The sequence below is a fragment of the Musa acuminata genome, chromosome BXJ3-8 (genome assembly GCF_036884655.1).
Source record: "Musa acuminata AAA Group cultivar baxijiao chromosome BXJ3-8, Cavendish_Baxijiao_AAA, whole genome shotgun sequence".
NCBI classification, from domain to species: Eukaryota; Viridiplantae; Streptophyta; class Magnoliopsida; order Zingiberales; family Musaceae; genus Musa; species Musa acuminata.
Genome location: NC_088356.1, coordinates 19,284,034 through 19,356,122, shown reverse-complemented (window position 1 = coordinate 19,356,122; position 72,089 = coordinate 19,284,034).

Here is a 72,089-nt window from a genome sequence, read left to right as displayed (position 1 = left end):
ATAAGCTATCCTAAAAAATTTATATAGCAACGGGGTGAGCATATAAAGCTCAGCAAATGACTAACATATCCATAGCAAAGAGGACAGTTTTCAAACAAATAAGGTATCAAAATACAAAGTAGAGATACAAGATGAAACAGTATCATGTTTTGTTTGAATGCAGAATTACAATATCATATCGTTCGAAGCACGTTTTATTCATACAATCGAGGAAAGGTAATTGGAGCATATCATTTGCATAAGGAGCATATCGATGACATATGGTAGCTTTCAAGGTATAACAAAGACTTTTAACATTTCGGAAATATATCAAAGAACAAAACATGAATAGAAGCTCAAATGTCACATGACGATACATTCATTTCATTCTTATCCAAAGCATGCATATAAACATAGCCAAAGCTTTGGATATCATATCAAACACATAGAAGGTGAAGTGGGATCATAACATAATATGGTCCATCCATTTCTGAATGACCAACAAACATAAGTCTCCCACGTCTGGGAGCTCCATCCACCCACGTCTGAGTGAAGTCATAGGGGGCCGGCAGAGCATCGTAGGCTCTAAGCATAACTCCCTTTACCATTTCTGGTAAAGGTTCACATTTATCCTACAAACACCGGAGTACAAAGGGACAGTATGAATAATGAAATTAGCATATATTGGAAGCACATGCGGAACAATGAAATGTACATATGCCTTTCGAGTCAATACGATACAAACATAATCATTCACAATGTATTCATATTTGAAAGGAAACAAAAGCAAGAGCATACAAGGATTTCAAGAAACCATATATAGCTCAATTGAAATAAGAAAGTTAGATAATTTCAATATCCAAAGAAATGAAACTGGAAGAGGCACATATCGAAAGCAAATGCGGAACAATGGGATGCATGTGCCGAATCATTACGATGCAAACATGATCTTTAGATGATAGCTGCAGATGTACAAATAAATAAAGGACAAAAGTATACAGGAATTTAAGGTAATAATGTAAAGCTTAAATGAAGTAAGTGTTTTTGCCGAAATCGATTTCTAAAGAGAAGAAACAAGGAAAGCCGAAATCGACCAAAGCTTGATTCTGGCAGAATTTGATAGGAACATTGTATGAACTATTTGGATAACCATATATGCTCCAATTTATAAAAAATAGGTGTCATTAGAAAGATTTCTCAATCTAGTTTTAGGCAAATCAAGTTCAACAAGAATTGGAATTTACAATAGGGAGTTACAGATAATTTCGTAACGAAAGGTCTGAAAATATTAGCTCTGTTTTACTGAATCCATAGGGTCGATGAAAGCAGATGTTTCAGTTAGCAATTGTACTCCAAAAATTTCAAATCAGGCATATACGAAAGAATTTTGAGTCTAGCTTCGAATAAATCATACTTTGTATAAATCTGATTTTACAGCAGAAAGTTATAAGCAGTTAAGCAACATGAGGTCAGAAATTTCAGTCCCTGTTTTACAGAATCTGTAGGGTTACTTTAAACAGAAGTCTTAGTAGGAATTTAAACTCCAAATCATTCGATCTTAGTATCAAAATAAATATTTTTTTGTCTACTTTCAAATGGAAAAGGTCTTGTCTAAATCAGAGTTTATTACAAAATGTTATGACCGAAATATTGCATTGAGGTCAGATTACCGAAAAATTATAGATTCATAGCTTTATATCAAAACGAAAGAAGGTCTAGTTCTCAGTTGAAATCTTTCAAATTTTGCAGAATAAAAATGGAAACAGAGATTAAGGTTACCATGGGATGGGGTTAGAATACTTGCCATAAAACTATTTGAATCCCAAATGTGAGAAAATTGATGAAAAACCTCAAGCTCTTCTTCTTCTTCTTCTTCTTCTTCTTCTTCTTCTTTTCTCAAACTCACGTTGGCTGCAACTCTTCAGGTTTATTTTCTTTAACCTTTCATCTAATTATTTAGGTTTTGGCTAATGCACAAGTTGCAAGGTGTCATGCATGCATGAAAGGGGCTAGGTGTCATCTTTAGAGCAAAGATAAGTGGCACCAACCTTAGGTTAGCTAGTGACACATGTCCACTATATATATATATATATATATATATATATATATATATATATATAACTTAAATATGAATCTTTCATAAATTATATCAAACTTCTAATATTTACTCTTAGGTCCCTAGCCATAAACTTTTAATATAATATCATTGAATATAAAATAATTATTAAATAATCCTTATTTTTACAAACAAACCTTTTACTAAATTAAAAAAAAAAAAAAGGGATGTTACAGTCGCAGCCTCAGCCACGGCTGCAACCTCTTCTTCCTCCCCTGCTCATCTTCCTCTCCTTCTTCTCTTCCAATTGCAGTTGCCATCGCCGCAGCCGCAGCCCCTTCTTCCCCTTCGCTTCTTCCTCTCCTTCCCTTCTTTCTTCCTCTTCCTATTTCCCTGCCACAGCTGCAACTGCCGCAGCCGCAGCTACTTCTTTCCCTTCTCCTCTTCTTTCTGCTTCCTTTCTTCTTCTTCTCTTCTTCTCCTTCCTCCCCTTCTTCTCCCCGACGAACAGCACCTCCTTTCCTCTGTTTCCTCTTGCATGAAACAGAGGTGCCACCTCTTCACCCGCTCCTACTTCTTCTCTTCCTCTCTTCTTCCCTTCTTCCTTCCTCTTCCTCTTTCCCTGCCACAGCTGTAGCTACCACAGCCGCAGCCGCAGCGACTTCTTTCCCTTCTCATCTTCCTTCTCCTTCCTTTCTTCTTCTTCTCTTCTTCTCCTTCCTCCCCTTCTTCTCCCCGACGAACAGCACCTCCTCTCCTCTGTTTCCTCCTGCAGGAAACAGAGGTGTCACCTCTTCACCCGCTTCTACTTCTTCTCTTCCTCTTCTTCTTCTTCTCCTTCTTCTTCTCCTCTTCTTCCCTTCTCCTACCCGACACCCCACACCTTCTCACTGCAGCCAATGCCGCAACCATCCTCTTCTTCTTCTTCTCGTCCCCAACGCCCCACACCTCGTCTCCTCTGTTTCCGCCTGCAGGAAACAGAGGTGCTACAGCCCTAGCTGCTGCCACCTCTCGCTCCTCTCCCACTTCCCTCTCCTTTTTTCTTCTTCTATTCTTCTCTTCTCCCTCTTCTTCCTCCTCTCTTCTTTTCCCTCTTCTTCTTCTTTTCTTCTTCTCCTCTACTTCCTTTCTCCTCCCCAACACCCCACAGCTCCTCGCTGCAGCCCTTACCGCAGCCACCTTCTCTTTTCTTCTTCTTCTTCTTCTTCTTCTTCTTCTTCTTCTTCTCTTCCTCTGCTTCTCTTCTTTTCCTCTTCTTCCCTTCTCTTCCCCGACGCCCCACACATGAACTCCTCTGTTTCCTCCTACACGAAACAGAGGTGCTGCAGCGCTAGCTGCTACAGCTATCTCTCTTTCCTCTCCCTCTTCTCTCTCTTCTTCTTCTTCTTTTCTTCTCTTCTCCCTCTTCTTCTTCTCTTCTTCCTCCTCTCTTCTTTTCCCTCTTCTTCTTCTTTTCTTCTCTTCTCCCTCAACTACTCTTCTCTTCGTCTCCCCACACCCCACCACTCTTGCTCTCTGTTTACAGAGAGCGTGGGAGGCGGTGGGATAAAATCGAAATTTTCGATTTTCTTTATTTTTTTCTTTTTGCAACTTAACATTTCAAAATTCCAAATAAGAGAGATCTTCTAACACTTTTACACAGTATATCCATTTCGATTCATCGACAACATTTCATTACATACAAAATATGCTTATACAACAATAACATAATAACCAATAAGACTTTCCCATAATTCAGAATTGCTCTCCACTGCCTCAGCCCAATTCAAACATCTCAAAGAGTGACAAGCTGACCTGAAAGATTTACATAACAACGGAGTGAGCTAATAACAGCTTAGCAAGTGACAAAGCATATTCAGAACAAAAGGAACGATTTCAAACAAACAAACAAGAACTTTTGCACGATCAAGATAGATCTTTTGACGTGCATACTCTCAATGTCGTACACATGTTTGTGACAATTTGTTCAAGTTGGTAAGCCTTGCAAGTTCATGACAAACTTAGTCAGTTCATGATATAGAGTTGGATTCGAAAGTTACGAACGGATGAAATCGATGGGCTCGAAAATCCAGAGGATATGTGAATTGAGAATCATGGGTTTCCAATTCTGAGAAATCAGATAGGGTTGAATCTAAATCGCATTTGTGATTTTAAATTTCTAATCTTCATCTGTTATTTAGGCTAGAGAGCATCGCGAGTTCTATTTGGATCTCGGGTCATGAATATCGAGAATCCAAGGAGCAGGATATTATTTCTTGCTCCAGCTTCTAATTTTTTATGTCTTTACAGGAAAGGATGATTTTTAGGTACCCATTTGCTTTTGGGTGCCTCAAAAATAGATCTACATTGTTTATCATGTTGCATAGAATTTATCATGGTTCTTTTAGGAACCCAAATTAATTTGTTTGGACTAATTTTCTTGAATGGACAATTATGCATTTTGTGTCCAAGTTTGCAACAAAAGTTGCATTTGCTTTGGTGTCGAACATGTAAGATGGGGCCTTTTATGAAGGTGGTTGGATTTTGGTGAGGACTTCTCACAAATCCGATTCTACTTCTTTTGGGAACGCGACCCTTGTTTGCAAGGATCATGTTCAATGACTTGCTACCAACCTCGAATTTCTTCAAGGTGTCCTTAAGTAGCAAGTTTTCCTTTTGGAGAGTTTCTAGATCATGGCATTTTGTGCATGAACTTAAACTATCATGATATTCAGTTTTTAACTTATCAAAATTACAAGTAAGACTATCATGCTCCTTTTTTAGCAATTTATATTTTCTACTAATAATCTTGCATTCATCAAATAAGTCATGGAAGGTATTTAATAATTCATCAAATGATAAATCTGCATCTATTAAATTCGTTACCTCCTCTCCGATGGCCATTAAGGCGTAATGAGCAACTTGCTCGGTGTTGGACTCCTCTTCTTCGGATGCGCTCGAGTCATCCCATGTTGCTTTGAGCACCTTCTTCTTTGATGTTCTCTTCTTGACTTGGAGACAATCACTCTTGTAGTGTCCCGGCTTCTTGCACTCATAGCAAATAACTTGGTCCTTCTTGGGTTCAAATTTATTTTTTGTTACATTCTTAAACTTATTTCTTTTAATGAATTTTTTAAATTTTCTTGTTAGAAGTGCCAAGTCATCGTCACAGTCCTCATCATTTGAGTTTTCTCTCAAGTGGTCTTCTGAAATTTTAAGTGTCATATCCTTCCTGTTATTTGAAAGGATGTCTTCTTGCTCTTCATGAGCTTTGCAAGTCATCTCGTAGGTCATTAATGACCCGATTAGTTCTTCAAGAGGGAAGTTGTTTAGATCTTTCGCCTCTTGAATAGCAGTGACTTTAGGATCCCAACTCTTAGGAAGGGATCTTAGAATCTTATTTACGAGTTCAAAATCCGAAAAACTTTTTTCGAGTCCTTTTAGACCGTTGACGACATCCGTGAAATGGGTAAACATGTCGCCAATAGTCTCACTCGGTTTCATCCGGAAAAGTTCGAAAGAGTGTAACAAAAGGTTGATTTTTGACTCTTTCACTCTACTTGTTGTTGAATCTCGGATTTTGATGATGAAATCAATTGATGGGTTAATTGATCTAATCCATATTATTGAGTTAAGTGTGCAGGATTAACTACGATAACCAGAAAACACAAAGCAAGAATACCGGAGTCAAGATCGATGGACGTTTAAGAGTCCGAAGAATCGTCGGAGATGCTGCCGGAACCAACCGAGAAGAAATCGGGAACCTATCGGAATTTTTGGAAGTTCGCCGAAGAGATCGTCGGAGGTTCACGGAGATCACCGAGAAGGCTCGGCTACTCGTTAAAGTCATCACAAGATCGGGAGCTTGATGGGAGTCCGTCGGAAGAAAGTTCGTCGGAAAGCTCGTCGGAACAAGACTCGACGTTCGCGGTTGAAAACTTGCTTAGGATGTGTTTTGTTATGTAGTTCACTTGTAATTAGGATTAGGATTAAGAGATAATCCTATATCCTTGTTAGGGGCCAATTATGCCCAAAGTCAGATTTGGTTTGGGCTAAAATTAAGCCAAACCAGTGAACCGGAGAGCCAAGCGGTGGCACCGCCCAGCACCCGAGAGCTGGGCGGTGACACCTCCTGGGCTGGGCGGTTGCACCGTCCAGTACCCGAGCGCTGGGTGGTGGCACCGCTTGGCTGGGCGGTGGCACCGCCAGCATCGGGAACCCAAAAAGAATTCAAATTTTAGAGCCCAAATTTGAATCCTCTTGAGGCCTATAAATACCCCTCAAATCTCAGCTGAGATTACAACTTTTGAGAAGCATTTGATTGAGAGAAAAGTCTTAGAAAGTCTTAGCAAGTCTTGATTTCAATTTGCTAGAGAGTTCTCCTCATTCTTTCTTATTGAAAATTTGAAGAGGTTGAACTGCTTGTAAAAGGTTGTAAGAGGGGTAGTTACCCTTCCATTTCAAGAGATTTGCTAGTGGAAGGTGGGAGCCTCATCGAAGAGGGGCCTCGCAAGTGGATGTAGGTCATTTGACCGAACCACTCTAAAATCGGCGTAATCTCTGGTTTGCATTTCATTATTGCTATTTACATTACTGCAAACCTTCTTACATGCTTTAGTTCCTTATTACCTTTGCTGCGCAACTTCAAGAATACGCTTTCAAGTTAAGCTTTTCAAGTTCCATTCTTATCGTATGAAAGATTTCTCTAAAACCAAAGTTTTAATCCGCTGCACTAATTCACCCCCCCCTCTTAGTGCCGCTCCGATCCTAACAAGTGGTATCAGAGCGAGGTTATCTCTCATATTTGGTTTAATACCCAAGAGAGATGGCTTACTCCGGCATGCAAGAGGGTCATTCTATTGCACGACCACCTTTGTTTAATGGGTCGGATTACACATATTGGAAGACTCGCATGAGGATCTTCCTCATTTCTATGGACTTTGAGCTTTGGTCTATTGTCGAGAATGGATTTCAAAAATCTTCTCTTCCGATGAGCGAATGGAATAAATCGGAGAACAAGGTTTTTGCTTTAAATGCAAAGGCTATGAATGCCTTGTTTTGTGCACTAGACAAAAACGAATTTAATCGTGTTTCAATTTGTGATTCGGCTTTTGATATTTGGAGAACTCTTGAGGTCACTCATGAAGGCACTAGCCGAGTGAAAGAGTCCAAAATCAACATCCTTGTGCACTCTTACGAACTTTTCCGAATGAAACCAAGTGAGTCCATCGGAGACATGTACACCCGGTTTACGGATGTCATCAATGAACTCAAAGCTCTTGGTAAAGATTTTACTAACTTTGAACTAGTAACTAAAATCTTAAGATCCCTCCCTAAAAGTTGGGATCCAAAAGTTACGGCCATTCAAGAGGCCAAAGACCTTAAATCATTCCCTCTTGAAGAACTCATTGGGTCTCTAATAACCTACGAAATGACATGTCAAGCTCATGACGAGCTTGAGAACCCCCTTCCAAAGAACAGGAAGGATATGGCACTCAAATCACAAGAAGACCACTTGAAAGGAACATCAAGTGATGAGGACAGTGACAATGACATTGCACTTTTGACTCAAAAATTTAAAAAATATTTAAAAAAGAACAAATTTAAAAATAATATAAAAAATAAATTTGAACAAAAGAAGGACCAAGTGATTTGCTATGAATGCAAAAAATCGGGACACTACAAGAACGATTGTCCTCAAGCCAAAAAGAGAACATCAAAGAAGAAGGCGCTCAAGGCAACGTGGGATGATTCAAGCGCGTCCGAAGAAGAGGAGTCCAACACCGAGCAAGTTGCTCATTACGCGCTAATGGCTTTAGGAGAAGAGGTATGTGATTTATTTAATGAAGATTTATCTTTTGAAGAACTCTCTATCGCTTTTCATGAATTATTTGATGAATGTAGAACTGTTAGCAAGAAGTTAAGTATCTTAAAGAAAGAGCATGCTTTGCTACAAGATAAGTTTGAGAATCTTCAAACTCCTCCATGCTCTAAGTGTGAGCATTTAGAAGCAATAAAAAATAAAAATTTGCTTATTAAAGAAACCTTAAACAAGTTTAAGGTTGGTAGCAAAGGATTAGATATGATCCTTGCACACAAGGGTTACATCGCAAATAGAAATGGAATTGGATTTGTAAAAGGATTACATCAAAATCCTACCACTTTCATAAAAGGACCTACATTACATGTTTCCTCTTATATGAAATGCAACTTCTGTTGCAAATCCGGACATATTGCCTACAAATGTCCATTTAGGAAAATTAGTTCACAAAAATTAATATGGGTTCCTAAAGGAACTATAAAGGATTCAATAATAAATAACAAAGTTAGTGGGTCAATTTTTTAGGCACCCAAAATCAAATGGGTACCTAAAAATCATCCTCTTTTGTAGACAAACCCACAAGCTAGGAGCAAGAGATAGTATCTCGATAGTGGATGCTCAAGACATATGACTAGAGATCCATCTCATTTCTCTATGCTCACTAGCAAAGAAGAATGGTACGTCACCTTCGGAGACAACAACAAAGGCAAAATCATTGGTAAGGGAACTATTGGTAACAAATTTAGTTTTTCTATTGATGATGTTTTACTAGTTGATGGATTGAAACACAATCTCTTAAGTATTAGTCAACTATGCGATAAAGGTTATATCGTTAGATTTGAATCAAATATGTGCATTATTGAAAAATCAAATCATAACATGACTATGATTGCTTTAAAACAAAATAATGTCTATACCATCAATCTTGATGAACTAAGTAATGAAATGTGTTTCTCCGCCGTAAATGATGATGCTTGGCTTTGGCATAGGAGATTAGGTCATGCAAGCATGAAAACAATATCTAAAATCTCATCTCAAGAATTAGTACGAGGGATTCCGAATATGAAGTTTATTAAGGATAAGGTATGCGATGCATGTCAACTAGGCAAACAAATAAAAACAAGCTTCAAACCAAAAAATCAAATTAGCACCACTAGACCATTACAATTGATCCATTTGGACTTATTTGGACCAATTGATACAACAAGTCTAGGTGGAAGCAAATATGCTTTTGTGATTGTGGATGACTACTCTAGATACACTTGGACCTATTTCTTAGCTCACAAAAGTGATTGCTTCAAGTGTTTCTCTAAATTTTGTAAACTCACTCAAAACGAAAAAGGCTTCATGATTTCATCAATTCGGAGTGATCACGGTGGTGAATTCCAAAACCGTGACTTTCAAAATTTTTGCGAAGTTAATGGGCACAATCACAACTTCTCAACTCCAAGAAATCCTCAACAAAATGGAGTAGTTGAAAGGAAAAATAGAAACCTACAAGAAATGGCAAGAACTATGTTAAATGAACATAGTTTACCCAAATATTTTTGGGCCGAAGCCGTAAATACGGCTTGTTACATCATGAATAGGGTCCTAATAAGACCATCTCTATCAAAAACTCCCTATGAATTATGGAATAACAAAAAACCAAATATTTCTTATTTTAAAGTTTTTGGTTGTAAATGCTTCATTTTAAATGAAAAGGATGCCCTAGGTAAATTTGATGCTAAATCCGATGAAGGCATTTTTCTTGGTTACTCCTTCGTTTCTAAGGCCTTTCGTGTCTTTAACAAAAGGATCTTAGTAATAGAAGAGTCTATTCATGTAGTTTTTAATGAAATTTCTGATTTAAAGAAAAATGATTTTGATGATGATCTTGGTTTTGATAATTTGAATTTAAACGAACCCCCTCCTCAAAATAGCCATTTGAATGCATCTTCTTCCGAAATTTCTTTACCCAAAGAATGGAAGTATGTAGACGCTCATCTAAAGGAGCTAATTATAGGAGATACAACAAAAGGGGTTCAAACTCGTTCTTCTTTCAAGAATTTTTGTGCTAACGCCGCTTTCCTTTCTCAAATTGAACCTAAATGCATTGACGAAGCCTTAAAAGATGATTTTTGGGTCATTGCAATGCAAGAAGAATTGAACCAATTTGAGAGGAATGAGGTATGGAAGCTTGTTCCTAGACCAAGTGACCACTTAGTCATAGGTACTAAGTGGGTCTTTAGAAACAAGCAAGACGAAAATGGTATCGTGGTTAGAAATAAGGCTAGATTAGTGACCAAAGGTTTCAACCAAGAAAAAGGTATCGATTACGAAGAAACCTTCGCTCCAATGGCTCGATTAGAAGCCATAAGGATGCTCCTTGCCTATGCTAGTAGTAATAATTTTAAACTATTTCAAATGGATGTCAAAAGTGCTTTCTTGAATGATTTTATTTCCAAAGAAGTATATGTCGAACAACCTCCCGGATTTGAAAATTCTCTTCTTCCTAATCATGTATTCAAATTGACTAAAGCTCTCTATGGCTTGAAACAAGCTCCTAGAGCTTGGTATGAAAGGCTTAGTTCCTTTCTTATTTTAAATAATTTTACCAAAGGCAAGGTTGATACTACATTGTTTATTAAGTATTTTGAAAATAATTTTCTTATTGTGCAAATTTATGTTAACGATATTATTTTTGGCTCTTCGGATGAATCACTATGTGAATCATTTACCAAATGTATGAGTCATGAATTTGAAATGAGTTTAATGGGTGAATTAACTTTCTTTTTAGGATTACAAATCAAACAACTTAGTGATGGTATATTTCTTAACCAATCCAAATATACATTAGAATTGTTAAAATGATTTAATATGGATAATTCAAAAGCAATAAACACCCCTATGAGTACTACGACTAAGTTAGATATGGATGAAAATAGTGAAAATTTCGATCAAAAAACATATAGGGGAATGATAGGTAGTCTACTCTACCTCACCACGACTAGACCAGATATTATGTTTAGTGTAGGACTTTGAGCTAGGTTTCAATCTAATCCTAAATTATCTCATCTGAAGAGTGTTAAAAGAATATTTAGGTATCTTAAAGGAACTCCAAATTTAGGATTGTGGTATCCAAAATCTGAAAAATTCGATCTAATAGCTTATGCAGATGCCGATTTTGGCGGATGCAGGATAGATAGAAAAAGTACATCCGGAACATGCCAATTTTTAGGACATGCACTTGTTTCTTGGACTTCCAAGAAACAAAATTCAGTTGCACTATCTACGGCGGAAGCCGAATACATTGCTGCAAGTGCATGTTGTGCACAAGTCATTTGGATGAAAAATACATTAGAAGACTATGGAATTCACTTTAAAAACATTCCCATAAAATGTGATAATACTAGTGTCATATGTCTTACTAAAAATCCAATTCTGCACTCTAGAACTAAGCACATCGACGTTAGGCATCATTTCATACGCGATCATGTCCTTAACGATGATGTTGTTCTAGAATTCATTGACACAAAGCATCAATTAGCAGATATATTTACAAAAGCTTTGAACGAAGATCAATTTGAATTCATTAGAAGGGAATTAGGCATGTTAAATTGTCCCTAAAATGAGCTTCACGAAAAATGACTCGTCCTTTTCCTTTCTTTTGAGGATTTGATTTCTTCCTTCTTCGTCAATTCAAAATGATCCATTAAAGTATAACTTATGATCTTGAGGGAAGAAGCTAAACAAAAGGGAGGAAGAAAATTTTTTTTTTCTTTCTTCTGCGGGATGCCAGCGGTGGCACCGCCAGATCTGACGGTTGCACCGCTTGGCGCTCGGGCGCCAAGCGGTGACACCACTCGGTTTGGCGGTGGCACCGACCGAGCGACCCTTATTAACCCGAGGGGTTAGGGCCGATGGTGACACCGCCCCCAACCCGAAAAAAAAGCTCTCAAAACCCTCTCCCATTCCCTCTAACCCTCATTCTAACTCTTAGAAGCATTGGAGAAGGATTCTTGGTGGTCCAAGCTTTCCATCTCTCAACATAATCTCCATAAGGTAACACTTGAAATCCCTCTTTTTGGTATCTCATTCCCTCTTTTCTTTCCTCTTTCCCTTGCTTATTTTTCACAATTTCATCATCATCTTGTCTAGATAATGGCTCCTAAGAGATCAAAAGGAAAAAGGATTGAAGGAGATTCATTTGACCATGATCTTTTTAGATCAAAAGAGGTAGCCCTTAGCTTTCCAAAATTTGAAACACGATGTATCCATAAGGGAAAATACGTTGATCTGGATGAACTAGAGGACTTAGAACCCATTAGGTGGTTTGCACACCTAGAAGCTCTACCTCTACTACAAATAGATGAACCAATCTATTCGCGATTAGTTAGATTGTTCTATACCAACCTATATGAGGACAACGATAGCCTAAGCACTTACCTTCTAGGAACACCCATTAGAATATTTGACAGCACTATTTGTGAGCTAATTGGCATAACTGAAAAAGATAGGGGATGCTATTTTAAAGGTAAATGGGACGTCAACACAATAGGAGCAACCAATACCGAAGCCGTACAAACAATTTTTGCAAATCCAAACCTTGACTTCCTACCCAAGAGCTGTGAACACTTACTGCCTTTCAACTCTAAAATTCTTCATCACATTATCACAAGCATCATATTCCCCAAACAATTTCATCTTGACGAAATAAGTCAAATAGAGATAGGAACCATGTATTGGATTATGACCGGTCAGCATAATTGTTTTGGGTACTTAATTCGCCAACACATGCAAGATATTATGGCTAAAGATACTATATTGCCATATGGGAGGTTAATCACTAGATTTCTTCATGCCTATGACATTTGCATTCCACCCAATGAAGAATCTATTCAAAATGATCGATATAACATAATAAATAAAAACCTACTGAAAAGACTTAGGTGCACTTTTAGCAATGGCATATGGGTTAGGCAGCCTAGAAGGACGGATCCAATTCCTCCACCAATAGAACACCCCGAAACACCAATTCTTATGGGAAATGAATCTCCTCCTCCTAGTCCCTTTGGCGCAGCACCTTCAGCTCCTGTTTCCTCCTCTGAAGATCTCATTATGGCGGAACTGTCTCAGATCAAATCACAGTAAGTACAAATTCAGAATCAACAAGTTTAAATTTTGAAGACACTACGACAAATGAATGAAAAAATAGATATCATGTATAAGCACTGTGGATTACCTCCTAAGGATTAAATTGATGTATCTTTTTATTCTATTCTATTTGCTTTTAACAACAAGTTCAAAGTTTGTCATCGATTGAACGATAACTGATCCTTCCTTTTAGATAACTACTGTTTTGATCTGCATAAATGATGATGTCTTTTGGATAAACTATTTCTAGCAAATTTGAATGATGAACTTTGTTTCCTATTAAATGCTAAACCTTTTTTTTCTATGATCATCAATTAGCTGGCTTGTCTCTTTTTGTTGATGACAAAGGGGGAGAAGTGATGACTAAGTGATGACTTACACCATAACGATAGCATGACTTATATGAATTACAAAAACTTGTGTGATATGAATGTCTTATATGCCTTGCAAAATCCTTAAAAATATCGCAAGATTGATTGATCATATTGAACGCATGCCTTACATTTACATCATGAAATTCATGTTCTTCTATCGTAGTAAAAATTATCTATTATCATGATTTTCATCGAAGTTTTGTATTTACTATTGCTTAATGAGAATGACGATAAGTTCTACGGTTAGATATTATCGGTTTATGCTTGAATTCTATGGATGTAATTCAAGTGTTTTCATCTTCTCATAATATGGCATATAGATTGGGGGAGTTATGTTTAACTCCGTCATCAATTGATTGTCATCATCAAAAAGGGGGAGATTGTTGAATCTCGGATTTTGATGATGAAATCAATGTTGAATCTCGTATTTTGATGATGAAACTACTTGATATATGTTTATGATTTAATCTGCGTTTTGAGTGACGCAGGATGCTTTGATCAGAATGAGACAATTAAAGCAGGAAAATCATGTTGTGCCGAAGGAACATGTCAGAAGATTGGACGTCGGGCCGGTGGATCGGTCGACGTATCGACAGAAGGCTTCGGGCCGTGGACTCGGGCATCGGGCCAAGAAGAGCGGGTATTGCGCCAAGGATATCGGAGTTGCGGAGTCAACTGGCCGATTGGGCAATAGGCCGCAGGAGAGGACGATGAGTCGAAGAATCGGACGAAGCGTCGAGGGACCAATGACATGTCGGACAACTTGGTTAATTGCTTAGGATTAATTGTCTCGATTGAAGTTTTGTTTTAATTGTGCAGGATTAACTATGATAACGATGAAGACATAAAGCGAAACAAAGTGTCGGAGTCAAGCGCGAAGGATTTGTTGCCAGTTCGAGAGTTCGACGGAAGTCCGAAGGTTCGTCGGGAGTTCGCGGAGCTCACCGAGAAAGATCGGAGCTTGCGGAAGAAGCTCGTTGGAACTCGCTAAGAACAAATCGTGAAGTCTAGGAGCTTGCCGGGAGTCCGCAGAATGGTTTCCGAGAGTTCATCGGAAGACCGCCGGAAGTTTGCCGGAAGCTCGCCAGAATAAGTCTTGACTTGCGGACTTTGTAATAGCTTAGAAAATGTCTTTAAAATCATAGTTAGCACATTAATTAGGGTTAGGATTAGGTGTTAATCCTATAACCCAAGTAGGGGCCAATTTGGCCCAAGTTCGGACTGGTTTGGGCCAAGTTTGGAGCCAAACCAAGTGAGCTGAAATAGTGAAAGAGGTGGCACCGCCCCAGCCAGGAGGTAGCACCGCCCAAGCTAAGTCTTCCAACGAGGCTGGGAGGTGCAACCGCCCCAGCCGGGAGGTGGCACCGCCTGAGCTCAGTCTTCGAGCAAGACTGGGCGGTGCAACCTCCCTGACAGAGAGGTGGCACCGCCTGAGCTCAGTCTTCGAGCTCTGGCAGAGAGGTGCAACCGCCTCTGTCAAGAGGTGGCACCGCCTGAGCTCAGTCTTCGAGCTCTGCCAGGCGGTGCAACCTCTCCAGTCAGGAGGTGCAACCGCCTGATCCCGGAATTCCGGGATTTGATCGTTTTGAGCTCCAAATTTGAACTGGGTTGGGGCCTATAAATACCCCACCCATTCAGCACTGAAAGAGAGCAAGAACTTAAGCCGAAATCTTGATCTTTTCAGTGGTTCTTAGAGCTCAAAACTGCTAGTTTTCCTCCTTCTGTTCTTCAAGTTTGAGTTGTAAAGAGAGGAGAGAAAACATTTGTAAGGGTTGTCTCCTGAGCCCGTCAAAAGGAGTGAATCTGTAAGAGGGTAGTTGGCCTTCGCCTATTGAAGGAAGGCCCCTAGTTGACGTCGGCGACCTCGTCGGTGGAGGAAGCCAAAAGTGGAGTAGGTCAAGGCTGACCGAACCACTCTAAATCTCTGGTTTGCGTTTATTTTTGAGCACTTTATCATTACTGCAAACCTCCTTCATTACTACTGCTCTCTGCGCTTTCACGAACAAGTTCTAAGTGCTGTTCTTCCGAATCTGCATTCAGACATAAATTCGTATTTTCGTACATTACAGTTTACGTTTACATTTGATTCTGCAGAACTATCTTCCGTGCTTTTACGAACGAGTTTCTGTGCAGTTTACGTTTACGTCTTGATTCTGTTTATAACTGCAAACTGATTTCTGCGAACGAGTTTCTTTGCAGTTTACGTTTACGTCTTGATTCTGTTTATAACTGCAAACTGATTTCTGCGAACAAGTTTCTTTGCAGTTTACGTTTACGTCTTGATTCTGCTTAGACGTAAAACTGTGTTTTAGACGTAAACTACTTTTGAACGTAAAACTACGTTTAGATGTAAAACTGCGTTTAGACGCAAACTGCGTTTAGACGTAAAACTACGTTTAGACGTAAAATTGTGTTTAGACGTAAAACTGCGTTTAGACGCAAACTGCACTGCGCTCAGACGCAATCTGATCTTAGACGTAAACTGCGCTCAGACGCAAACTGCGCTTAAACGCAATCTGAGCTTAGACGTAAATCTGCGTTTAGACGCAAACTGTGCTTAGACGCAAAACTGCGCTTAGACGCAAATTGTGTTTAGACGCAAACTGCGCTTAGATGCAAAACTGCGCTTAGACGCAAACTGTGTTTAGACGCAAACTGCGCTTAGACGCTATCTGCGCTTAGACGCAAACTGCACTTAGATACAAACTGTGAATCAGCTTTTGCATCATAATAGTTTCTATCGAACGAACGCAGCTTTCGGTTTTAATCGCTGTAAAATTTCCGCTGCACTAATTCACCCCCCCCCTCTTAGTGCTCTCGATCCTAACAATCAATTGATGGGTTAATTGATCTAATCCATATTATTGAGTTAAGTGTGCAGGATTAACTATGATAACTAGAAAACACAAAGCAAGAATACCGGAGTCAAGATCGATGGACGTTTAAGAGTCCGAAAAATCATCGGAGATGCTGCCGGAACCAACCGAGAAGAAATCGGGAACCTATCGGAATTTTCGGAAGTTCGCCGAAGAGATCGTCGGAGGTTCACGGAGATCACCGAGAAGGCTCGGCTACTCGTTAAAGTCATCACAAGATCGGGAGCTTGATGGGAGTCCGTCGAAAGAAAGTTCGTCGGAAAGCTCACCGGAACAAGACTCGACGTTCGCGGTTGAAAACTTGCTTAGGATGTGTTTTGTTATGTAGTTCACTTGTAATTAGGATTAGGATTAAGAGATAATCCTATATCCTAGTTAGGGGCCAACTGGGCCCAAAGTCAGATTTGGTTTGGGCTAAAATTAAGCCAAACCAGTGAACCGGAGAGCCTGGCGGTGGCACTGCCTGGCTGGGCGGTGGCACCGCCTAGCACCCGAGAGCTGGGCGGTGACACCTCCTGGGCTGGGCGGTTGCACCATCCAGCACCCGAGCGCTGGGCGGTGGCACCACCAGCATCGGGAACCCAAAGAGAATTCAAATTTTGGAGCCCAAATTTGAATCCTCTTGAGGCCTATAAATACCCCTCAAATCTCAACTGAGATTACAACTTTTGAGAAGCATTTGATTGAGAGAAATGTCTTAGAAAGTCTTAGCAAGTCTTGATTTCAATTTTCTAGAGAGTTCTCCTCATTCTTTCTTATTGAAAATTTGTAAGAGGTTGAACTACTTGTAAAAGGTTGTAAGAGGGGTAGTTACCCTTCCATTTCAAGAGATTTGCTAGTGGAAGGTGGGAGCCTCATCGAAGAGGGGCCTCGCAAGTGGATGTAGGTCATTTGACCGAACCACTCTAAAATCGGCGTAATCTCTGGTTTGCATTTCATTATTGCTATTTACATTACTGCAAACCTTCTTACATGCTTTAGTTCCTTATTACCTTTGCTGTGCAACTTCAAGAATACGCTTTCAAGTTAAGCTTTTCAAGTTCCGTTCTTATCGTACGAAAGATTTCTCTAAAACCGAAGTTTTAATCCGCTGCACTAATTCACCCCCCCCTCTTAGTGCCGCTCCGATCCTAACACTTGTTCCTTCGTGAGTCACTTCGAGTTTGTGCCAAATATCAAATGCGATTTCACAAACCGAAACACGGTTGAACTCATTTTTATCAAGTGCACAAAATAAGGCAATCATAGCCTTTGCATTAAGAGCGAAAGCCTTCTTCTCCAATTCATTCCAATCGATCATTGGAAGAGAAGACTTCGAAAATCCATTTTCGATAATATTCCAAAGTTCAAAATCCATAGAAATAAGAAAGATCCTCATTCGGGTCTTCCAATAGGTGTAGTCCGTCCCATTGAACATGGGTGGACGTGTAATAGAGTGGCCCTCTTGGTTTCCGGCATATGCCATCTCTCTTGGGTTTTAATCCGTTTGAGAGTTAACCCCGCTCTGATACCAATTGTTAGGATCAAGAGCACTAAGAGGGGGGGGGGGGGGGGGGGGTGAATTAGTGCAGCAGAAATCTTTCGACGATAAAAACGTTCGAGCGATAAAAATGATTTCAGTGTGAAAGCCGATTCTAAGATTATTTTAACTTAAGATCAAGTGAGATGACGTTAAAGTCAATCTATGAAGACAGTTTGCAGTTATGATGAAAACCAGCATACGAGCGCAAACTAAAATATGACGTTTGTACGAAGAAACTGATTTACGTCTAAATGTTGATTCGTAAATCACTTGATTAGGCGAGATGCAGCTTAAGCAAGGATATTAAGGCAGTTTGCAGTTAAGATAGAAATCAAAATGTAAACGCAAACTGAAATATGATGATCGGACGAAAAAACAGATTTACGTCTAAACGTTGATTCGGAAAGTGCAAAGCTGAAACCCGATCGTATATGCGCAGAAAGCAGTAAGATTTAGAGGAGGTTTGCAGTAAAGATAAAATGCTCAAAGTAAATGCAAACCGAGATTTAGAGTGGTTCGGTCAATCTTGACCTACTCCACTTTTGGCTTCCTCCACCGACGAGGTCACCGACGTCAACTAGAGACCTTCCTTTAATAGGCGAAGGCCAACCACCCTTTTACAGTTTCACTCCTTTTGATGGGCTTAGGAGACAACCCTTACAGAATTTTCTCTCCTCTCCTCTCTTTATAGCTCAGAACTTGGAAGAAAAGAGGGAGAAGGACTTTTGGCCTTTACAACAATTTTGAGCTCTAAAAATCACAGAACAAGATCAAGATTTCGGAGTGTATTCTATATCCTTTCAGTGCTGAATGGGTGGGGTATTTATAGGCCCCAACCCAGTTCAAATTTGGAACTCAAAACTATCAATTCCTGGAATTCCGGGATCAGGCGGTTGTACCTCCTGACTAGAGCGGTTGCACCGCCTGGCAAAGCTCGAAGACTGAGCCTCTGGGCGGTGCCACCTCCTGTCAGGGGCGGTTGCACCTCCTACCAGAGCTCGAAGACCGAGCTCAGGCGGTGCAACCTCCTGACCGAGGCAGTTGCACCGCTCAGCCAATGCTCGGAGACCGAGCCCAAGCGGTGCCACATCCTGTCAGGGGAGGTTGGACCGCCCAGTCTCGCTCAGAGACTGAGCCCAGGCGATGCCACCGCCTGGCTAGAGCGGTTGCACCTCCTAGTCTCTCTCGGAGACTGAGCCCAAGCGGTGCAACCTCCTCCCTTGGGCAGTTCAACCGCCTAGCAGAAATCAGGGTCCGAATGGGTCGATCCATTCGGCCCAATTTGGGTTTTTTCAGGGGTCCAATTGCCCCAAGATTAAGTTAATGGGATCACCTCCCATTTCCAACTTAATCATTGTGCTAACTATGACATTCCCTAAGACATTTACTGCAACTTGCTCCGGTGCGTCTATCGCTTCTTCCAGTGAGCTTCCGGCGAACTTCCGTCGATCATCCGATGAACCCTCGGTGATGCTCCTGCGGACTTCCGGCAAACTCCTGGACTTGCGACGATCCACTTGGCGAGTTCCGACGAGCTTCTTTGGCAAGCTCATGGACTTCTCGGATTTGTTCCTGCAGAACCTCCGACGACTGTCCGAACTTCCGTCGAACTCTCGAACTCCCAACGTGATCATTGTCTTGACTCCGGCGGAACTCCTGCTGCATGTCTTACTTTTATCGTAGTTAATCCTGCACACTTATCTCAACATATGGATTAGATAACAAATGACAATTGACTTCATCATCAAAATCCGAGTTTCAACATTGATATGTTTCAAGTATTTACAATAAGATACATTTGTCATGAACATTTAATTTGTCATCAATTTGTCATATTTCTCCCCCTTTGTCATCAACAAAAAAAGAGAACATTTCAACAATGCAAGTGTGGTAAAAATTCAAGCAAGTTTCACAATGATTTATCCAAACTATAAGCAAGAATTTTGCATGATAACTTTTTGGATAAGCTAACATTTTTACTCAAGGACTTTTTGGTTCTTCTTTAGATGTGCAAGTTTCTTTCTTTGTCAAAAAAAAAAAGAAGAGGAAGAAGCGTAAAAGAAAGAATCCATTAAGATCCAAATTTACGAAATCAAATCTCCATTCTTTGCAAATGATCATCTCATACTAAAAAAATTCATAATAATTCTTCTTTCATGAAAAAAGTAAGGAAGAATTTATGGGAAGATAGCATCACATGAAAAAGAAATCCATGAATAAGACTTCATCAATCAAATATGTTTCTCATTAAAAATTCACAAGAGTGAAACCCATGAGAGATGTATTTATCAATGAAATTCATAAAGTGATTAAGTGTATCAAAAATCATTAAGTGATGGAGTATCATATGAACCAAGTTAAGAGGAAAACAAAATAGATTCATAAAAGCTCCATTCATGAGATGAATTAAGAGGAAGATAGTCTGAAAAATAAATACAATAAACTCATGCATTCGGACAATTTAACATCCCTAACTCTCTTCTAATAAAATCAAATTGTTCTTCAATTAAAGGTTTTATAAAGATACGGCTAATTGATGTTTCGTATCAATAAACTCTAAAGATATGTCATGGTTTATTAACATGATCTCTTATGAAATAATGTCTAATGTCAATATATTTAGTTCTAGAGTGTTGAATAGAATTTTTTATTGAACATATTGCACTAGTGTTTTCACATTTTATGAGAATGTTCTTAAGGTGAATCTTATATTCTTCTAATATATTTTTTATCTATATAACTTGTACACAACATGCACTCGCCGCTATGTATTCGGCTTTGATTGTAGATAGTGCAATCAAGTTTTGTTTCTTGGAAGACCAAAAGACAAGTGCATGACCTAAGAATTGACATGTTCCAGATATACTTTTTCTATCTATTCTACATCCAGCAAAATCCGCATCAGTGTAAGCAATTAGTTCAAAATTTTGAAATTTGGATACCATAATCCTAGATTAGTAGTTCATTTAAGATATCTTGAATTCTTTTAACTACTTTAAGATGAGATATCTTAGGATTAGATTAAACCTAGCACAAAGTCTTACGTTAAACATGATGTCCAGTCTAGTTGCGGTGAGGTATAGTAAACTTCCTATCATACCCCTATAAGCTTTTTGATCAAAGCTTTCTCCACTTTCGTCAATGTCTAACTTAGTGAAGGTACTCATAGGAGTATTGATAGATTTTGAAATTTTCATATTAAACCTTTTTAACAAGTCTAATACATATTTAGTTTGACTAAGAAAAATACCATCACTAAATTGTTTAATTTGTAAGCCTAAAAAGAAAGGTAGTTCACCCATTAGACTCATTTCAAACGCTTAGCTCATACACTTGGCAAACGATTCAAATAGAGATTCATTTGTCGAACCAAAAATAATATCATCATCGTAAATTTGAACAACAAAAAAATTATTTTCAAAATTTTTAATAAACAATATAGTATCGACCTTGCCTTTAGAGAAATTATTTTGGATAAGAAATGAGCTAAGTCTCTCATATGAAGCCCTTGGGGCTTGTTTCAATCCATAGAGAGCTTTAGTCAATTTAAACAAATGATTAGGAAGATTATCATTCTCAAATCAGGGAGGTTGATAAACATAAACTTCTTCGGAAATAAAGCCATTAAGAAAAGTACTTTTGACATCCATTTGTATTAACTTAAAATTATTACTACTAGCATAGGCAAAGAGCATCCTTATAGGTTCTAATCGTGTCACAGGAGCGAAGGTTTCTTCATAATCGATATATTCTTATTGGTTGAAACCCTTGGCCACTAATCTAGTCTTGTTTATAACCACGATACCAAATTCATCTTGCTTGTTTCTAAATACCTATTTAATACCAATAACTAAATGATCATTTGGCCTCAGAACAAGCATCCACACCTCATTTCTCTCAAATTGATTTAACTATTCTTGTATTACGATAACCTATGAATCATCTTTCAAGGCCTCATCACTGAACATAGGTTCAATTTGAGAAAGAAGAACGGCGTTGGTAAAACAAATTTTAAGAGAAGAACGAGTTTGAACCCCTTTTGATATGTCTCCTATGATTAGCTTCTTAGGATGAGCATCTACGTACTTCCATTCCTTGGGTAAGGATGTTTCAGAAGAAGATGCATCCAAGTTGTTAGTTGAAGAAGAAGGTTCATTTAAATTCAAAGCATCAAAATTAAGATCATCATCAAACTCATTTTTCTTAAATTCGGAAACTTTATTAAATACAACATGAATAGATTCTTCTATAATCAAAGTTCTTTTGTTAAAATTACGAAAGGCTTTAGAACTAAAAGAATAGTCAAGAAAAATCCCTTGATCGGATTTTGCATCAAACTTTGCTAAAGCATCTTTTTCATTCAAGGTAAAACATTTATAACCAAAATCTTTAAAATATAAAACATTGGGTTTTTTGTTGTTCCACAATTCATAAGGAGTTTTGAAAAGTAATGATCTTACTAGAATCCTATTCATGACATAGCATGTCATATTAATGGCTTCGTCCCAAAAATATTTGGGTAGGCTATGTTCGTTCAATATGGTTCTTGCCATTTCTTGTAAGTTTCTATTTTTTCTTTCTACTATTCCATTTTATTGAGGATTTCTTGGAGTAGAGAAATTATAGTTGTATCCATTAGATTCATAAAAATTTTAGAAATCACAGTTTTGAAATTCGCTACTGTGATCACTCCGAATTGATGAAATCATAAAACTTTTTCATTTTGAACAAGTTTACAAAACTTTGAAAAATACCTAAAGCAATCACATTTATGTGCCAAGAAGTATGTCCAAGTGAATCTACTATAATCATCCATAATTAAAAAGGCATATTTGCTATCTCCTAGGCTTGATGTATCAATTGGTTCAAATAAATCCATGTTGATCAATTGCAAATGGTCTAGAGGTGCTTATTTAATTCTTTGGTTTGAAACTACCTTTTATTTGTTTTCCTAACTGACATACATCACACACATTGTCTTTAACAAACTTAATGTAAGGAATACCTCTTATAAGTTCTTTAAATGAGTTTTGAGAGATTAGTTTCATGCTAGCATGACCTAATCTCTTATGCCAAAGTCAAGCATCTTCATTCAAAATCGAAAAATACATTTCATTATAATGATCATCAATGTCGATAGTGTATACTTTATTTTGTTTAAGGGCAATCATAGATGTGTGTTTGTATGGTTTTTCAATAATGCAAGTATAGGATTCAAATCTAATGATGTATCCTTTATCACATAATTGACTAATGCTCAAAAGATTATACTTTAAACCATCAACCAACAACACATCTTCAATCAAAAAGTTAGATTTGTTACCTACAGTTCCTTTGCCAATGATTTTACCTTTGTTGTTGTCTCCGAAGGTGACATACCCTACATCTATGCTAGTGAGTTTAGAGAATTAAGATGGATCTCCGATCATGTGCCTTAAGCATCTACTATCAAGGTATCATCTCTCGCTCCTAGCTTGTGATGGTAAATATTTCTAAAAAAATGATGATTTTTAGGTACCAATTTGACCTTGTGTGCCTCAAAAATTGATCTACTCAACTTATCATGTTGCATTAAGTTCTTTATAGTTCCTTTAGGAACCCAAATCAATTTGTATGGACTACATCTCTTAAGTTGACATTTGTGGGCAACATGTCCAAGTTTGCAACAAAAGTTGTATTTGGTGTGGGGTGATACATGTAAGATAGGGCCTTTAACAAAAGTGGTTGGATTTTGGTGAGAGCTACTCACAAATCTGATTCTACCTCTTCTATGAATGTGACTCTTATTGGTAAGGATAATGTTCAAGGACTTGCTACCAATCTCAAACTTTTCTAAGGTTTCTTTGAGTAGCAAGTTTTCCTTCTTAAGTGTTTCTAAAAGTTCACACTTAAGTACATGGAGGCAAAGAAGGATTATCATGCAGAAGTTTTTCAAATTCAACATTTAAAATGACATGATCCTTTTTTAAAGAGTAATACTTTTTACTCAAAGATCTACATTCATCAAACAATTCATGAAAAGCACTTAGTAATTCATCAAAAGATAAATTTGTATCTATCTAATGAACTGCTTACCTCATCTACGATAGCCATTAGTACATGGTGAGCAACTTGCTCTGTGTTGGTTGGCTCCTCTTCTTCGGATGCACTTGAGTCATCCTAAGTTGCTTTAAGAGCCTTTTTTTTTCTTTGGTTACTTCTTCCTGACTTGGGGACATTCGTTTTTGAAATGTCCCGGCTTCTTGCATTCGTAGCATATAAATTGTTCTTTCTTGAGTTCAAATTTATTTTTAGTATCATTTTAAAATTTATTCCTTTTTATGAATATTTTGAACTTTCTTGTCAAGAGTGCCAAGTCATCATCAAAGTCCTCATCACTTGAATTTTCTTTCAAGTGGTCTTCTTAAGTTCTTAGTGTCATATCCTTCTTGTTCTTTAGAAGGATGTTCTCAAGCTCTTCATGAGCATTGCAAGTAATCTCATAGGTCATTAGTGACTCGATAAGTTCTTCGAGAGGAAAGTTGTTTAAATTCTTAGCCCCTTGAATGACTATTACTTTAGAGTCCCAACTCTTTGGAAGGAATCTCAAGATTTTATTAACAAGTTCAAAGTTCAAAAAACATTTGCCAAGAGCTTTTAAACTATTGACGACATCCGTAAAACGGGTGTACATGTCGACAATAGTCTTGCTTGGCTTCATCCAAAATAATTCATAAGTATAAACTAAAAGATTTATCATTGACTACTTTACACTACTAGTGCCTTCATGAGTGATTTTGAGTGTGTGCCAAATATCAAAAGTCGTTTCACAAATTGACACTCGATTGAACTTATTTTTATCTAAAGCGTAAAACAAGGCATTCATAGCCTTGGCATTTAAAGTGAAAGTCTTCTTCTTCAACTCATTCCAATCGCTCATTGAAAGAGAAGACTTTTGAAAGTCATTTTCTACAAGGTTCCATAACTCAAAATCCATTGAAATTAGAAAAATCCTCTTTCTAGTCTTTCAATATGTATAATTCGTCCCATTGAACATGGGTGGACGTGTAATTGAATGACCCTCTTGGTTGTCAGCAAATGTCATCTCTCTTGGGTTTCAAACCAAATGAAAATGACCTTGCTCTGATACCAATTATTAGGATCAAGAGCGACACTAAAAGGGGGGGTTGAATTAGTGCAGTAGAAAAATTATGTCAATTCGAAAGACTTCATATGATAAAATCAGTTTCGACTCAAATCATTTGTTTCACTTTGAATAAGTAGAGAAGAAAAGGTTGGGCACTTTGCAATGTAGTAAAGTTGAATATAGTAAAGAGAATTTGCAGTAAGGAAAGAATACACTAGAATTTATAGTGGTTTGATCGTTGTGACCTACATCCACACTTTTGATTCCTCCTCCGTCGAGGTCACCGGCATCTACTAATGGTCCTCCATTAATAGGCGAAGATCAACCACCTCTGTACAGCGCTTTCTCCTTTTCGCGGGTTTAGGAGATAACCCTTACAAGCCTCACTCCTCTTTCTTGGATAATTACAAAGCTAAGAGAGGGAGGAGGATGACTCTTCTTACTTTTACAATATTTGTAACACTCCAACACTTGAGATTTTTCACACTTTTGATTGAACTTTGTTACCCTTCCATGCAAAAAATGGTGGGGTATTTATAGGCCTCAATGGCTTCAGAATTAGAGCCAAAAAGTATCATGTCCCCAGATTTCGAGGTACTAGCGGTACCACCACCATTATTTGGTGGTACTACTGCCTACAAACTGACACTGGGTGGTACCATCGCCTAGTTTGGGTGGTACCACCACTTGACAGAGCTCAGAGACCGAGCTCTAGCAGTACCACCACTAGACAAGGGCGGTACCACCGCTTGGTAGCATTAACTACCGACAGTATCATTGCCCAGACCACTTGGGAGACTAAGTCACCAAGCGGTGCCACCACCGGCCATGACTTCAAATGCTGAATGGACTGTTCAATCCGGCCTAATTCAGTCCTGTTAAGGGTCCAATTGGCCCCTAACTAAGTTAAGGGCCAATACCTCCCGATCCTAACTCAATTTAAGGTCTAACTAAAATAATTAAGATATTTAACAAAGCATTCTTGTTCTAGTTCATCAATTGTTCTTCCGGTGAGCTTTCGATGAACTTCCAATGATCTCTCAGTAATGTTTCGAGAGACTTCCGGCAAGCTCTCGGACTTCACGACGATCTTCTTGGCGAGTTCCGACGAGCTTATTTGGCAAGCTCCTGGACTTCTCGATTAATTCCGATAGAACTTTCGACGAATGTTCGAACTTCCAACAAACTCTCAAACTCCCAACGAAGTCTCGATCTTGACTCCGGCCTATCATCTGCTTCATGTCTTACCGCTATCATAGTTAATCCTGCACACTTTTCTTAACATATAGATTAGATTAAATAATTTACTAATTGATTTCATCATCAAAATCCAAGATTCAACACTCCTCTCTTGCAGTGATCCACATGACAGGGGTTACGAAGATGCTTCTCAAATTGCTGCCCAAAACTCTTCCTCGCGTTCACCACATAATCAAGAATGGGCTACCCCTTCTTGCTGTCTACACACCCCAAATAGGAGATGTAGTATGAGGAGGAGAGAGAGAGAGGAGAATATAAGGAGTGAGCCAAAAAGAACCTTTAGCCTATGGGTCTTTGGTTCCCTCCTATTTATAGAGGCCCCCTATCAACTTAACCCTAATGGATCATACAATATTGGGTATTGGATCTCCATCCAACTACCCAAGCCACTTAGATTAGTGGGTTTCTACCCAATAATATCTTATTAACTCTTATTGGATCTCATCCATAGGATCCAAGAATTCAGGGGCTTATTGGATATCCAATAAGATAGGGGCTCAAGCAGATATCTCATATTCGAACCTTTACTTGTTGCAATACCTATCATATGTGTGTGACCCTCTAGGCCCAATATTGAGCTAGCCATGAGTCATACCTATCAGAACTCCTTTTGGATCAATGAATAATTATCTTCATAATAATTCATTCGACTCATCGACTACAAACGTACTAGACCACTATGCAGTAGTCCCCAGACGATACAGGGGAATCCAATTCTTTGGACTTATCTATCCTCAGTTACCATATATCTATAGTCCCTTATCTATCTAATAGCCCAGAGATCGTATACCAGGCATGGTACTATCAGGCCCATACAGTTTCTACTCTAGTCTTACTCTAATCGGATTCTTTCATAGAACTATTTCTCTCTCAATCCCAATGACCCTGGCTAGGGATTTGTTTGAGCAAGAATACTTGAGATATTCCTCTCATGACAATGAGAGTAGATGATCCTCTATCGACACTTAATAGCCCTCGTAAGGTTGGCTACCACTCCCGATGACCGATTTTGCTAGATCTGGAACCTCCATACCTATAAGTCTGGAATCAAAGAGTGAAGTACTCATATAGAACATTATTGGTGTCTTAAGTTTAAGGACCAAATACACTATTGGGATGATGGAATCGCTGTCTGACAATAAGGCATCATCAACCATTTAACATTCCGTGAGTGGATCAATCAATGAATTCATTCTCCAATGAGCACTTGCACTATATCCTTAGTGTCCCCAAATGAGCAGCTATAAGACCAACTGCATCCATCATATAGATGGGTATACACAATACTAGTCTATCCAGTTATCTCGATGTCTCTCTCGAGTAACATATGACCAGGATTATTTAGGACCTGTGTTGAAAGGCGAATCGGTCTCATTATCATTATCTCATCATGATCTGATTCCCATTGCACAGATTCATGGACATCACAATATATTCATATAATAGGCAATATAAACTAATAAAATACTAAATGATAATATTAAGCAAAAAGACTATGTCAAGTCACACGTGCCATCACTCACGTGATTGGCTTTTAGGGCACCTATGACTTACAATCTCCCACTTGACCTAAAGCCAATCACCTCTATGTCTAATCCCCATCAGACCCTTGTAACACTCAAAGACAATATTAGATAATGGATTTATCAATTGATCTGTAATGTTATCTTCGGATGAAACTCTTTCCACTATTACATCTCCTCGGGTCACGAACTCTATGATCAGGTGGAACCTCCTCAGAACGTGCTTAGACTTTTGATGAGACCTGGGTTCCTTCGCTTGAGCAATCGCCCCATTGTTGTCGCAATATAAGAGAATAGGCTCCTTGTTGCTCGGCATAACTCTCAGATCTGCGATGAACTTCTTCATCCAGACTCCCTCCTTTACTGCCTTTGCTGCAGTATTGTACTATGCCTCTGTGGTCAAGTCAATAGTAATATCTTATTTGGAACTCTTCTAGCATATTGCTCCTCCATTCAGGGTATACAAATACCCTGAATTTGACTTGCTATCATCGACATCAGATTGGAAAGTCGAGCCAGTGTAGCCTTTAACCCTAAGGCTACTACCTCCATATACCAATAAAAGATCCTTAGTCCTTCTCAAATACTTAAGGATACACATTACTATTTTCCAGAGCTCCAAGCCTAGATTTGCTTGATACCTACTCGTGACACTTAGAGCATACACTATATCAGACCTGGTACATAGCATAATATACAAGATAGACCCTATCGCTGAGGCATAGGGTATCCTATCCATGTTCTCCCTTTCTTTAGGAGTCTTTGGGGACATACTCCTAAAAAGCGATATCCTATGTCTCATCGATATGAGACATCTCTTAGAATTTTTCATGTCAAATCTTTTGACAATGGTGTCTATGTACCTGGACTAGGACAAGCCAAGCATCCTCTTAGATTTATCTCTATAGATCCGAATCCCCAAGATATAGGATGCTTCCCCTAAGTCCTTCATGGAGAAATGTCGAGATAAACAAGCCTTTACTATGGATAGCATTCCTATATTATTCCCAATGATATGATGTCATCCACATATAACAGTAAGAAGGTGATAGTGCTCCCACTTATCTTCCTATACACACAAGGCTCATCTTCGTTCTTAACGAAGTTATAAGATCTGATTGCCTCATCAAATCTTATGTTTCAACCTCAGAAAGCTTTCTTTAGTCTATAAATGGACCTAAGCAAACTACACACTTTATTTGGGTAGCCCTTAGACACGAATCCCTTAAGTTGTATCATATACACCTCCTACTCGAGATTGCCATTGAGGTACACGGTTTTCACGTCCATCTGTCAGATCTCATAATCATAGTGTGTTGCAATAGCCAATAGTATTCGGATGGATTTTAGCATGGCTATGGGTGAGAAGGTTTCATCATAATCAACACCTTACCTTTGACGATACTCCTTAGGCACTAGCCTTACTTTATAAGTCTTTACCTTTCTATCCACTCTGATCTTCTTCTTGAAGATCCACTTGCAACCGATGGGTACAATACCCTCGAGTGCATCAACTAAGTTCCAAACCTTATTGGAGTATATGAAATCCATCTCAGAATTCATGGCTTCTTGCTACTTCCCGGAATCTATACTCATAATAGCCTCCTTGTAAGTCTGAGGATCAATATCCTCAATATTCTCTCCTCTAATATATCCCATATATCTCTCAAGAGGATGGGATAATCTACCGAACCTACGTAAAGTTGGAACCGAGGTGCTAAGTACCTGAACATACTCGAGTTGTAGAGAGCTAAGTTCTCTAACCTCGCTCAACTCTATCACGCTCCCACGGTCTCCACCAAGAATGTGTTCATTCTCAAGGAACACTACTCTCTTGGCTACAAAGACCTTTTGGTCCTCGAGATGATAGAAATAATACCCATAAGTTTCCTTGGGGTATCCCACGCACTTGCACCGCTCTGTCCTCGATTCCAAATTTTTGGGATTGTGTCTTTTAACATTTGTAGGGCAGCCCCAAATCTTAAGAACCTTAAGATCGAGCTTCTTCTCTTTCCATATCTTATATAGTGTAGATACTATCAACTTAGTTGGACTCTATTCAAATGGTAAGCTGTGGTCTCTAGAGCGTATCTCCAAAATAAGATGAGTAGGTCGGCGAAGCTCATCATGGAATATACCATGTCCAATAGTGTATGATTTCTCCTTTCAGATATACCATTGAGATGAGCTGTATAAGGAGGTGTTTAATAGGATAGGATCTCATAGTCCTTAAGGAATTGTGTGAACTCTATACTCAAGTACTCACCTCCTCGATCTGATCGAAGAGTCTTGATATTCTTTCTAGTCTGGTTCTTCACTTTATTCTTATACTTTTTGAATTTCTTAAAGGCCTCGGACATGTACTTCATCAAGTACATATGTCCATACCTTGACAAATCATCAATAAAAGTAATAAAGTATGAGTAACCACCTATAGCATGAGTTAACATGGGTTCACATACATCACTATGTATGAGTTATAGCAGCTTAGTGTCTCTCTCTCCAGCTCCACTAAAAGGAGAGTTGGTGAGTTTTCCACGAAGGTAAGGTTCATAAGTTGCATATGACTCATAGTCGAATGGATCTAGATATCACTTTTAGCAACTTTTGAATCCTTCCCTCATGGATGTGACATAGCCTACAATGCCATAGTTATGCACTGTTCACCTCATCTCATTTCCTCCTAGACACACTTACATTCATGATATGTAGAGTAGTGTCTAGTATAAACAAACCATTATGCAATATTCCTTTCATGATGATCTCGTCATCTAATATTATTGAACAACTATTGTTCTCAAAAACTAATTTATATCCACTAACTATCAAACATTAAATAAAAATAATATTTTTGATAATAGAAGGAACAAAATAACATGCAACCAATGTAATAATAGCTCCACTTGACAGATGTAGGGTGACCTCGCCAATAGCTACTACAACAATTTTTGCTCCATTGCCCATCTTGAGGTTCATCTCGCCTCTCGCCAATCTCCTTGATCTTGCCAGAATTTGTAACGAATAGTAAATGTGATAAGCACCACCGATATCCAATACCTATGTGTTAACATAAGAGTGTGACAAATAGAGACTGATTATGAATGTACTTGAAGCTTCTCCAAGCTTCTATTTCGCCCTCTCTATAAGGTACTCTTTATTGTTCCTTTTCCAGTGCCCATCTTGGCCGTAGTGGAAGCATTGCCCTTTGTCCTTTGCCGTGTATTTCTTAGCAACCTTTGCTTTACCCGGTCTGCCCTTGCCCTTCTTAAGGGACTTTTCTACTTTTCTTTTCTTGCTGGTCTCACCAGTATAGAGAACTAGCTTCTCTTTCTTGATAGTGCTCTCTACCTCCCTTAATATTTTGAGTAGCTCAGTGAGAGTCACCTCAAGCTTGTTTATATTAAAATTCATTATGAACTATGAAAAGGAATCTGGTAGGGGTTGAAGTACAAGATCCACACACAGGTTATCCTCTAGGACTATTCCTAGACCTATGAGTTTCTCTATCCACTCAATCATCTTTAGGACATGGTTCTGAACCGGTGTCCCCTTGTTATCCTAGCACGGAAGAGGCTCTTGAATATCTCATATCACTAAGTCCTTCCTTATTTCTCAAACAGTTTGTGGACATGTAGGAGAATGGATTTGACATCTATCTTTTCATGTTGTCTTTGTAAGTTAGGTGTCATAGAACCTAACATGTAACACTGAGCAAGAGTGGAGTCATCTATGTACTTCATATAGCAAGCGATCTCATCCTCGCTTGCCCCTTCCTCCAATATAGGCATCAATGTATCAAGGACATACGTAATTTTCTCTGTCGTGAGAACAATTCTCAAGTTACAGAGACAATCCATATAATTCAGACCAATGAGGCGGTTGACATCAAGTATGCCACGTAAGGGATTTGAAAGCGATATTTTCTGAAAATAATGATGTAGCAAAAATAAATAACATGCAAATTTTGTTGAAAAATAAATAAATAAGATATGGACTTCTATCTTAATCTACTCCAACTATTTTTCTAGCGAGTCATGTGACACCCTTAGCATGTGAAATGGAAGTCTCCAACATACTTCTAGTGGGGATCAAGATTCAATCAACGTATTAATGTAATCTCAAGGAACTCGACCAATCACACTAAGCCCAAAAGGTAGGCAACTCTTGCCTATCACAACTCCTTGTAATTCTCGTCCTGTTCGGCCTCGGAACCATCATGGCCTCAAGGGACTCGAGCAACCATTTTGTTTGGTTAAGTCAACACATTCGTTACAAGATGAGTCTGATTCGATGATATACCCTCGAGGGACTCGACCAAGTATACCATATCCTCAGGTCACCGGTAACATCTCTATATCGTAGGCCAGATAGCAAATCGCAATATAGGTAAGCCTCGAGGGACTCGACCAACTCAACCTACGTCGAAAATCGGTCCCTACCTATAACGATATAATGCCACATGGGTTATGTTAGGACTCTAGCTTAGAGAGTTCTAATTGAGAGGGACATTCATGTAAAACCTACCTAAGCCGACCCCCTATTAAAGGGGTGAAGAGGCCGGCTAGGGTTAGGAGGTTGTATCTTAGAGAAGAATAAGGAGTTGTAAAGGAATAGGAGTCTTGAGTAGGAGTCATATTAGGAGTTGGTTAGAAGTAGGAGTCTTGAGTAGGAGTCATATTAGGAGTTAGGGTTTAGAAGCCCTATAAATAGTCATGTATTCCTCCTCTTTTCACAAGCAATAGATGAATCTTTTCTGCAGCCTTTGAGCAGCAACTTGGAGGGAGGAACCCCTATAGAGTTCCAAGGAGGCCGATCCCCTAAAGAGATCAACCCCAAGTTTAGAATCTACAAGGGTTCTAACACCTGGTATCAAAGCAGCGTTCTTGGCATCTCGCTGCCCTTCCACAGCCATCCATCAACCCTCCACAACCGCCTAAAGCAATTCCCACAATTGCTTAAAAGATCGTTGCCAAATTCCGCCATCATCTCCACCATCACGGATCATCCTTTGATCTCCCCGTGAATTGCAACAGGTTCTGATTTTCTACCTTACTACTGCTGCAATTTAGTTATCCTTATTTGAAAATCCCAAAAAATAATTCCTATATTACTGCATAAACTTTTCGTCATAAAGTTTTCATCTCTATGACGAAAGATACATTGCAGAATTCCAACCATATAGCACCGCCTTTTTGATCTTGCTACTATGTTTTTTCTATCCAAATCTCTACGAAATTTTTATAAAATCTTTGACACTTCCTAACAGCATATTTCCCTTTGGTTTTGTCAAAAAATTCTCAATATAAACCATTGATATTTTATGTCTAATCTGCTATACTTGAAAATCTGTACTATAAAATTTCAGCCACATAGCACTGTTTGTTTGATCTTGATACTACGTTGTTTCTATCCAAATCTCTACAAAATTTTTATGATAGCTTTGACACTTCCTAATAGTGGATTTCCCTTTGGTTTCATCAAAAAATTCTCAATATAACCTACTGATCTTTTACATCCAATCTGCTATACTTAAAAATCTGTTCTGCAGAAAATTTCAGCCGCATATTATTGCCTTAACCCATCTATTTGCAATCTTATTTGAGTGAAATTTTTTATACACTTCATAGATCATCTTGGCTTCCATCTAAGATTGATCTATTGAGGAATTCATCTCTAAAAACGATTTTGTTTTGCAGCAAATTTTCATCGTAAATCGCTGAAATTTTTCGACGAGAATTCTGCTATCGCAACTTACACCAATTTCCTTGCTGTTATACTGCCGAAATTTTCTTGATTAAATTAGTCATCCTAGCTGTCATATAAACTGTGATTTTTCTATCAATTTCCTCCTCAATTCTCTCAAGTTTTTGGTGGAAATTACATCGAGAAACCGCTATTTCTTCGATGACAATTATGCTCTTACAAGACAGCACATACTTGCTACAACTTCCACTGATTTCTATCAAACCTTTGCTGCCATCTACCACAGATCCAAAACTTTCATCCACAGCCCTAAAACTCCACCAAACCACACCCTCAAACTGCACCCAAAATAGCCACAAAACAAACCTAAATCGTAGCCTACATCCACCAATCCACCAACCCTTTCGACCATCACCTCTCTCAACCAATACATGCCTTTAACCCGACAACAAAAGAGAGATCTTAACATCACAGATTTGAAGGCATATACTATGGCATATGAGGAGGTAATCAATGCTAAATTTGAAGCCTTCGAGGCACGAATGAAGGATAAGATTCGGATGCTCTTTACCGAACTCAGATTGGACCAACCATTAAGCCCGAAGAAATCACATCATGGAGAGAGCTTTGCCCAATCGCACCAAGCCTGAAGATATGACTTCCAAGAGAGGGGAAGCTCTATGACCGACTCCAACTATCCATGCATGAGAGTGGACTTCCCTAGATGGGAAGAAGGAGACCCGATTGGTTGGATCTCGTGCGCGGAGCGATATTTTCGGTACCACAAAACCGCGGATGCATCTATGGTGAAAATTGCAGCTATACATCTTGAAGGGGATGCTATACAGTGGTTTGACTAGTTTGAACATACTTATGGAGTCCTTTCATGGTGACAATTCAAAGAAGGACTGCTGATTCGCTTCAGACCAACCGATTACGAGAATATTGACGGACAACTAGCAAAGATCCGACAAACCTCCATCATTTAGGAGTACCAAACCAGGTTTGAAAGGTTATCTAATCAAACTCGTGATTGGTCTCAAAAATAGCTATTGAGGACCTTCATTGAGGGCTTGAAGCCGGAGATCCGAGGAGAAGTTAAAGCACGACAACCGTATACGCTTATGGTAGCCATCTCTTTCGCACGACATCAAGAGGAGCAATTGAACCATGAAGCTCGGAGGACTAGGGTCGCTCCTCAACTAGTAATATTGAAGCCCTTAGCCCCCCCTACTGTCGAAAAAGTCCCTACACTAAAGAGGTTAACAGGAGAAAAGCTTTGGGAGCGATATGCGAAGGGGTTATGTTGGTATTGTGACGAGCCGTGGAGCCGTGAGCATCGTTGTAGTAAAGGGAGACTTCTTATGATTGAACCAATAGAAGAAGAGGTCATTGAATATTCAGAAGAGAGCCTTGAATGTGAAGAAGAAGATGCAGAAGAAGAGCCACAACCGACCGAAGTTACGGTACATGCACTAGCCGGCTACTCAAACCCGCAAACGATGAAAGTTGGAGGCCTTCTCAAACAACAACCGAACACTGTTCTCATCGACAGGGATAGTACTAATAACTTTCTAAATAGTAAGGTTGCTGTCTAGATGGCTTTACCTATCGAGAATTGCAGTAGGTTTGACGTTAAGGTCGCCGATGGATGGATTTTGAAGTATGATCGTAGGCGCCCGCAAGTGAAACTATTGCTGATCATGAGGCCTTACCAAGAGATAATTACATATTTCTTCCTTCTCCCTCTTGATGATCATGAGGCCATGCTCAAAATTAAATGGTTGACAATATTAGGTGATATTTCTTGGAATTTTATTAGTATCTACTCTGATCTCCCTCTTGAGGATCTTGATCGTCAGACGTACGAGGAGGTTATTACGAGTATAGACTCCAAGAAGTGGTAAGAAGTCATGAATTCTGAGATTGATTCCATATACTCCAACAAGGTTTGGAACCTAGTTGATGCACCCGAGGGTGTTGTACCCATCGGTTGCAAGTGGATCTTCACGAGGAAGATCAGAGTAGATAGAAAGATAGAAACCTATAGAGCAAGGCTAGTGACTAAGGGGTATCATCAAATACAAGGTATTGACTATAATGAAACCTTCTCACTCAGAGCCATGCTAAAATCCATCTAAATACTATTGACTATTGCAACAGACAATGATTATAAGATTTGGTATATGGATATGAAAACTGTGTTCCTCAATGAAAACCTCAAGGATGAGGTATATATGATATAACTTGAGGGATTTGTGTCTAAGGACTGTCCAGATAATGTGTATAGGTAGCTTAGGTCCAGTTATGGACTAAAGCAATATTCTCGAAGTTGGAACATAAGATTTGATTAGGCAATCAGATCTTATGACTTCGTTAAGAACGAAAATGAGCCTTATATATACAGGAAGGTAAGTTGGAGCGCTATTACTTTTTTGGTGTTATATGTTGATGACATCTTGATCATTAAGAATGATATAGGAATGTTATCCATAGTAATGACTTAATTATCTAGACACTTCTCCATGAACGACTTAGGGGAAGCATCCTATATCTTGGGGGTTCAGATCTAAGAGGATACTTGGCTTGTCCTAGTCCAAGTACATAGACACCATTGTCAAAAGGTTTGGCATAGAAAATTTCAAGAGGTGTCTCATACCGATGAGACATGTGATATCGCTTTTATGAGTATGTCCCCAAAGACTCCAGAAGAAAGGATGAACATAGATAGGATACCCTATACCTCAGCAATAGGGTCTATCATATATGTCATGCTATGTACCAGACCTAATATAGCGTATGCTTTGAGTGTCATAAGTAGATATCAAACAGATCTAGGCTTGGAGTACTAGAAAACAATAAAGTGTATTATTAAGTACTTGAGAAGCACTAAGGATCTTTTATTGGTATATGAAGGTAGTAGCCTTAGGGTAAAAGGCTACACAGACTTGAGTTTCCAATCCGATATTAATGATAGTAAGTCAAATTCGAGGTATGTATACACCTTAAATGTAGGAGCAGTATGCTGGAAGAGTTCAAAGCAAGATACTACTACTGACTCGACCACAAAGGTGGACTACATTATTGTAATAGAGGCAGTAAAGGAGGGAATCTAGATAAAGAAGTTCATCATAGATCTGAAAGTCGTGCTAGGCAGCGAGGAGTTGATTCCCTTATATTACGACAACAATAGTGTGATTGCTCAAACGAATGAACCCAAGTCTCATTAGAAGTCTAAGCACATTCGGAGGAGGTTCACTTGATTAGAGAGATCGTGACCCGAGAAGATGTAGTAGTGGAAAGAGTTTCATCTGAAGATAACATCGTAGATCCATTGACAAAGTTGTTATCTCATATTATCTTTGAGCATCACAAGAGTTTGATGGGATTAGATACAAAGGTGATTGACTTTAGATCAAGTGGGAGATTGCTAATCATAGGTGCCTTGTAAGCCAATCATGTGAGTGATAGCACGTGTGACTTGACACATAGTCTTTTTACTTATTATTATTATTTGATATTTTATCACTTTATATTGTATGTTGCATGAATATATTGTGATATTCATAAATCTGTTCAATTAGAATCGGATCGTGATGAGACTACGATAATGAGACCGATTCACCTTTAAACACATATCCTAAATAATTCCAGTCATAGGTTACTCGAGAGGGACATCGAGATAATGAGACAAACTAGTGTGTTGTATACTCGTCCATATGATGGATGTAACTAGTCTCATAACTGCTCATATGGGAACACTAGGGATATAGTGCAGGTGCTCATTGGAGAATGAGTTCATTGATTAATCCACTCATGGAATGTTGTATGGTTGATGATGTCTTACTATTAGATAGCGATTCCACCATCCTAGTAGTGTATCTGGTCATTAGACTTGAGACACCAAGGATATCTTATATAAGTACTCGACTCTTTGATACCGCACTTATAGGTCTAGAGGTTCCAGATCTACCACAACCGATCATTAGGAGTGGTAGCCAACCTTACGAGGCTTTTGAATATCGATAGAGAATCATTCGCTCTCAGTGTCATAAGAGAAATATCTCATGTATTCTTGCTCAGACAAATCTCTAGCCATGGTCATTCGGATTAAGAAAAAAAGAGTTCTCTAGGAGAATCCGATTAGAGTGAGACTCGTGCAGAAACGGTATGGGCTTGATAGCACCATGCTTGGTATATGATCTCTAAGATATTAAATGGATGAGAGACTATAGGTATATGGTAATTAAGGATAGATAGGTCCAAAGGATTGGATTCCCTTGTATCGTACAGGGACTACGACATAGTCACCTAGTACGTTCGTAGTCAATAAGTTGAGTGAATTATTATAAAAATAATAATTCATCGAGCCAGAAGGAGTTTTGATAGTTATAACTTATGGCCAGCTCGATATTGGGCCGAGAGGGTCACACACATATAGTAGGCGTTGCGACGAGTAGAGGTTCCAATATGAGATATCTGTTGGAGCCCATCTTATTGGATATCTAGTAAGCCTCTGAATTTTTAGATCCTATGGATGAGATCAAATAAGAGCTACTAAGATATTATTGGGTAGAGACCCACTAATCTAATAGGCTTGGATAGTTGGAAATCCAATACCCAATACAGCATGATCCATTATGGTTATATTGATAGGAGGCTTCTATAAATAGGAGGGAACCAAAGACCCATTGGCTAGAGGTTCTTTTTGGCTGTCTCTTCCTATTCTCCTTTCTTCCTCTCCTCCTCATACTACAGCCCCTATTTGGGGTGTGTGGATTGCAAGAAGGGGTAGCCCCTTCTTGATTGAGTGGCGTGCGCGAGGAAGAGTTTTGGGTAGCGATTTGAGGATCTTCGTAGCCTCTACCATGTGAATCACCATTAGAAAGGAAGATAGTTGACCTCCTTTATCCTCTCCCACAGATCTGTAGATTTTTAGGGATATATGATCTCCCTAGGTAATTCTTTTATGTGTAGTTTTTTTGTTTTGCAGGTTTTTACGCACCAACTTTTGCACAATGATGAAACTTCTTTTCTGTGAGAATTTTGGGATTTTATTTTTCTGTTCTTCCACTGCGCATGTGATGTCGCCCCATAATTCCCAACAAAGAAGACATCCCCCCAATTACTCTTTGATCCTATTTTGCTTTTCCATTATTTTGTAAATATATTATCCTAGAACTATATGGCACTCACAAAAAATTTGGGTCTAATTATCTTTCTTATTTGATCAAAAGTTACTCTCCACATATTGTTCCTCTTTTGAATGCACACATGAAAGAAGATGCTAGTTGATGAAAGCTTAAAAACTTTGTACCTTTATGGGATAGGGATTTTCAACCCATGGAAAGACGATCTGGTATCTTGTTTGTTAACCTAGAGATTCGATCTTATCAAAATTTTATTAATTTACAAGAATAATCAAAGTATGTATTCTATATCACAATAGATAGGTAAACTGCTAGTTATATATGCCCTACAAGCCAATCACGTGAGTATTGGCACATGTGACTTGATACGTAATCTTTTCGCTTATTATATTTTGACATTTTATTATTTTATATTGACTATTATATATATATATATATATATATATTATGATGTCCTTGAATTTCTGTAATCGGAATCGGATTGTGATGAGATCATGATAATGAGACTGATCCGTCTTTAAAAATAGATCCTAAATAATCCCAGTCATAGGTTACTCGAGGGGGACATCGAGATAACTGGATAGACTGGTGTGTTGTATACTCATCCATATGATGGGCAACTGCTCACATAGCTGCTCATATGGGGACACTAGGGATACAGTACAGGTGCTCATTGGAGAATGAGTTCACTGATTGATCCACTTACGGAATGCTAGATGGTTAATGATGCCTTATTGTCAAACAGTGATTTCGTAGTCCTAGTGGTGTATCTGGTCCTTAGACTTGAGACATCAAGGATATCCTATATGAGTGCTCCACTCTTTGATACTGGACTTATAGATTTGGATGTCCTAGATCTAGCACAGTCGGTCTTCGGGAGTGGTAGTCAATCTTAGGAGGGCTATTGAGTGTCAATAGAGGATCATCCACTAACGGTGTCATGAGAGGTATGTCCCATGTGTTCTTACTCAGACAAATTCCTTGCCAGGGTCATTCGGATTGAGAGAAAAAGAATTCTCTAGGAGAATCCGACTATAGCATGACTCGAGTAGAAACTGTATGGGTCTGACAACACCATGCCCGGTATACGGTCTCTGGGATATTATATGGATGAGGGACTATAGGTACATGGTAACTGAAGATAGACAGGTCTAATAGATTGGATTCCCCTGTATCGTCTAGGGACTATGGCGTAGTGACCTAGTACGTCCGTAGTCGATGAGTCGAGTGAATTATTATGGAGATAATAATTCACTAAGCCAGAAGGAGTTCTGACAGGTATGACTCACAACCAGCTCGATATTGAGCCTAGAGAGTCACACACATATGGTAGGCATTACGATAAGTAGAGGTTCGGATATGAGATATCCGTCGGAGCCCCTATCTTATTGGATATCTAATAAGCCCTTGAATTTTTGGATCTCATGGACGAGATCTAATAAAAGCCCATGAAAGATTATTGGATAGAGATCCACTAATCTAAGAGGCTTAGGTAGTTGGATGAAGATCCAATACCCAATAGGGGAGGATCCATTATGGTTAAGTTGACAGGGGACCTCTATAAATAGGTGGGATTCAATGGTTCATAGCCTAGAGTCTTTGCTTGCCTCTCATATTCTTCTCCCCCTCTCCACCTCAGAGTAAGTCTAGAGTTTTGAGGAGCGTCGTCATAACCCTACTATATGGATCACCGCGGTGCATGACCTCCTTCACCCTCTCCTAGAGATCTGCAGGGATTCAAGGATATATAATCTCCCTAGGTAACACAATCTATTCTATACACAATTTTAAGTTTCGTAAATTTTTGCGCACCAATCTTCGCACGACAATGAACGTATCTTTGGAAATTAGGGATTTTGTTTACTGTTCTTCCGCTACACATGTGATATCACCCCCAAAATTTCCCAATAGTGGTATCAGAGCTAGGTTGTTCGTGCAATAGATTGGTTTTGAACTATGTGTTATGTTTTGGAGAAGATTTTGGCGACAAAATCATTAACGCAAAAGCGAGAAAGGGCAGCAAATATTGCTGCTAGTTATAGGTGCTCAACAAGCCAATCACGTGAGTGATGGCATGTGTTATTTGACACAGAATCTTTTTGCTTATTATATTTTAGCATTTATCACTTTATATTGAATATATATATGTATATATATATATATATATATATGTATATATATATACATATATATATATATATATATATATATGTATATATATATACATATATATATATATACATATATATATATACATATATTTATATACATATATATATATATACATATATATATATATACATATGTATATATATATATATATATATATATATATATGTATATATATATATATGTATATTGTGATATCCTTGGGTCTGTGCAATGGGAATCGAATCGTAATGAGATCACGATAATGAGACCGATTTGCCTTTAAATACAGATCCAAAATAATCCCGGTCATAGGTTACTCGAGAGAGATATCGAGATAACCAGACAGACTAGTATGTTGCATACCCGTCCATATGATGGATGCATCTGGCCTCATAGCTGCTCGTGTGGGGACATTAGGGATATAGTACAAGTGCTCATTGGAGAATGAGTTCACTGATTGATTTACTTACGGAAAGCTGGATGATTGATGATACCTTATTGTCAAACAGCGATTCAGTGGTCCCAGTGGTGTATTTGGTCTTTAGACTTGAGACACCAAGGATGTTCTGTATGAGTGCTCCACTCTTTAATAACGAACTTATATGTTTGGATGTCTCAGAACTAGCACAGCCGGTCTTTGGGAGTGGTAGCCAACCTTTCAAGAGCTATTGAGTGTCGATAAAGGATCATCCACTCTTGGTGTCATAAGAGGAATATCCCATGTGTTCTTGCTCAAACAAATCCCTGGCTAGGGTCATTCAGATTGAGAGAGAATAAGTTCTCTAGGAGAATCCGATTAGAGCAAGACTTGAGTAGAAACCGTATGGGTTTGACAGCAACATGCCCGGTATACGGTCTTTGGGATATTAGATGGATGAGGGATTATAGGTACACGGTAACTAAGGATAGATAGGTCCAATGGATTGGATTCTATTGTATCGTTTGGGGACTGCGGCGTAGTGGCCTAGTACGTCCGCAATCGATGAGTCGAGTGAATTATTATGGAGATAATAATCCACTAAGCCAGAAGGAGTTTTGACAGGTATGACTCACGACAAACTTGATATTGGGCCTAAAGGGTCACACATATATGCTAGACACTGGTTGAGTAGAAGTACGAATATGAGATATCCACCGGAGCCCTTGTCTTATTGGATATCCAATAAGCCCCTGAATTATTGGATCCTATGGATGAGATCCAATAAGAGCCCATGAGAGATTATTGGATAGAGATCCACTAATCTAAGAGACTTAGGTAGTTGGATGTAAATCCAATACCCAATAGGGGAGGCTCCATTAGGGTTTGTCAGGGGACCTCTATAAATAGGAGGGATTTAGTGGTTCATAGGCTAGAGAGCTTTTGCTTCTCTCTCCTATTCTCCTCCCCCTCTCCACCTCAGAGCAGGTCTGGAGTTTTGAGGAGCATCGTCGCAGTCCTACTGTGTAGATCACCACTAGAGAGGAGGGCGCTTGACCTCCTTCACCCTCTCTTAGAGATCTATAGGGATTCAGGGATATACGATCTCCCTAGGTAACATAATTTATCCTATACGTAGTTTTAAGTTTCATGAATTTTTGTGCACCAATCTTCGCATGACAACAAACATCTTTTTGGGAAATTGGGGATTTTGTTTTTTGTTCTTCTACTGCGCATGTGATGTCACCCCCAAAGATTTCCCAATAGTTGCTACCCTTGATGTTGTCGCAGATGGCAATGCTGCCATCTGCATGCAGGCACGCCACCTACAGCAATAGTAGTAAGGCTGGCCGCATGCAGGTAGGCCCCCTACGGCGGCACCCGAAGGCATGGCCACAAGCATAGTGGCCACCTGCTTGCGGGCACTGCCCCCGCGCGCAAGGGCGGCACTTGTGGACGTTGCGCACGTGAGCTGAGGCACCGTTGGTAGCGACGCCTGCAGGCGCTGTGCACGCGAGCTGAGGCGTCATAGGCAGTGATGCCTGTAGGCGCTGCACCCGTGAGCACAACCGCCTATGGGTGCTGCGTGGGGCAGCGCCACCCGCAGGAGCGCCCACAGGTGGGGGCGCCGCCCACGGGGGGGCAATGCCACCCATAGGGGCGACGCCCCCATGCCCTCCGCTGCACTAGGTCACCGCCGGTAGGGTGGCGGCGGTCGCAGCTAGTAGGGCATGGGGAGTTTTAGGGTTTTTCGTAAAAAATTTGTTTTGCCCCTTTAAATTTGAGAAATTCTAGTTCTGTCCTTTTGTCCAAATTATAAAAATACCCCTAAGAAGTCAAAAAAATTCCTTGTATGTCCCCGAATTCAGGAAATATTAATTAATTAAAAGATTTAATTAATTATTATTTTTTATTATTATCTAGTAGTCCTAAATAATAATGATATATACATGTGATGTATGATATATGGACGGATGATCATGGACCGTGTGATGTGTGTACTTGTGATTATTATTATTGGGGACTGTGTGATGTGTATACTTGTGATTATTATTATTGGGGCTTGTGAGCTTCCATTTTATTTCTCGTTTATTATTGGGCCTGCGTGCCTATGATTAAGCTGTAATCACACGAGGAGGCAAAGCAGGAGCGTGGAAGCGATAGTGGGACCCACGAGACGGATGATCGTGATGCATAGAGATGCCGACGGAACCGACGAGGACGAGATGGACGATCATAGGGTATAAAGATGAACCGCTGCACACATAGATCTTGATGTGAGTGATTAGGCCCACTAGCTCAGGCCTGATCACATTAGGCTGTGGTCCATGATCATGTTGTGTGATTGCTTATACACGTACTAGATATGTATATATATTTGCATGCGATGTAGATATATATTAAATATGTATATGCATGACATGTCATATTATGAGACCAAATCATAGAAACCCCTCTCTCGATAATATTAAGTTGGTAAATGTGAGACAATTAGATTGACCCATAGGGACTGATTCCCGATGTAGCTTGAGTTGGTCGAGTCCCTCGAGGCTCAGTTATATCATGATTCGCTATCTTGCCTATGACATAGAGATGCCACCGGTAACCTGAGGACATGGTATGCTTGGTTTAATCGAACATCAAGGTTAGTCGAGTCCCTTGAGACCATGGTGATTCGAAAGTCGAACAGGACGGGAATCATAAGGAGTTGTGATCGGCAAGAGTTGCATACCTTTTGGGCTTAGTGTGATTGGTCAAGTCCCTCGAGGTTACACTAAGAAACTGATTGGATCTTGATCCCTACTATAAGTCTGTCGGAGACTTCCATTTCACGTGTTGAGGGTGTCGTGTGAGTTGCCAGTAAAATAGTGGGAGCATATTAAGATAAAGTTCATATCTTGATTGTTTATTTTTATAAAATCTGCATGTTATTTATTTCTATTGCATCTTTATTTTCAGAAAATATCGCTTTCAAATCCCTTACGAGGCATACTTGATGTCAACCGCCTCACTAGTCCAAATTATACGGATTGGCTCCGCAACTTGAGAATTATTCTCACGGTGGAGAAAATTATGTACATCCTTGATACAATCATCCTACGCCTGAGGAAGGGGCAAGCAAGGATACAATCACTCGTTACGTGAAGTATATTGATGACTCCACTCTTGCTCAATGTTACATGTTGGGCTTTATGACTCCTGAGTTACAGAGACAACATGAAAAGATGGATGCCAGATCCATTCTCCTATATGTACGCAAACTATTTGAAGAGCAGGGAATCACTCAACGATATGAGATATCCAAGAGCCTCTTCTGCACTAGAATGACTGAGGGAACACCGGTTTAGAACCATGTCCTAAAGATGATTGAGTGGATTGAGAAGCTCACAAGTCTCAGAATGGTCCTAGAGGATAACTTGTGTGTGGACATTATGCTTCAGTCCCTACCATATTCTTTTTTACAGTTCATAATGAATTTTAATATGAACAAGCTTGAGGTGACTCTCCCGGAGCTCCTCAATATGTTGAGGGAGGTAGAGAGCACTATAAAAAAAAAAGAGAACCAGTTCTCTATACTAGTGAGACAAAAAAAAAAGAAAATCAGAAGAGTCACTTAAAAAGGGCAAGGGCAAGGACAGACCAGGTAAAGCAAAGATTGCTAAGAAAGACCCGGCAAAGGACAAACATCAGTGCTTCCACTACGGAAATGATGGGCACTAGAAGAGGAATTGCAAACAGTACCTTACAAAGAGGGCGAAACAGAAGTTTGGAGAAACTTCAAGTACATTCATGATCAATCTCCAGTTGTTAGATTTTTATGATAGTGCATTAGTATTGGATATTGGTATTGTTTATCACATCTGTAATTTATTGTAGATTTTAGCAAAGTCGAGGAGATTGGCGAGAGGAATATTGCATAATGGTTAGTTTATGCTAGACACTACTCCATATATCATGAATGTAAGTGTGTCTAAGAGGAAACGATATGAGATGAATAGTGCATAACTATGGCATTGTAGGTAAGGTCATATCCATGAGAGAATGATTCAAAAGTTGCTAAAGGATGGATATTTTGATCCATTCGACTATGAGTCATATGCAACATGCGAGCCTTGACTTCGTGGAAGACTAACCAACTCTATATTTAGTGGAACTAGAGAGAGAGCCACTGAGCTGTTGGAACTCATACATAGTAATGTTTGTGGACCCATGTGAACTCATGCCATTGGTGGTTACGCCTACTTCATTACCTTTACTGATGATTTCTCAAGGTATGGATATGTGTACTTAATGAAGTACAAGTCCAAGGCCTTTGAAAAATTCAGAGAGTATAAGAATGAAGTGGAGAACCAGACTGGAAAGAGTATCTGTTAGGATCAAGAGCACTAAGAGGGGGGGGGGGGTGAATTAGTGCAGCAGAAAACTTTCGACGATTAAAATCGCGTTCGTACGATAAGAGCGATTTCGATAGAAAATCCGATTCGTAAATCACTTTAACTTGTAACTAAGCAAGATACAGTTAAAGCAAAGATATAAAGGCAATTTGCAGTTATCATAGAAATCAGAATGTAAACGTAAACTGAAATATGATGTTCGTACGATAAAACCGATTTACGTCTAAACGCCGATTCAGAAAATGCAGAGCTTGAAACACGATCATATATGCGTAGAAGGCAGTAAGCTTTTGAGGAGGTTTGCAGTAAAGATAAGATGCTCAAAGTAAATGCAAACTGAGATTTAGAGTGGTTCGATCAATCTTGGCCTACATCCACTTTTGGCTTCCTCCTCCGACGAGGTCACCGACGTCCACTAGAGGCCTTCCTTCAATAGGCGAAGGCCAACCACCCTTTTACAGTTTCACTCCTTTTGACGGGCTTAGGAGACAACCCTTACAGAATTTTCTTTCCTCTCTTATCAGATTAGAACTTGGAAGAAAAGAGGAAGAAGAACTTTCAACTCATACAATACTTTTGAGCTCTAAAAATCACAAAGTAAAATCAGAATTTCGATGGTTTCTAGGTGCCCTTTCAGTGCTGAAAGGGTGGGGTATTTATAGGCCCCAACCCAATTTGAATTTCGAGCTCAAAACTGTCAATTCCTGGAATTTTGGGATCTGGCAGTTGCACCGCCTAGCAGAGCTCGAAGACTAAGCCTCTGGGCGGTGCCACCTCCTGTAAGGGGCGGTTGCACCTCCTACCAGAGCTCGAAGACAGAGCTCAAGCGATGCCACCGCCTGACTAAGGTGGTTGCACCTCCTGCCAGAGCTCGAAGACCGAGCTCAAGCGGTGCCACCTCCTGTCAGGGGCGGTTGCACTTCCCAGTCTCGCTCAGTGACTGAGCCCAGGCGGTTCCACCACTTGGCTGGGGCGGTTCTACCACCTAACAGAAATCAGGGCCCGAATAGGTTGATACATTAAGCCTAATTTGGGTTTTTCAGGGGCCCAAATTGCCCTAAGATTAAGTTAATGGGATCACCTCCCATTTCCAGCTTAATCATTGTGCTAACTACGATATTTCCTAAGACATTTACTGCAACTTGCTCCGGTGCGTCAATCGCTTCTTCCGGCGAGCTTCTGGTGAACTTCCGTCGATCATCCGATGAACTCTCGGTGATGATCCTGCGGACTTTCGGCAAACTCCTGGACTTGCGACGATCCACTTGGCGAGTTCCGACGAGCTTCTTTGGCAAGCTCATGGACTTCTCGGATTTGTTCCCGCAAAACCTCCGACGACTATCCGAACTTCCGTCGAACTCTCGAACTCCCAACGTGATCATTGTCTTGATTCCAGCGCAACTCCTGCATATCTTACTTTCATCATAGTTAATCCTGCACACTTAAAACAAAACTTCGATTGAGATAATTAATCCTAAGCAATTAACTAAGTTGTCCGACATATCATTGGTCCCTCGACGCTTCGTTTGATTTTTTGGCGCATCGTCCTCTCCTGCAGCCTATTGCCCAATCGGCCAGTTGACTCCACAACTCCAATATCCTTGGCACAATACCCACTCTTCTAGGCCCGATGCTCGAGTCCACGGCCCGAAGCCTTCTATTGATACGTCGACCGATCCACCGGCCCGACGTCCAATCTTCTGACATGTTCCTCCGGCACAACATGATTTTTCTGCTTTAATTGTCTCATCCTGATCGAAGCATCCTGCGTCACTCAAAATGCAGATTAAATCATAAACATATATCAAGTAGTTTCATCATCAAAATACGAGATTCAACAATCTCCCCCTTTTTGATGATGACAACCACTTGATGACGGAGTTAAACTTAACTCCCGGAGTTTAAACAAACTCCCCCTATCAATATGCCATATTGATAGAATCTTGAATTCAAACTGAATTCAAATCATTGCAATATTCATCATGAATACTTGCAACACGTCATCATGAACTTATGCATAACATCATACTTCTCCCCCTTTGTCATCAACAAAAAGGAGAAGTCCAACTATTCTTGTGTTTGGAATATTAGTTTAACTTATTGTATGAAAAACATAATATCAAGTTTTATCATCATGCAGTTTTGAAGCCAAAAAATTTAGCAAATGTTACATCATGCTTAGAACATTCAAGCTATCAAGTTTTAGATATGCAAGTTTTACAGCATACAAGATAGCACTTTTAGAACATGCAAGCTAGCAATGTTACAACATTTTAGAACTTGCAAGCTAGCAATTTAGAGATGTTAAATAAGGCAACTCTTGCTTCTTGAAATATGCAAGTTGTAAGCTGGCAAATTTTTGCTTCCTTTGCAATGTTTGAGCTCGCAATTTTGCTTCTATTGCAAGGTGTAAGTTTAGCATGTTTAATTTTCTTGAGATAGCAACTATTTGCTTCTCTTTATACTACAAGCTAGCAATTTTTACGATATGCAAGTTTTACTACATACAAGCTTGCAAAAATTTCGAAAGCAAATGCAAGATAGCTTTCTTGTGTAAACTTATGATTCTTGCTTCCTATTGCAATGTGCAAGTTGCAAGTTTTGCTTCTTGAGATAGGCAAGATAGCACTTTTACAATTTTTGTTTGGCAAGCTTGTGATGTTCAAGATAACAAGCTCTTTCTTCTCTTTTGAGAAGTGTCATTTTTACTTTCTTTGCAAAGTGCAAGCTAACAAAATGCCAAACTAGTAAGAGATAACGTTTTATATGAGGCAAGCAAACAATTTGGCAAGTGTTACATTTGCATCTTCTTTTTAGAGGAGTGTAATTTTTGCTTTCATCTTGAATTGTGTAAGCTAGCTAGTTTGCCTCTTTTCATGATGTCCACGCTAGAAATTCTTGCTCCCCCTTTGTCATTGTCAAAAAGAAGGGAAAACCCTTTTTTCAATTTTCAGATTATGACAAAGGTAAGTATCAATTTTATTTGTGCATCATTATATATTCAAATTAAAATATACACAATTTCAAAAACCTTATTTTTCATGCATGATACTGAAAAATAAATCAATCATCATTAATGGGTATATCATACATGATACTTAAACATTAAAATTTTTAAGCATTTATCAACATGTTGATCATGATACTTAAACATTTAAAGCATTCATGATACATATCATATGCAATACATTATGTACATCATTGTCATAAGTATTGCATGCATCATTTCAAATTCATGAATATTTTATCATTGCATGCATCATGCCAAATCATAAAATATACAATCAACATTAATGCATGATTCTTAATCATCATTTATTTTGCAACATGATGGTACCAAATTTGTCAAATTATATTCTACCATACATGATCGAAACTTCTTATTTGTATACATCAAAACAAATTAATGAATATTTCATGTATTCTTATCATCACATAAGGAATATCAAGAAGAATTATTAAGTGATGAGATAAACATTTCATGAATACAAGGAATTGCATAAAAATCATATCATGAAAAATTAGAACATGTGAATACCAAAAGACATGATTTCTTTTTGAAAAACCTACTCCATAATTAATCAAAAAAAAATATTAGGAGAACGATTAATGAAAAAATCTTGATTCATAATAAATCTTAATTTGTAAATATCAAGATCATGATTTTGGATAAAACTCATTCAAATTCAAATCACCAAAAATCTTTTTTATGGTTCACAAAATTCGTAACATAAGTAGATTCATGATTTCATTGATAATATATTTTTCCCTTTTTTAAGTATTTCATTTTAAGTGATTGATTTTATGTTAGCATGCTTTTTCATTTATGTTAAACATGCATCAACGTTTAGGATCGAAAAATGAATTTCATCATAAAACCATCAAGATCAATAGATTCTCAAAAATGAACTATTTTGATCAAGAAAATCCGAAAATGAAATTTAACACTTTCATGCGTTCGGACAAGGTTTTGCTATAGATTTCCAAGTTCAATCATGAAGATAAAACATGCTCATGATCATAAAGATTTTTGTATCCAAAATACATAATTTTCAACATGTTATTAAGGCATGTAATAGTGTAAAATCATCATGGCATTTAAGTGATTTGAACATTGAATCAAGAAAGTTCGAAAAATAATCTTAACCAGTTCATGCATTCGAGCACATTTTTGCCATAGTTTTTCAAATACACTCATGAAAATAACACATGCTTATCATCATGTATAGCTTAAAATCCCATGCATAAAATTGTTAATCAAAATATTACATCATTATGCATTTCTTCAAATCAAACATGATTTTTTTTTTATAATCAAAATGGAAATCAATGTAATACTCATTATTACTTCTTAACCATGATTTCATATTTTCAATCAAAATCATTTTATTTGTTTATCATAAAATATGTAATATTATCATTTTCAAAATTACTTAGCATGATGATAATTTTTTTTTTAAAACATGTAATTTTTAAGAAAATTAATTCTAAACTAAAAAAAAAAATACATCATAAGAGCATCAAGTAATTTCAAAATAAATTAGGGGGATTTCGATTACCTCATCATTGAAAGCAGTTAAGGCGTAGTTTGCCACCTCGCCTTTCTTGATTTTCTCCTCGTCTTCGGAGGAGCTCGATTCATCCCACTTTGTGTTCTTCTTCTTTGGCCTCTTCCTTCATTCAAGTTTATTGTTTATTTTATATTTTTGTTTAATAAACTTATTAAGATTTAGTGTTCGAAGTTCAAGTTTATCATTGTCCTCATCACTTGAGCCATCACTCAAGTGGTATTCATTTGTCCGGAGTTCCAAATCCTTCCTGTTCTTTGGAAGGTGATTTTGTTCATCATGTTCATCATGTGCATTGTGCACCATTTCATATGTCATCAACGAACCAATTAGTTCTTCAAGTGGTAAGTTGTTTAGGTTTTTAGCTTCTTGTATTGCAGTTACTTTTGAATCCCACTTCTTAGAAAGAGAACGCAAAATCTTGTTTACGAGTTCAAAATCCAAAAAATATTTTCCAAGAGCTCTTAAACTATTGACGACATCCATGAAACGGGTGTACATGTCGCCTATAGTCTCGCTTGGTTGCATTCGAAAAAGCTCAAAATCATACAATAAAATATTAACTTTCAAGTCTTTAACTCTACTAGTTCCCTCGTGCGTGATTTCAAGTGTTCGCCAATTGTCAAAAGTCGTTTCGCACGTAGAAATCCGATTGAACTCATTTTTGTCCAAAGCATAAAATAAGGCATTCATAGCCTTTGCGTTTAAAGAAAAATACTTCTTCTCCAAATCCGACCATTCGTTCATCGGTTTAGAGGGAAGTTGAAAACCGTTTTCAACGATAATCCATAAATCCAAATTCATAGAAATCAAGAAAACTCTCATTTGAGTTTTCCAATAAGTGTAATCCAATCCGTTAAACAACGGTGGACGAACAATCGATAAGCCCTCTTGAAAACCATGAAGAGCCATTTCTCTCGGGTGTAAATATAAAATTAGAAATACCGAGCTCTGATACCAATTGTTAGGATCAAGAGCACTAAGAGGGGGGGGGGGGGTGACTTAGTGCAGTAGAAAACTTTCGACGATTAAAATCACGTTCGTACGATAAGAGCGATTTCGGTATAAAATCCGATTCATAAATCACTTTAACTTGTAACCAAGCAAGATGCAGTTAAAGCAAAGATATAAAGGCAATTTGCAGTTATGATAGAAATCAGAACGTAAATGCAAACTGAAATATGATGTTCGTACGATAAAAACGATTTACGTCTAAACGCCGATTCGGAAAATGCAGAGATTAAAACACGATCGTATATGTGCAGAAGGCAGTAAGCTTTTGAGGAGGTTTGCAGTAAAGATAAAATGCTCAAAGTAAATGCAAACTGAGATTTAGAGTGGTTCAGTCAATCTTGACCTACATCCACTTTTGGCTTCCTCCTCCGACGAGGTCACCGACGTCCACTAGAGGCCTTCCTTTAATAGGCGAAGGCCAACCACCCTTTTACAGTTTCACTCCTTTTGACGGGCTTAGGAGACAACCCTTACAGAATTTTCTTTCCTCTCATATCAGATTAGAACTTGGAAGAAAAGAGGAAGAAGAACTTTCAACTCATACAACACTTTTGAGCTATAAAAATCATAAAGTAAAATCAGAATTTCGGTGGTTTCTGGGTGCCCTTTCAGTGCTGAAAGGGTGGGTATTTATAGGCCCCAACCCAGTTTGAATTTGGAGCTCAAAACTGTCAATTCCCGAAATTTCGGGATCTGGCGGTTACACCGCCTGACAGAGGTAGTTGCACCGCCTGGCAGAGCTCGAAGACTGAACCTCTGGGCGGTGCCACCTCCTGTCAGGGGTGGTTGCACCTCCTGCCAGAGCTCGAAGACCGAGCTCAGGCGGTGCCACCGCCTGACTAAGGCGGTTGCACCTCCTACCAGAGCTCGAAGACCGAGCTCAGGCAGTGCCACCTCCTATCAGGGGCAGTTGCACCGCCCAGTCTCGCTCGGAGACTGAGCCCAGGCGGTGCCACCGCCTGGCAGAAATCAGGGTCCGAATGGGTTGATCCATTCGGCCCAATTTGGGTTTTTCAAGGGCCCAAATTGCCCCAAGATTAAGTTAATAGGATCACCTCCCATTTCCAACTGAATCATTGTGCTAACAACGATATTTCCTAAGACATTTACTGCAACTTGCTCCGGTGCGTCAATCGCTTCTTCCGGCGAGCTTCCGGTGAACTTCCGTCGATCATCCGATGAACCCTCGGTGATGCTCCTGCAGACTTCCGGCAAACTCCTGGACTTGCGATGATCCACTTGGCGAGTTCCGACGAGCTTCTTTGGCAAGCTCATGGACTTCTCGGATTTGTTCCTGTAGAACCTCCGACGACTGTCCGAACTTCCGTCGAACTCTCGAACTCCCAATGTGATCATTATCTTGATTCTGATGCAACTCTTGCATATCTTACTTTCATCATAGTTAATCCTGCACACTTAAAACAAAACTTCGATTGAGACAATTAATCCTAAGCAATTAACCAAGTTGTCCGACATGTCATTGGTCCCTCGACGCTTCCTCCGATTCTTCGGCGCATCGTCCTCTTCTACTGCCTATTGCCCAATCGGCCAGTTGACTCTGCAACTCCGATATCCTTGGCACAATACCCGCTTTTCTTGACCCGATGCCTGAGTCCACAGCTTGAAGCCTTCTGTCGATACGTCGACCGATCCACCGGCCCGACGTCCAATCTTCTGACATGTTCCTCCGGCACAACATGATTTTTCTGCTTTAATTGTCTCATCCTGATCGAAGCATCCCGCGTCACTCAAAATGCAGATTAAATCATAAACATATATCATGTAGTTTCATCATGAAAATACGAGATTCAACAGTATCAAGACTCTTCGATCAGATCGAGGAGGTGAGTACTTCAGTACAGTGTTTACCCAGTTCCTCAAAGATCATAGGATTTTATCCCAATGGACACCTCCTTATACACCCCAGCTCAATAGTGTGTCTAAAAGGAGGACTCGTACGCTATTAGACATGGTGTGGTCCATGATGAGTTTCGTTGACCTACTCATCTCATTCTGGGGATAGGCCCTAGAGACCGTAGCTTACCTTCTAAATAGAGTTCCAACTAAGTTGGTAGTGTCTACACCATATGAGATATGGAAAGGGAAGAAGCCCGATCTTAAGGTTGTGAAGATTTGGGGCTACCTTACCCACGTTAAAAGACACAACACTGATAAGTTGGAATCAAGGACGGAGCGGTGTAAGTTTGTGAGATACCCTAAGGAAACTTATGGGTATTATTTCTATCATCTCGAGGACCAAAAGGTCTTTGTAACTAATATAGTGATGTTCCTTGAGAAGGAACACATTCTTGGCGGAGACAGTGGGAGCATGATAGAGTTGAGCGAGGTTGGAGAACCTAGCTCAAGGACCACTCTACAGCCCGAGTCTATTCAGGTACCTAATACACAAGTTCCAACTTTTCATAGGTCTGGTAGAGTATCCCATCCTCCTGAGAGATATGTGGGATATATTAGATGAGAGAATGTTGAGGATATTGATCCTCAGACCTATGAGGAGGCTCTTATGAGTATAGACTTCGGGAAGTGGCAAGAAGCCATGAATTCCGAGATGGATTCCATGTACTCCAACAAGGTTTGGAACTTGTTGATATGCCCGAGGGTATTGTACCCATCAGTTGCAAGTGGATCTTTAAGAAAAAAATCGGAGTAGATGGAAAGGTAGAGACCTATAAAGCAAGGCTATTGACTAAGGGGTATCGTTAAAGGAAAAGTGTTGAATATGACTAAACCTTTTCACTTGTAGCCATGATAAAATCCATCTGGATTCTATTGGCTATTGCAGCACACTATGATTATAAGATCTGGCAGATTGATGTAAAAACCATATTCCTCAATGGCAACCTCGAGGAGGAGGTGTATATGAAACAATCTAAGGGATTCGTGTCCAAGGACTGCCCAGATAAGGTGTGCAGGTTGCTTAGATTTATTTATGGACTAAAGCAAGCTTCTCGAAGTTAGAACATAAGATTGGATGAGACAATCAGATCTTATAACTTTGTTAAGAATGAAGATGAGCCTTGTGTGTACAGGAAGGTAAGTAGGAGTGCTATCACCTTCTTGGTGTTATATGCTATCCATAGTAAAAGCTTAGTTATCTAGACACTTCTCCATGAAGGACTTACGGGAAGGATCCTGCATCTTGGGGATTCAGATCTATAGGGATAGATCCAAGAGGATGCTTGGCTTATCCTAGTCCTGGTACATAGTCCAGGTTTGACATGAAAAATTTCAAGAGAGGTTTCATACCGATGAGACATGGGATATGGCTTTCTAGGAGTATGTCCCCCAAAGACTCCTAAAGAAAGGGCGAACATGGATAGGTTATCTTATGTCTCAGCGATAGGGTCTATCATGTATGTCATGCTATGTACCAGGCCTGATATAGCGCATGCTCTGAGTGTCACGAGTAGGTATCAAGCAGATCCAGGTTTGAAGCACTGGAAAGTAGTAAAGTGTATCCATAAGCACTTGAGAAGGACTAAGGATCTTTTACTAGTATATGGAGGTAGTAGCCTCAGGGTTGAAGGCTGTACAGACTCAAGTTTTTAGTCTGATGTTGATGAGAACAAGTCAAATTCGGGGTATGTGTACACCTTGAATGGAGGAGCAGTGTGCTAGAAGAGTTCCAAGCAAGATACTACTGCTGACTCGACCACCGAGGCGGAGTACATTGCTGTAGTAGAGACAGCAAAAGAGGGAGTCTGGATGAAGAAGTTCATCACAAATCTATAAGTCGTGCCAAGCAATGAGGAGCTGATTCCCTTATATTGCGACAACTAAGGACGATTTCTCAAATGAGGGAACCCGGGTCTCATCAGAAGTGTTCTGAGGAGGTTCCAACTTATTGGAGAGATCGTGATCCAAGGAGATGTAGAAGTAGAAAGAGTTCCATCCGAAGATAATATTGTAGATCCATTGACAAAGCTATTGTCTTATATTATCTTTGAGTGTCACAGGAGTATGATGGGGATTAAACACATAGGTGATTGGCTTTAGGTCAAGTGGGAGTGTTAGGATCAAGAGCACTAAGAGGGGGGGGGGGGGGGGGGGTGAATTAGTGTAGCGAAAATCTTTCACGATAAAAACTACGTTCGTACGATAAAAGTGATTTCGGTGTGAAAGCCGATTCTAAGATTACTTTAACTTAAGATCAATCAAGATGACATTAAAGTAAATCTATGAAGGCAGTTTGCAGTTATGATGAAAATCAGAATATAAGCGCAAACTGAAATACGACGTTCGTACGATAAAAACGATTTCGGTATGAAAGCCGATTCGTAAACCACTTTAACTCTAGATGAAGCGAGATACAGTTAAAATAAAGATATAAAGGCAGTTTACAGTTATGATGGAAATCAGAACGTAAGCGCAAATTGAAATATGATGTTCGTACAATAAAACTGATTTGCGTCTAAACGTCGATTCGGAAAGCACTGAACTTTGAAACACGTTCGTAAAAACACAGAAGACAGTAAGCTATTGAGAAGGTTTGTAGTAAAGATAAGATGCTCAAAGTAAATGCAAACCAAGATTTAGAGTGGTTCGATCAATCTTGACCTACTCCACTTTTTGCTTCCTCCACTGACGAGGTCACCGACGTCAACTAGAGGCCTTCCTTCAATAGGCGAAGGCCAACCACCCTTTTACAGTTTCACTCCTTTTGACGGGCTTAGGAGACAACCCTTATAGAATTTTCTCCCCTCACTTTAAAGCTCAGAACTTGGAAGAAATGAGGGAGAAGAACTTTTGGCCTTTACAACAATTTTGAGCTCTAAAAATCACAGAATAAGATCAGGATTTCGGTGTATATGTTGTTGCCTTTCAGTGCTAAATGGGTGGGGTATTTATAGGCCCCAACCCAGTTTGAATTTGGAGCTCAAAACTGTCAATTCCTGGAATTTCGGGATCTGACGGTTGCACCTCCTGACTAGAGCGGTTTCACTGCCTGGCAGAGCTCGAAGACTAAGCCTCAGGGCGGTGCCACTGCCTGACTGAGGCGGTTGCACCTCCTGGCAGAGCTCGAAGACCGAGCTCAGGAGGTGCCACCTCTTGTTAGGGGAGGTTGCACCGCTCAGTCTCGCTCGGAGACTGAGCCCAGGCGGTGCCACCTCCTGGCTGGGGCGGTTGCACCACCCAGTCTCGCTCGGAGACTTAGCCTAGGCAGTGCCACCTCTTGGCTTGGGCGGTTCAACCGCCTGGCAGAAATCAGGGTCCGAATGGGTTGATCCATTCGGCCCAATTTGGGTTTTTCAGGGGCCTAATTGCCCCAAGATTAAGTTAATGGGATCACCTCCCATTCCCAACTTAATCATTGTGCTAACTACGATATTTCCTAATACATTTACTGCAACTTGCTCCGGTGCGTCAATCGCTTCTTTCGGCGAGCTTCCGACGAACTTCCGTCGATCATCCGATAAACCCTCGGTGATGCTCCTGCGGACTTCCGGTAAACTCCTGGACTTGCGACGATCAACTTGGCGAGTTCCGCCGAGCTTCTTTGGCAAGCTCATGGACTTCTTAGATTTATTCCCGTAGAATCTCCGACAATTGTCCGAACTTCCGTCGAACTCTCGAACTCCCAACGTGATTATTGTCTTGACTCCGGCGTAACTCCTGCTGTATTTCTTACTTTCATCATAGTTAATCCTGCACACTTATCTCAACATATAGATTAGATAACAAATGACAATTGACTTCATCATCAAAATCCGAGATTCAACAATCTCCCCCTTTTTGATGATGACAATCAATTGATAATGGAGTTAACCTTAACTCCCCCTGTCTATATGGCATACTTGAGATAAGTCATTCTTGAATTCAAACCCTTTGAATTCAAGAGACATATTGATAAGTTCAAATCATTTAAACTTATCAATACTCCCATCATGATTCCCATCATGATGTATCTCTCTGAAGATGATGTCAAGGCTTGACATTCTTTTTCAAATTTCACATTTCAAGTTTAAATGATGGTAATATTAGCAATTCATCATATATCAACATATAAAATTGCGAAGTAAGGTTTGATATCATTACATGATGCACACATTTCAAATGTTTTAGCAATTATCGCATTTCATGGTAAGATATCAATACGTAAAATTATGATACAAGTTTTTTGATATCTTGACATGATGCAAACAAGGCATAATGCAAATTATAGCAATCATAGCATCTATTCATATATCTCTTGGTGATGCATGCATGGCATTAATACTGACATGATATAAACAAGGCATAATGCAAATTATAGCAATCATAGCATCTATTCATATATCTCTTGGTGATGCAAGCATGACATTAATACTCGTATATTTCTCCCCCTTTGTCATTAACAAAAAGCATGGTAATTGTGATAGCAGGAGAACAATAAGCGAATTTTGAGCATAAGTGTGATAGTTGTTCATGCCTTTATATGTTATTTTCCAAGCATATAAAGGAAAGCATGATACTTGAAGGAGGAAGGCCATTTGTGATACCGGCTATTTACTTTGAGTGAAATTAAAACCGATGAGAGATTAAATCATGCTTCATTTTTACAGGTACCAAGATATGTATGTGAAACAAATCTTTGCAAGTAAAAACACTATCATCCATATTTCAAGATGGAATTTATAAGCAGGAATCATTTTATCAATTCCATTGCAGAAAAATATTTTTCATATAATAAGTGTATGAGAAAATCCGATATTTAAGATACCAATTGTTAAGCAAATCCGAAAATAAAATTAACACTTTCATGCATTCGGACAAGACTAAGCTATACAATCATGAAGACAAAACATGCTTATTGTTATGGAAATTTTTGTATTCAACACATAATTTCCAACATGTTATTTAGGCATGTAATGGCAGTCAAGTGGTTTGATCATTCAATAAAGTCCAAAAAATGATTTTAACTAGTTTATGTGTTCGGACACATCAACATTCCTAATTCTCTTCTTATGAAATCAAATTGTTCTTCATTTAGAGGTTTTGTAAAAATATCAACTAGTTGATGTTTAGTGTCAATGAATTCTATGATTACATCATTATTAGTAACATGATCTCGTATAAAGTGATGTCTAATATCAATATGTTTTGTTCTTGAGTGTTGTATAGGATTTTTCGTTAAGCATATTGCACTTGTGTTATCACATTTAATAAGAATATTTTTAAGATGAATTTTATAATCTTCTAAGGTGTTTTTCATCCATACAACTTGTGCACAGCATGCACTTGTTGCAATATTCAGCTTCGGTTGTTGATAGTGCAACCGAGTTTTGTTTCTTAGATGACCAGGAAACAAGGGCATGTCCTAAATATTGACATGTTCCTGATGTGCTTTTTCTATCTAGTCTACAGCCAGCAAAGTCCGCATCAGCATAAGCAATTAACTCAATATTTTCTGATTTTGGATACCATAATCCTAGATTTGTGGTACCATTAAGATATCTAAGTATTCTTTTAACTGCTTTGAGATGAGATATCTTAGGGTTTGATTGAAATCTAGCACAAAGTTCTACACTGAACATGATATCTGGTCTAGTTGCAGTGAGGTAAAGTAAACTTCCTATCATACCCCTATAAGTTTTTTGATCGAAGCTTTCTCCACTTTCATTAATTTCTAACTTAGTGGAGGTGCTCATAGGAGTGTTAATAGCTTTTGAGTTATTCATATTAAACTTTTTCAGCAAATTCATAGCATATTTAGTTTGACTAATAAAGATGTCATTGCTTAGTTGTTTGATTTGTAAGCCTAAGAAGAATGTTAATTCTCCCATTAAACTCATTTCGAATTCAAGACTCATAGTTTTAGCAAAAGATTCACAAAGAGATTCATTCGTAGAACCAAATATAATATCATCAACATAAATCTGAACAATGAGAAAATTATTTTCAAAATTCTTGATGAATGATGTAGTATCAACCTTGCCTTTTGTGAAATTATTTTCAATAAGAAAGAACTAAGTCTCTCATACCAAGCCCTCGGAGCTTGTTTTAAACCATAGAAAGCTTTAGTTAATCTAAACACATGATTAGGGAGGCTATTATTTTCAAATCCAGGAGGTTGTTCAACATAGACTTCTTCAAAAATAAAGCCATTAAGAAAAGCGCTTTTAACATCCATTTGAAACAACTTAAAATTATTACTACTAGCGTAGGCAAGGAGCATCCGTATGGCTTCTTATCGAGCCACAGGAGCGAAGGTTTCTTCGTAATCGATACCTTCTTCTTGGTTAAAACCTTTGGCCGCTAATCTAGCCTTGTTTCTAACCACGATACCATATTCATCTTGCTTGTTTCTAAAAACCCGTTTAGTACCAATAACTAAATGGTCATTTGGTCTAGGAACAAGCTTCCACACCTCATTTCTCTCAAATTGATTTAATTCATCTTGCATTGCGATAATCCATGAATCATCTTTCATGGCTTCGTCAACACATTTGGGTTCAATTTGGGAGAGAAAAGCGGCGTTGGAACATAAATTTGTAAGAGAAGAACGTGTTTGAACCCCCTTTGATGTGTCTCCTAAGATTAGCTCCTTAGGATGAGCATCTACATACTTCCAATCCTTGGGTAAGGATATTTCGGAAGTGGATACATTCAAGTTGCTAGTTGGAGACGGGGTTTCATTTAAATTCAATGAATCAAAATTAACATCATCATCAAAATTGTTTTTCCTGATTTCGAAAATCTCATTAAAGACAATATGAATGGATTCTTCAATAATTAAAGTTCTTTTATTGAAGATACAAAAAGCTTTAGAAACTGAAGAATAACCAAGAAAGATTCCTTCATCGGATTGAGCATCAAATTTTCCTAAGTTATCTTTTTCATTCAAGATAAAACACTTACACCCAAAGACTTTAAAATATGAAACATTGGGTTTTTTGTTGTTCCATAACTCATAGGGAGTTTTGGTGAGTAAGGGTCTTACTAGAACTCTATTCAAAATATATCATGCAGTATTTACGGCTTCGGCCTAAAAATATTTGGGTAGGCTATGTTCATTCAACATGGTTCTTGCCATTTCTTGTAAATTTCGATTTTTTCTTTCTACTACTCCATTTTGTTGAGGATTTCTAGGAGTAGAGAAATTATGGTTGTATCCATTGAGTTCACAAAATTCTTGGAAATCATGGTTTTGAAATTCACCACCGTGATCACTTCTAATTGACGAAATCATAGAACCCTTCTCATTCTGAACAAGTTTACAAAACTTGGTAAAATATCTAAAGCATTCATTTTTCTGTTTTAAGAAGTAAGTCCATGTGTATCTGCTATAGTCATCCACAATGACGAAGGCGTATTTGCTACCTTCTAGGCTTGATGTAGAGATTGGTCCGAACAAGTCCATATGGATCAATTGTAAGGGCCTAGAGGTGCTTATTTGATTTTTAGATTTGAAACTGCCCTTAATTTGTTTACCTAATTGGCAAGCATCACATACATTATCTTTGATGAACTTGATATGAGGAATTCCTCTTACAAGTTCTTTAGATAATATTTAAGTGATTAGTTTCATGCTAAAATGACCTAATCTTCTATGCCATAGCCAAGCATCTTCATTCAAAACCGAAAAAGACATTTCATTACATAAATCATTGATGTCAATAGTGTATACGTTATTTTGTTTTAATGCAATCATAGACGTGTTTTTGTGTGGTTTTTCAATGATGCAAGAATTATATTCGAATCTGACAATATATCCTTTATCACATAATTGACTAATGCTCAAGAGGTTATGTTTTAAACCATTAACTAACAAAACATCTTCGATAAAGAAGTTAGATTTGTTACCTATGGTTCCTTTGCCAATGATTTTACCCTTGTTGTTGTCTCCAAAGGTGACATAGCCTTCGTCTATGCTAGTGAGCTTAGAGAATTGAGATGGATCTCCGGTCATATGCCTTGAGCATCCACTATCAAGGTACCATCTCTTGCTCCTAGCTTGCGATGGTATAGGTTTCTATAAGAAAGGATGATTTTTAGGTACCCATTTGCTTTTGGGTGCCTCAAAAATAGATCTATATTGTTTATCATGTTGCATAGAATTTATCATGGTTCCTTTCGGAACCCAAATTAATTTGTTTGGACTAATTTTCATGAATGGGCAATAATGTGTTTTGTGTCCAAGTTTGTAACAAAAGTTGCATTTGCTTTGGTGTTGAACATGTAAGATGGGGCATTTTATGAAAGTGGTTGGATTTTGGTGAGGACTTCTCACAAATCCGATTCCACTTCTTTTGGGAATGTGACCCTTGTTTGCAAGGATCATGTTCAAGGACTTGCTACCAATCTCGAATTTCTTCAAGGTGTCCTTAAGTAGCAAGTTTTCCTTTCGGAGAGTTTCTAGATCATGACATTTTATGCATGAACCTAAACTATCATGTTATTCAGTCTTTAACTTATCGAAATTACAAGTGAGACTATCATACTCGATCAGGATTAGATAGTTAACGCAGGAGGAATTGACGTTGCACCGGAGGAGATCACATCAAGATATTGGACGGCAGAAGGCTTCGGACGTCGGGCATCGGGCCAAGGAGAGCGAAATTGCGCCAAGGATATCGGGGTTGTGGAGGTCAATCGCCGATTGGGCAACAAGCCGCAAGAGAGGACGATGCACCGAAGAATCGGACGAAGCGCCAACCAATGACGTGCCGGGCAATAGAATGTCAATTCGCGTTGTGATAATTATCTAGATCGGAGTAGAGTTTTAGCTTGTGTGTGCAGGATTAACTACGATAACGATGAAGACATAAAGCAAAACAAAGTGTCAGAGTCAAGCACGAAGGATTCATTACGAGTTCGAGAGTTCGACGGAAGTCCGAAGGTTCGTCGGGAATGCTGCCGGAACTAGCCGAGAATGAGTAGGGAGCTTGCCGAAAGGTTTTTTGGAAGCTCGCCGGAAGGTTCGTTGGAAGTTCGCGGAGCTCGCCGAGAAAGATCGGAGCTTGCTGAAGAAGCTCGTTGGAACTCGTCAAGATCAAATCGTGAAGTCTAGGAGTTTGCCGGGAGTCCACAGAATGGTTTCCGAGAGTTTATCGGAAAACCGTTGGAAGTTCGCCGAAAGCTCGCCGGAAGAAGCCTTGACTTACGGACTTTGTAATAGCTTAGAAAATGTCTTTAAATTCATAGTTAGCACGTTACTTAGGGTTAGGATTAGGTGTTAATCCTAGAAACCAAGTAGGGGCCAATTGGGCTCTAGTTCGGACTGGTTTGGGCCAATTTTGGAGCCCAACCAGTGAGCTGAAATAGTATAGGCGGTGGCACCGCCTAGCACCCGAGAGCTGGGCGGTGGCACCGCCAGCATCGGGAACCAAAGAGAATTCAAATTTTGGAGCCCAAATTTGAATCCTCTTGAGGCCTATAAATACCCCTCAAATCTCAGCTGAGATCACAACCTTTTGAAAAGCAATAGTTTGAGTTAGGAGCCTTAGAATAGTCTTTGCAAGCCTTGTTTTTCATATTGTTTAAGTGTTCACCTCCTCCCATCTTGTTGAAAAGAATTGTAAGAGTGTGAACCACTTGTAAAGGTTGTTAGAGGGGTATTAGTCCTTCCCCTACAAGAAATTTGCTAGTGGAAGTTGGAAGCCTCTTCGAAGAAGGCTTCGCAAGTGGATGTAGGTCATTTTGACCGAACCACTTTAAAAACTGCTGCGTTATCTGGTTTGCATCCTACTCTTGCCATTTACATACTGCAAACTTCTCTACTTAGTTACTACGCTTTCATACGTTTCTAAGTTATCAAGCTTCTAAAATCGGTTTCCATTGATGTTGCTTTTCATCGTACGAAAGATTTATCAAAACCGAAGTTTTAATCCGTTGCACTAATTCACCCCTCCCCCTCTTAGTGCCGCTCCGATCCTAACAATTGGTATCAGAGCCCGGTATTTCTCATTTCGGATTTATACCCGAGAGAAATGGCTCTTCATGGCTTTCAAGAGGGCTTATCGGTTTTTCGTCCACCGTTGTTTAACGGATTAGACTACACTGATTGGAAAACTCGAATGAGAGTTTTCTTGATTTCTATGAATTTGGATTTATGGAACATCGTTGAAAACAGTTTTCCACTTCCCTCTAAACCGATGAACGATTGGTCGGATTTGGAGAAGAAGTATTTTTCTTTAAACGCAAAGGCTATGAATGCCTTATTTTGCGCTTTGGACAAAACTGAGTTCAATCGGATTTCAACGTGCGAAACGGCTTTTGATATTTGGCGAACACTTGAAATCACGCACGAGGGAAGTAGTAGAGTCAAAGACTCGAAAGTTAACATTTTATTGCATGATTTTGAGCTTTTTCGAATGCAACCAAGCGAGACTATAGGCGACATGTACACCCGTTTCACGGATGTCGTCAATAATCTAAGTGTTCTTGGTAAATCTTTTTCAAATTTTGATCTCGTGAGCAAGATCTTAAGATCCCTTCCAAAAAGGTGGGATCCTAAAATAACCGTAATACAAGAAACAAAAGATTTAAATATTTTTCCACTTGAAGAACTAATTGGTTCATTGATGACATATGAAATGGTTCACAATACACATGATGAACATGATGAACAAAATCACCTTCCAAAGAACAGGAAGGATTTGGAACTCCGGACAAATGAATACCACTTGAGCGATGACTCAAGTGATGAGGACAATGTTGAACTTGAACTTCGAACACTAAATCTTAATAAGTTTATTAGACAAAAATCTAAAATAAATAATGAACTTGAACGGAGGAAGAGGCCAAAGAAGAGGAAGGCAACCAAGGATGAATCAAAAACTTCCAAAGGCGAAACAGCGAATTGGACTTTGACGGGCTTCGACTACAAGGTGAGTAACTCAACTCTCTTGAATTATTTGGAAATTACTTAAAGCCCTTCATGAGTGCTTAATTTAGATAGTTAGAATAGGAAATAAAAAAATTATTTTTCAAAAATCATATCATGTTTTTCTTTGTAGCATCTTTGAAAAATTAAAAAATTTGATCATGAAAAGTATATTGCAAAGGTTTCATGCATGTTATGTTTTGAAATGTTGAATGATGCAATATTAGGGATGATAATATGATATGTGATAATGCTTAGGATTAATCCATACATATGTATACGTCATGCATGAGTTTTTGAAGTAAATGTTGATTTGAACCTCTCATTTTAGATTAATATGCTTTTGGTCTAATCGTTTTTATGATGAATTAAGATGATATTCTCATGACATATTAAGATGACATAGTGCATGTACATCTATGTATGAATTTCTTGATAGTCTTTTGATGATAGACGTGATATCATGATGTGTTTGGTCTTAACGGCTTCATGATGAAACTTATGTTTCAATTTTAAATGAGGATACTTGTTTTCACAAAAAGACTTGAATACCCTCACATGAAATCAATTGTATGAAATGGAAATAATTTTTTATCCTATTGAGATTAATGAATTTATTTTACCAATCTTGTGAATCTCATGAAAATAAACATGATGAATATTTCATAAATGAGTTGTCTTATAAGATTTTGCCTTTACGTCTTGAACTTTCATGCTTATATTGATTTGGCATATAAAGACTAAGGCATGCTTAGATGAAAAAGAATCACTTAAAAAATGCTTTTCCCATCTGATCGACATTAATGATTTCATGATATTTTGTGAATCTCGAAATTGATTTTGATGACTTGATTATGAGTTTCAAGTTACCGATTTGATTTGAATAAGTTTTATTTAAATCATAATCTTGATCTTGCAAAATTGGAATCACAAATAATATCTTTTGGTATTCATGATACTCACAATATGAAAGTATTGGTATTTATGACTTGAATTTGATTGAAACATTGCATGCTTAAATTAATCATTCTCCTATGTTTCAAAAATTCTTTAAAAGCCTTATGAGATGACTGAAAATTAATTTGCTTTATGATGAATCACGAATCATGACTTGTTCTATGATATTGATATATTGGTTGTATAATTCTTTTGCTCTATTAAAAGGATATATTGAATGAATCATGTCCTTCTTGAATTTTCTTGATATCATGACATGATTTTGTAAGTTGGCTTGTATAATGGTTAAAATCTTTTGGCCATTGATTTCTCTCTTCTTTTCGATAATGACAAAGGGGGAGAAATATATGAATTGATACTACGAGTGCCATAATTGAATGATAAATATATGAATTAATGCTATAAGTGCCATATTTGAATTTGAATTATGTTAAGATATCAAAAGAAGCTTGCATCGAAATATATGGTAAATTGATAATCGAAATGCTATGATTGCCATATGCCATGTTAAGATATCAAGAACTTGCATTGTAATTTTACTTGCTGATATCTTGTCATGTGATGAAATGCTACGATTTGTTGCAAAAATGATGTATGCAATACTTATGCTTTTTATGTGATGTATGTTAGAACCCTTGCAGATTCTAAACTTGGGGTTGATCTCTTTAGGGGATCGGCCTCCTTGGAACTCTATAGGGGTTCCTCCCTCCAAGTTGTTGCTCAAAGGCTGCAGAAAAGATTCATCTATTGCTTATCAAAAGAGAAGGAATACATGGTTATTTATAGGGCTTCTAAACCCTAACTCCTAATAGGACTCCTACTTAAGACTCTTACTTCTAACCAACTCCTAATAAGACTCCTACTCAAGACTCCTATTCCCTTACAACTCCTATTTCTTCTCTAAGAAAAAACCTCCTTCATGAATGCCCCTCTCAATTAGGACTCTCCTAGCTAGAGTCCTAACAGAATGTCCCTCTAAATTAGGACTCTCCTAGCTAGAGTCCTAACATTTTTACATGAATGTCCCTCTCAATTAGTACTCTCCAAGCTAGAGTCCTAACAGACCCGCCCTCTTCAAATCAGCATTGTCCTCGAGGCTGATGATTCGTGAATTCTGGGAATTTGATCTTCAAGTCGTCATAGTTCTCCCAAGTCGCATCTTCTATTAGTAGGTTCGCCCACTATATTAGTACTACATTAGTGGGTCATCGTCGTCGAGTCACGATCCGTCGATCAATAATGGCACTTGGCTGGGTCTGGAGTTCTCTTTGGGTAGTCATATTTGGTGGGTGGCTTTGGGCTGTCTCCAAGCACCTATTTAAAACTTCTGGCTGGCTGTTGGTTTATGGGTGATATGTCGTATTCCTTTTCAATTTAGTACCCTGCATATGGAATAACTTTGTCCAAAATCTACTCTTGAAGATGCAAGTAGAATTTGTCACAAGCACAATGCGTCCCTTATAGTGTAATTCTTTTGAGTTCCAATTGTAATGAGCCATGGGGCTTGGTGCTTCCTCCAATTTTTTTATAATCTTACTAGTATCTGAATCTTCCTACCATTCCATCTTAATATCCTCAAGGAAGTCGCTGGTCGGAAGTGAAACGGCCGAAACTTTAACTTGCTCGGGTAGTTGCGAAAGCGCATCTGCAAGAACATTCTCTTTCCCCTTTTTGTAAGTTATTTCAAAATCAAATCCAAGAAGTTTTGTTACCCATTTTTGCTGCTCAGGGGATGGTATCTTTCGCTCCAAAAAGTACTTGAGGCTTTTATGGTCGGTTTTATTTTGAAATCGTTGACCAATCAAGTATGGTCCCCACCTCGTTGCTGCGCGCACAATGGCGAGCATCTCCTTATCATATGTTGACTTATTTTGATGGGAGTGAGATAATGTCTTGCTAGCGTATACGAGTGGTCGACCATCTTTCATGAGAATGGCTCCAATTTTGACTCCAGATGCGTCGGCCTCAATAATGAAGGGTCGGTTAAAATCTGGTAGTGTTAGCACCGGCGTCGTCGTCATGGCTGCCTTAAGTTTGTCGAAGGCAGCGGAGGCTCTGTCCGACCATTGGAAGACATCTTTTTTCAGTAAGGAAGTAAGTGGTGCACTGATCTCGCCATAGTTTTTCACGAACTTGCAGTAGTAGCCTGTTAAACCCAGAAAACCATGTAGCAATTTTACGTTCCTCGGGGTAGGCCAGTTTTGCATTGCTTTAATTTTGAAGGGGTCCACTATCACACCTTCTTCTGATATGATATGCCCAAGATATTCCACCTTCTATTGAAGAAAGCAAAAATTCGTAATGGTTGTTGTGTGTTCAAAAGGTGGTTTCGGTATGTCTTCTTCGCACACTCATATTTGATGATACCCGGATCAAAGGTCCAGCTTTGTAAAGATTTGTGCTCCCTTTCATCTAGTAATTCATCTGCTATTGGAATAAGGTATTTTTCCTTGATGGTTATGCCATTGAGAGCTCGATAATCAACGCATATTCGCCATGTTCCGTCCTTCTTGTGTACAAGTAGCACCGGTGAAGAATAGAGGTTGCAACTTGGCCGAATAACTCCTGTTTTGAGCATTTCTTTTATAATCCTTTCTATTTCATCCTTCTGGAGATATAGATATTGATATGGCCGAGTATTTGCTGGAGGTTTGCCTGAAAGAATCATTATATAATGATCATGTCGACGGGTAAGAGGTAGGTTGTATGGTTCGTCAAATATATCTGAAAATTCAGCAAGCAAAGGAAGTAGGATTGGATCTTCAAATTGTATTGGCTCTCCCTTAGTTTGCTGCTCAAGTTGTATAAAAAATCTGCTGCATGATTTATGCAAAACCTTCTCCATTTGTTGTGTGCAAATCGTCGTTACGTCGCCCTCACGTTTCCCGTGCAGTATCACCTGTTTCTCCTTACTGTAAAATTTTATAATTAGTTGCATAAAATTCTAAGAAATATTACCTAATGTCATCAACCATTTAATTCTGAGTATGTCCTCATGATCATCAAGAGGGAGAAGGAAGAAATCTGCAATTATCTCTTGGTCCTGCAGCAATAGTTTCTCCTGCGGGCGCCTACAATCACAATTCAAAATCCGTCCGTCGACGACCTTAACGTCAAACCTGCTACAGTTCTCAATAGGTAAGACCATCTGGATAGTAACCTTACTGTTTATAAAGTTATTAGAACTGCCCGTGTCGATGAGAACAGTGATCGGTTGTTGTTTGAGAAGGCCTCCAACTTTCATCGTTTCCGGGTTTGAGTAGCCGGCTAGTGCATGTACCGGAACTTCAGTCGGTTGTGGCTCTTCTTCTGCATCTTCTTCTTCATGTTCAAGGCTCTCTTTTGGATGTTCAATGACCTCTTCTTCTATTGGTTCAATCATAATAAGTCTCCCTTTACTACAGCGATGCTCACGGCTCCACGACTCGTCACAATGCCAACATAACCCCTTCGCATATCGCTCCCGAAGCTCTTCTCTTGTTAACCTCTTTGGTGTAGGGACTTGGTCAATAGCAGGGGGGGCTGAGGGTTTCAATATTACTGGTTGAGGAGCGACCCTAGTCCTCCGAGCTTCATGGTTCAGTTGCTCCTCTTGATGTCGTGCGAAAGAGATGGCTGCCATAACGTATACGGTTGTCGCGCTTTAACTTCTCCTCGGATCTCCGGCTTCAAGCCCTCAATGAAGGTCCTCAATAGTTATTTTTGAGACCAATCATGAATTTGATTAGATAACCTTTCAAACCTGGTTTGGTACTCCTGAATGGTGGAAGTTTGTCGGATCTTTGCTAGTTGTCCATCAATATTCTCGTAATCGGTTGGTCTGAAGCGGATCAGCAGTCCTTCTTTGAATTGTTGCCATGAAAGGACTCCATAAGTATGTTCAAACCAGTCAAACCACTGTATAGCATCCCCTTCAAGATGTATAGCTGCAATTTTCACCATAGATGCATCCGCGGTTTTGTGGTACTGAAAATATTGCTCCGCGCGCGAGATCCAACCAATCGAGTCTCCTTCTTCCCATCTAGGGAAGTCCACTCTCATGCATGGATAGTTGGGTTTAGTAATAGAGCTTCCCCTCTCTTGGAAGTCATATCTTTGAGCTTGGTGTGATTGGGCAAAGCTCTCTCCTTGATATGATTTCTTCGGGCTTAGTGGTCGGCCCAATCTGAGTTCGGTAAAAAGCGTTCGAATCTTATCCTCCATTCGCACCTCCAATGCTTCGAATTTAGCCTTGATTGCCTCCTTATATGCCATAGTATATGCCTCCAAATCTATGATGTTAAGATCTCTCTTTTGTTGTTAGGTTAAAGGCATGTATAGGTTGAGAGAAGTGATGGTCGAAAGGGTTGGTGGATCGGTGGATGTAGGCTACGATTTAGGCTTGTTTTGTGGCAGTTTTGGGTGCAGTTTGAGGGTGTGGTTTAGTGGAGTTTTAGGGCTATGGATGAAAGTTTTGGATCTGTGGTAGATGGCAGCAAAGGTTTGATAGAAATCAGTGGAAGTTGCAGCAAGTATGTGCTGTCTTGTAAGAGTAGAATTGTCGTCGAAGAAACAATGGTTTCTCGATGTAATTTCTACCAAAAACTTAAGAGAATTGAGGAGGGAATTGATAGAAAAATCACAGATTATATGACAGCAAGGATTTCTAATTTAATCAAGATAATTTCAGCAGTATAACAGCAAAAAAATTGGTGCAAGTTGCGATAGCAGAATTATCGTCGAAAAATTTCAGCGGGTTACGATGAAAATTTGCAGCAACACAAAATTATTTTTAGAGATGAATTCCTTAATATATCAATCTTACATGGAAGCCAAGATGATCTATGAAGTGTATAAGAAATTTCATTCAAAAAAGATTGCAAATAGATGAGTTAAGGCAACAATATGCCGCTGAAATTTTCTGCAGCACAGATTTTTAAGTATAGCAGATTGGACGTAAAAGATCAATGGTTTATATTAAGAATTTTTTGATGAAACCAAAGGGAAATCCACTGTTATGAAGTGTCAAAGCTATCATAAAAATTTCATAGAGATTTGGATAGAAACAATATAGTATCAAGATCAAACAAACAGTGTTATGCGGCTGAAATTTTACAATGCAGATTTTCAAGTATAGCAGATTAGACGTAAAAGATCAATGGTTTATATTGAGAATTTTTTGAAAAAACCAAAGGGAAATCTACTGGTAGGAAGTGTCAAAGATGTCATAAAAATTTCATAGAAATTTGGATAGAAAAAGCACAGTAGCAAGATCAAACAGATGGTGCTATGCGGCTGGAATTCTACAATGTATCTTTCATCATAGAGATGAAAACTTTGCGACGAAAGGTTTATGCAGCAATATAGGAATAGTTTTTTTTTTTGGATTCTCGAATAAGGATAACTAAATTGCAGCAACAGTAAGGTAGGAAACCAGAACCTGTTGCAATTCACGGGGAGATCAAAGGATGATCTACGGTGGTGGAGATGATGGCGGAATTCGGCGACGATCTTTTAAGCAATTGTGGGAATTGCTTTGGGAGTTTGTGGAGGGCTGATGGATGGCAATGGAAGGGCAGCGAGATGCAAAGAACGCTACTCTGATACCAGGTGTTAGAACCCTTGCAGATTCTAAACTTGGGGTTGATCTCTTTAGGGGATCGGCCTCCTTGGAACTCTATAGGGGTTCCTCCCTCCAAGTTGCTGCTCAAAGGCTGCAGAAAAGATTCATCTATTGCTTATCAAAAGAGAAGGAATACATGGTTATTTATAGGGCTTCTAAACCCTAACTCCTAATAGGACTCCTACTTAAGACTCTTACTTCTAACCAACTCCTAATAAGACTCCTACTCAAGACTCCTATTCCCTTACAACTCCTATTTCTTCTCTAAGAAAAAACCTCCTACATGAATGCCCCTCTCAATTAGGACTCTCCTAGCTAGAGTCCTAACAAAATGTCCCTCTCAATTAGGACTCTCCTAGCTAGAGTTCTAACATTTTTACGTGAATGTCCCTCTCAATTAGGACTCTCCAAGCTAGAGTCCTAACAATGTATTACATATGATGTGAATCATGATTAATATTGCCTTAATTTGAATTCAAGGTTTATCTCAATTATGGAATTTTTAAATAAGAATGATTACTCACCTTTGTCATGATTTAGAAATTGACATAAAGGGTCTTCCCTTCCTTTTGACAATGACTATGGGGGAGATAGCTAGCTTGCACAATTCAAGAAAAAAGCAAAAATTGCACTTCTCAAAAGAGAAGAAATTGCTATCTTGAACATCACCGAGAATTGCTAGCTTAAAACATCAAGAAAATGCAAAAATGTGCTATCGTGCCTATCTCAAGAAAAGCAAATATGCCAACTTGCATATATTTGAATTTGCTAGCTTACAAAACTTGTATATTTCAAGAAGCAAGAGTTGCTTTCTTGAACATCTCTAAATTGCAAGCTTGCAAGTTCTAAAATGTTGTAAAATAGCTAGATTGCATGATGATAAAAATTTAATATTATGTTTTTCATGCAATGAGTTGAACCCATATAACAAACACTTGATTGTGGTACTTCTCCTTTTTGTTGATGACAAAGGGGGAGAAGTATGTTGATGACATGACATATGATGCATAAGTTTATGCATATATTCATGATGATGTGTTGCAAGTATTCATGATGAATATTGCAATGACTTGAATTCAGTTTGAATTCAAGGTTCTATCAATATGGCATATTGATAGGGGGAGTTTGTTTAAACTCCGGGAGTTAAGGTTAACTCCATCATCAAGTGGTTGTCATCATAAAAAAGGGAGAGATTGTTCAATCTCGTATTTTGATGATGAAACCAATTGATATGTGTTTATAATTTAAACTGCATTATGAGTGATGCAGGTCTACTCGATCAGGATTAGACAGTTAACGCAGGAGGAATTGACGTTGCACCGGAGGAGATCACATCAAGATATTGGACGGCAGAAGGCTTCAGACGTCGGGCATCGGGCCAAGGAGAGCGAAATTACGCTAAGGATATCGGGGTTGCGGAGGTCAACCGTCGATTGGGCAACAAGCCGCAAGAGAGGACGATGCACCGAAGAATCAAACGAAGCGCCAACCAATGACGTGTCGGGCAACAGAATGTCAATTCGCGTTGTAATAATTGTCTAGATCGGAGTAGAGTTTTATCTTGTGTGTGCAGGATTAACTACGATAACGACGAAGACATAAAGCAAAACAAAGTGTCGGAGTCAAGCATGAAAGATTCATTACGAGTTCGAGA